At 40.8% G+C, this 72,089-nt stretch overlaps 1 protein-coding gene and 3 long non-coding RNA genes across 4 annotated transcripts in view; 1 reads left to right on the top strand and 3 right to left on the bottom strand.

Moving 5' to 3' along the window:
- Positions 1–3,136, bottom strand: part of LOC124872329 — a 6,336-nt gene extending 3,200 nt beyond the window's left edge. The window contains exon 1 of the long non-coding RNA XR_007039264.1: positions 3,028–3,136. This is a non-coding gene — a long non-coding RNA (uncharacterized LOC124872329). The remainder of the gene's footprint in view (positions 1–3,027) is intronic.
- Positions 3,137–19,462: 16,326 nt separating this feature from the next.
- LOC124873033 lies at positions 19,463–20,628 on the top strand. The gene is made up of 2 exons (XR_007039420.1): positions 19,463–19,667; positions 19,748–20,628. It is a non-coding gene; the product is annotated as an uncharacterized LOC124873033 (long non-coding RNA).
- Positions 20,629–31,244: 10,616 nt separating this feature from the next.
- Positions 31,245–44,306, bottom strand: gtf3c4 (general transcription factor IIIC, polypeptide 4). The gene is made up of 5 exons (XM_047373586.1): positions 43,921–44,306; positions 39,621–41,345; positions 37,764–37,894; positions 37,297–37,385; positions 31,245–31,479 (listed from the first exon to the last, which is right to left on the bottom strand). The coding sequence occupies exons 1-5, from the start codon at positions 44,233–44,235 to the stop codon at positions 31,415–31,417; spliced, it is 2,325 nt and encodes a 774-aa protein (XP_047229542.1). The 5' UTR covers positions 44,236–44,306; the 3' UTR covers positions 31,245–31,414.
- Positions 44,307–50,225: 5,919 nt separating this feature from the next.
- On the bottom strand, positions 50,226–63,305 carry LOC124873080. Its single transcript, XR_007039432.1, has 3 exons — positions 63,233–63,305; positions 62,280–62,347; positions 50,226–50,886 (listed from the first exon to the last, which is right to left on the bottom strand). It is a non-coding gene; the product is annotated as an uncharacterized LOC124873080 (long non-coding RNA).
- Between the last annotated feature and the right edge of the window lie 8,784 nt (positions 63,306–72,089).

Raw genomic sequence — 72,089 nt, 5'->3', positions numbered from 1 at the left:
GCCACTCCAGGAGTATTGAACCAAGGGTTTGTTTGATGTGGAAATTGGACAGTTTGAATCCGTCTCCTTTAATTTTTCACAACTTACAGGGCCCCCCTGGGTGCCTCACATATCTCATATAGTATATAAATTAGTTTTTTTTGCCTTGCACCTTCAATTTTAACCCTTTTTTTTTGTTTATTCTTTTACACATTAACCACCTGATATAAAAATATTGACAAAGAAAATTGTAGGTTCACCTCGACGTTTGTCAAGCAGATAATCATCAGCGTAGAACTTCACTTATGTTGCCTCCGAGGCATCTGTTGTATTCTGAAAGGGAAGCACGTTCGGCTGCCAGACCGGTCTTCAAAAACAACAAACAAACAACACAGCAGAGCAACAGATCTCGCTTCTTGGTTCAGATCCTGTGTTTTTGTTGTGGTGATCTCTGTCTGCTTCATATTTGCAGTTAAAATAAAGAAAGGTGATGGAAAAACAGCCAGACAGGTGCAACAACAGCACTTTTCCTTTCCTCATTTCCAGGAAGTTCTCTCAGTACAACTCATAGTTATTTTTAGGGGTTTTCTTTATGCATTTAGAGTCACAGCAAAAAAAGAAACACAGACTCTTATCGTTCATGGGTTTTCTTTTAGTTACAAGTGCATTTTACTGCAACCCTTCAAACACACCGTTAACTTATGTGACATGATGGGAAAAATTAAGAAACCAGCCAAGATTTCTGGAAGAGAATTATGGACCTCCACAAGTTTGTTTCATCCTTGCGTTCAATTTCCAGACTCCTGTAGGTGCCACATTCATCTGTTGAATGTCCAACCATACAAAATATGCAAATTAACTTAGAGGAAGAAGCCATTATTGCAAAACCAAAAGTTAAATTATAGTTTGTAAATGCACTTAGGAACAAAGATCTTAAAGATTAGCAAAACCCCAAATTTACTTTTTTGCATATAAACTGCATAAATTTGGCCTTAATGTTGTTGTCGTTATGTTACTGTGCAAATTTTGACATTTCGGTGTCAACTTGTTGAATTCTGCAATATTTGGCCTAATATGATCTTAATGCTGCCTTATTTGGGTTGAACGGTGGCTACTGCAGTTAAGGTTTCCTATTAGTTCAAACGGTACAGCTTGGTACATGTCTACATCACAGCCCCGCGTTTAAAACCATCTTATTCAGACACCTGCACCCGAGTCAGGAGTTGGAATTGCGAGCATTGATCATAGACTTTTATGCTTATACCTTCAATCATATGCTTTACTGGAGATAATATGAATCTACATGTAAATGTAAACTTTCTAAAGGATTGTTACTACTAATGTTAGCCCATGTTAGCACTGATGCTGCTGACATCACCTTACCACTCAGAAACTCAAGGGAAAAACCAAATTAAGCAGCAGTGAAGTCAGCGGCTTGAACTGATAAGGCTCAGGCCCGCTGGGCTCCATAAAAACTCCCTCAACCTTTGGTGACTAGGGGTGTGAAAAATCCTCCACCTCAAAAGATCTATCCGTGGCGAAGCTACCATCGTTCTGCTCACTCTTCACGTTTCAATATATCAACTTAAGCTAGCTGCCACTTTCCCTCAACCTCCTGACCACGCCCCCTTAACCCCCCTCTGTTCATCCTCACACTTGGGCCCTGTCCCAATACCCGCACTTCCACCCTTGTGTCCCTGAATTGCGCGTTCCCGTTGATGGGTTCGAGTGCGTCCCAATTCTCCAGAGTGGTCCTTAGCCCCGCCCCCTTTGTGCCCCACATCCGCCCTTCGGCGAAGCCCGCATCGAAGCGGACTTCGCCGAAGTATATTACCCACAATTCACTGCTGCAGATGACGTTCTGAGCAAAAACCAATCACAACCGTCAACGTAACCAGCCATCAAATCAGAATAATAAGAACTGCGTAAACTTTAGACAGCAAGCCAACAAATATATATATATTTTTACTGGTTTTCCAGGCTCAACATGGTAAGATACCACTGGGTTCAGAGTGAGTCTGGGCAGTCAGTGGGTCATAACACTGAAGTTACCTTTCAAACAAACACTGGCGCGGCGAGAGTCTGGTGTATAAGCCTCCTTCGCTTCCTGCACTTTCTTCTCCTCAAAACAATTGCTTGATGCAGTTTTAAATAGTTTTTTTTAGCAGTAAGACTGTGAAAACAGCGCTGGTTCCCGCCCTTTTTGATGTTGCAGTTACAGTGCAGAGGTGCAAGTCGATGACGTAACTTCTACTGTCCCAATTCTCCAATTTTGCAGCTTGTAACCTGCGCACTTCAACCCTTTCATGCACTTGTACAAAGTACACACTTCATAGAGGGGCGTAGGGTGTAGTGTGGGTATTGGGACAGGGCCTTGGCCATGCTCCTCAATGTCTCTTGGCACCACCCACTTTGGTGGCATTATTAAAAATTTGCCAGGGGCAGGGATATGCTTTTACAACCGGTTTAATTCCACTTTATTTCAAGTTATGGAGACATGTTTTGTGATCTGATGAAACTAAAATTTAAATATTTGGCTATAATGACCATTATTACATTTGGAGAAAAAAAAGTGGAAACATATAGACCTAAATACACCATTCCAACTGTCAAGCAAGGGGGTGGCAGCGTGGCAAAAATAATGTCGGTAATCCTAACTGACCTAAAACAGGAAACACTTAGGAAATGAATGTTTGATCCCTTTTCATGCAGTGCCTGTAAACACCCAGTTTAAACTCTATATTTACAGTTTCTGCCCCTTTGGGAAAATTAATTTTCCACCTCTGCCCCAAGGCCATTGCTAATGTCTTTCCGCCCTGGCATCGTGTTAACACACACCTGTGGGTAGTTTAATCAAGTGCCTTTGATTAGCAGAACTTGGCTGAGAGTTTCCTTTTTAAATCCAATTTATGGTTTATTATTAAGTGTTTTTATACTCTCAGATTGTTTAATAAACAATGACACTGCTGTATCCGTTGTGTATTTTTGTACCCTTGAATTTAATTTAAATAATATCGAGAGTGAGCCGGGGTGTACTTTCTTTTCTACCTTGACTGTATTTCCTACTGCCACCTGGAGTCCTGCAGTAACCAGCATCCAAACAGGCTGACGTGTCCACCCCTGCAGGGTCGGCTCTGATTTGTCTGCTCGCGTGTTCTGCGTGTCATCTCAAATTCAAACTCCTCTGTTGTCCTCTCATCACGTCGGCTCCAGATGGTTGTGTCAAAACGGATCCCGGCTGCTGAAATGAAAAAGGTGGAAAGCAACACATTTCTCTGTTTGTTGAAACTGATAGATAGACTTTGAAATTCCTTTCAGGCGTGCAGGAGGAGATGAGCCCAGCGCACGCCTTGATGCCACCGCTGATTTTATTTCTTGCTTGTTATCTGCTCTGAATTATCTGACGTTGATGCCAGGAAAAGAAATGCGCTGCCTGCTGCTTAATTTGGTTCTTCCCTTTAGTTGAAAACTGTGCATTATTTATCTTTTCCGCAGCCTGCAATTGTCCTTCCTTTGTGGAGAATTAATGACTTCTTGCTAATTTACTGTCCGGTGCAGATACCCCGCCACCAGGCGGCGCTGGGAGGTGCAGGACCCCTGTGTGTTGATTTATTTATCCGTGTCTAGATTAAAGCCCGTGCACCTGATAAAGGGGATGTCAGAGGAGCTTTGACAGCCACAGAGGCAGCAGAGTGTGTGCGATTTGGTCGCTGCGTCGGCAGAAACAAGGAGTGTCGATGGCATCTTTGAAGTCTTGACAGACGAGGGCCTCTGAACATCCCCTTAATCTTGCCTTCCTTCAGAGCAGGTTCACTCGGCGCACTCGGCTCCCCTGTTCGTCTTATTCTCCTAATGACACAAACCATTCAGCGACCACGCATGATAGCATTTCATCTTGCGTAATGTGCGGTGGCTGCTCACTTCAAACGCTCTGGGGCCCTTGTGTGTAGCACCGGACACGCCAGGCTCCTTCCGTCGGCTTGTTGGGATGCCTGTGTGCGTTCTTATGCTGTTTGATTGTGCTGATTGTTTCCGTGAGCCCACCTAAAGCAAATACAAAGATTCTGCCTCAGATGATTGTCTGGAAATCAGATGAGCAGCGACAGATCTGAGAGGCGACAGAGGATTCATGGTGCTTGTTATGACCCCTGAACTAGCATCATTATTGACATTCCTCACAGTGCAGACAGTGATGCTTTTCCAACATGAAAAACTGTTTGCCACCTTACAGATTTCTTCTGTTTTTGCTTTGTTGTCACTCTTAAATGATTTTCGATCATCAAACAAATAAACCAAATTATCATTGCTTCTATCACGGGCTACCTGGCCTGATGAAAACTGAAAAGTATGTGCCCTCTTCTTGACTTAACTGTGATTCTCTACATATTGTAGTTTAGTTTTACTAGCCACACCCAGGCCTGATCTCTAACTTGTAGAATCCATAAATCACCTCAATGGTACCTGTACATCCTGAAGAAGGATAAAACAATTAACATATCCTGTCTTGATCTAAAGATATTTAAAAACAAACAAGAAAGACATGCTGGTGGTAGTACGATGGTCTGGAGTTGCTTTGCTGCTGCATGATCTGGACGACTTGCTGTTGATGGAACCACAAATTCAGGTCTCTAGCAGGAAATTCTGAAGGAGGATATCCGACCATTACTTGGTATTGTTAACCTCAACCACTCTTGGGTTACGCAGCAAGACAAAGATCCAAAGAACATCAGCAAGTTCACCTCTGAAAGACTCAAAAAAGAAGCTTCTCGAGTGGTCTAGTCAAAGTCCTGGCCCAAATCCAATTTAGATGCTGTGGTGTGACAAAGATAATACAATTCTGCACAAAAGCGTGCCAGTTACTGTATAGCAAAGGGCCAGGAGACTGAAAACTCTTTTGTGAATTTAATCAGATTATATTTATCTGATATTAAGATTTTTTTGATGGTCTGAAACATTTGTGTCACAAAAAAGCAGAAACAGATGAAATCCATGAGGGTGCACAGCACTGTAAAGATGAGCCATGCCTTACATTACTCTGCACCCTGTTTTCAGCTTATTTCCCACCAGTGTGGATCAATTTCCATCATCCTCTACGACAAAGCCGGAGCAGGAGTCCAATCTGAGCGAAACACAAGGGTCGTTCGGGGTTGAAGACCGAGGTTTGCTGGGCAGGAGCGGTCGGCGGGGTTAATTACTCCATTACTGGGCAGCTCAACCAGGAGCTGTTTAAACAGGCCCCAGTCAGCGGAGGATTAGGCCTCATTACTCGGGCTAAAGTTACGCCTACAACCCTTCCCCACTACACTTTACTGCAGGTTTACTCTGCAGATTATTCGAAGAATAAAGGAATGAGAAAGAGATTAAAGAGAGGGATGGGTGAGGGGGAAGAAGAGCAAATGGATAAGACTGCGGATCACCTGTATCATCACCTGAGCTCTGCCAGGGCTACAATTATCCCCCAAAATGCCAGAGCGTGGCAAGATTAGGATCTGATTCTCAGGTTACCCTCCCTCCTATCGAAACGAACTGCTCGTCTATCTTCTGCCAGCACCTCTCCACTGTCTTCCTTCTCCTCCTCCTCCTCCTCCTCCAGGTGTCTGATAGCACACAGTGATAATTAGGATGCTCTCATTTACAGGAAAGACAAACCTCTAGAAATTAGGTTGATGTTAAAACTCGATGAGTGGCACCCAGTGGGTCCGTTTTCCAGGTCTGTAGGGCACAAAATAGTGTGCTTTACAGATGTATCTCAATACAGCAGAACATCATCCAAAAGTTAATGCATTTCAGTAATTCATATCACAAAGTGAAGCCAGTGATGTCACGAAGATGCTTCCATTTCCTGTTGAAATGGAAGCATCTTCTTAAAGCTTGTCAGCAGAGGGAAGCATGAAGCGCTCTAAAACGTCTTGGTAGGAGACGAACACCAGCAGTTGACATGACTCCCAAAATGATCACTGACTCTGAAAACTTCACAGAGGACTTCAAGCAACTAGCTCCATCTTTTCCTTTGGCCCAGGTAAGAAACATCAGATGTTGTATATTTTTGAGATTAGGGTGAACACAAGAAATTACACACTTGTCCTGAATAAGTCTGTGTGTGTTGCTGTTGATGCAGAGATTCCAAGTCCACACTTTGTGAATTCACAAGCAGACAGTTATCCACATTGCCTGTGCACCTTCTTTTTAACCATAGTTTTTCCTTCCTATTAACTATTATGAATATGCTTGGATACTGTGCTCCGTGAACAACTTGCTTCTTTTGTGGCTTACTCTCCTTGTGGAGAGTTTCAATGACAAAACAAAAAAACAATGTAGCTTGCTTATACACCTTTTCCTACTATACTTTTTCCTTCCACTCAACTTTCCTACATTGCACAAATCAAGTCTTAATTATTACCTTTCAACAAGCCACACTTAAAGAGGTCTTGATTAATAGGTATTTTATAAATGTTCTCCACTTTTCCTTCAGACTCTGGGACCTTGATTTCTAAATGAAATACAATTACTTTAATCTCATAAGAGGATTTTGGACCACCGAGCAACAGTCCAGTCCATGAACCCTTGATCTGGCTTTGCTTGACACTCCCTATAGGGCTGCTTTATTGTTGCTTGTGCACTTTTTCCTGCAACACATTTTCCTTCCACTAAACATTCCATTAATATGCATGGATACAGCAATCTGCAATCTTTTTTTTTTTTTAGCAGCTCTCCTGTGGACGGTCCCCTTAGGTATAAGCCACATTGATCAAAATGATCAGAAATAAATACCTGAAATAGCTCATCCTGTGTCCATATGTTTTATCTTTAACTGCATAGTTGAAATAAATAATAGAACTGTGTGCCAACTTACACTGACCCCACTGACCTGCATTTTTCTTTCAATAACTGACATGCCTGGGAGGATAAAGGATCTGCTGACACATTCCAGCAAAGTTGCCAATGGGTTGGATGGCTAAAAATATGGATGTCTTCCAATTAGAAGAGCCAACTGTGTACTGGGAGAGCTAATCCAAAGGCTTTTCAACGGTGTGTTGTGGCGTGTTGAACTGCACTCTGAAATTTTTGTTTCAGTGCCTCTTTGTCTTTAGTCCAATCACCTGGAACACAAAATAAAACCAGCAGACGTACACTGCTGCAGCCATCACTCACACTGTATCCTTCAAATCTCTCGAGAGGGGCCAAAGAAAAGCAGTCGATAAGAATCGCTTTTCATATAAGTCAAAATGCTCTCTTGATTTGAGGGTATAAATCCAGAACAGAGCTTCTATTACATAATTGAGGACAGAGAAATCAATAGAAGCAGCTGGGTGTGGCGGCGGCAACAGGTGCTGCTCACAATCCATACAGTGAGAACAGACACTTCGATCTGTGTCTGGACCAGGCTCAGCTTCACTGGCCTAATAGCAGGTCGATTCGAGGACTTAGCCAGTGGCGCTCTCTGATGGCATATGTTAACATTATTTTCCCTCTTGTTCACTGTTAACTAAAGACTTGCACCTGAGATCCTCGGCCTTTCAGAGCTCAAAAAAGAGAAAAAAAACAAGGATTATTTTAAACATAGCCTGAGGTGAGACTGAGATTCTCCGCTCCGCTAACTTGAGCAAGCTGGAGGTGGGCGGCTGAAAACGAGAGGGGCAAACAGGATATTTATCCTATTGATTTTGTAAAGCTGAAACAGGAAGATTTAGGGGGGCTTGACTCTTAAAATTCCCAAGGAGCCATTCACCGCTCAGCCCCATAGCCATGAACGCACACATACACAAACAGGAAGCATCCTGCTAGTGAGAAGTGTGAGGGAGGTTTAGGGGCCTTGAGCTGCAAAGCTGTGCTGTGCAGTGGAATGATGTGCCCCAATGTGCGTCAGAGGAATCATTATAGCTGGAGCTGAGACTCTTCTGTGTGACTTATGTAGCAAAGTGGAGGTTTGAGAAGACAACAGATAGGAAGCAGTGTCAGTATTGGAGAGATGTGGCTTTTGTTTCTCCTGCCGAAGAGAGAGAAAAAACGGCGAGTCGATAACAAACTTGCTGTGAAGGTAACTGTGTGGGAATGCAACAGTGAAAATCTCCCGGAAATGTACAAATTCAGAAGACAACCTCGCATTGTGTGTGTTATGGAACGTTTCTTATTGTTTTTAGTCAAAATGTTAGTTTGTCAGAAGTTTTTTTTATTTTAGGGTAATGATTTTTACTGTAAACGTCTGTGAAAGATTGCGAGGTGAAGATGCATGAAGGTAAATATGATTGTTCAGATTTCTTAAAGTGGGTTTCATAAGAGCTTTTATCTGCTGTCAGTATCTTACTTGTGCCTGCATAGAGGTCTATTAACAGGTCAAGCTAACAAGCTATCCATCTTAGATCATCCTAGATCATCCCTAGTGTAAGACACTTCTCAGCAGTTCGTGGAAACTTTGCTTACAACACGTTTAACACCCCACAACTTTGACATTTGATAATCTTTAACATATAAGTTTCTGCCAACAGTTAGTCCAAATGAGACCAGTTCCAAAGTGGATTTATTTTATTTTGCACATGCAATTTAATAGTAATAAAACATTTACAAGGCAGTGTGCGGTTTAATGGTGGAGCAGGCACCCCATATGCGGAGGCTATTATTCCTGGACACAGCCATCCGGGGCTAAACTCCAAACCTCAGGACCAGGCGTGGAAATTACCACCCGGCACTGGCCAAATGTGGGCGCACTATGAAGTGGCGGGTAGATTTGAACAAAGCACAAGCCACAGTTGTGGGTTTGCATCATTCAAGGAATTGCAGATCTGAAGAAAACTGTTGCTATGAGGGCCCAGTTCAGCCTGAAAACAGCCCAGCATGAACAGCTGAACGTATGGTTTAGAAGTGCTCACGCCATCAGTAAAAAAAGATGACCCTTCAGCGATTACGAATAGCTGCACTAACCACAGCAGCGGATAGAGACATTTTTTTATTTCCTGCCTTGCTCAGTACATTTGCTGTTTGTCTTTCCCCTTCACTCTTAACCTGGTTCCTGTTAGATATCTATCAATAAACCCCCTGGAACCACAGAAAATCAAAGAAAAGTATGGTTGTTGCTAAAAAACTAACATGTAGTTTAGCTTTTCCAAAGCAGGTTTCCAGCATCTTAAACAACTACATTCTCAACAATAGTAAAAGTGGATAAGCACTTGCTATTTCCTAAAAACTGAAATCCCCTGTCACATATTCATCAGATGGTTTGCCTAAAGTCCACTGTTTTCACCAGAAAATGTATCTACAGGTAGCATCTAGCTTTTGGCATCAAGTTGTTCAATGAACCTCTTATGTGAACTTTCTTCAGCCTTTCACAATAAGGGGCTGAAGCATATGTAATGAACTTTGAACTTCAAATAGCATATTTTCTAGTTAATTGAAACTAATCTTAGTCTGAATGCTGGGCGGATTGGATGTCAGTGCTGCAGACTGTAATTAGTCCCTGTCACATATAATGTAATAGGGAAAGGCATAGTGGCGCCATGTTTTATGTTTTCTAAAGTTAGGATCTAAGCAATAACCAAAGGATGCCTGAAACATGACCAAAGACTGCAGAAGATTGCCCATTTTTGGACCTTATGTGGAGAGTTTATCAACAACATTTGCAACAAATACACTTTTGCCCCTTTTGCATTGGTACCTAGTCAGCACGGTTTGTCTCGGGTCAGTTCTACTCCACACAGATTGGTTTGTTTTCCATTTCAACTGAGTACCATCTCATTGTGAACAGGATCGTCAATACCAAGGCGGCCCCACATACCAAAAAAGTAACGAGATGCGATTAGTAGTGATACAAACGTAACAACAATGGAGGACCTGCTGCTTGGTCTACAGCTTTTGTCAGACAAAGTGAAAGAAGAGCCAGAGAGGGCTGTGGGTGGCAAGACGAAGCACTCTCGATAAGTACAGGAGAGAGAGGGAAGCCATGGAATGAAATTTATTGGATGTGTCAAACTTTTTTAACAAATAAAAAACTGAAAAGTGGGGCTTGCAATATTATTCGGCCCCCTTGCGTTAATACTTTGTAGCGCCACCCTTTGCTGCAATTACAGCTGCAAGTCACTTGGGGTATGTCTCTATCTGTTTTGCACATCGAGAGACTGAAATTCTTGCACATTCTTCCTTGCAAAACAGCTGGAGCTCAGTGAGGTTGGATGGAGAGCGTTCGTGAACAGCAGTCTTAAGCTCTTTCCACAGATTCTCTATTGGATTCAGGTCTGGACTTTGACTAGGCCATTCCAACACCTGGATAGGTTTATTTGTGAACCATTCCATTGTAGATTTGGCTTTATGTTTTGGATCACGGTCTTGTTGGAAGATAAATTTCCGTCCCAGTCTCAGGTCTCTTGCAGACTCCAACAGGTTTTCTTCCAGAATGGTCCTGTATTTGGCCCCATCCATCTTCCCATCAATTTTGACCATCTTCTCTGTCCCTGCTGACGAAAAGCAGGCCCAAACCATGATGCTGCCACCACCATGTTTGACAGTGGGGATGGTGTGTTCAGGGTGATGAGCTGTGTTGCTTTTATGCCAAACATATCGTTTTGCATTGTGGCCAAACAGTTCGATTTTGGTTTCATCTGACCAGAGCACCTTCATCCACATGTTTGGTGTGTCTCCCAGGTGGCTTGTGGCAAACTTTAAACAATACTTTTTATGGATATCTTTGAGAAATGGCTTTCTTCTTGCCACTCTTCCATAAAGGCTAGATTTGTGCAGTGTACGACTGATTGTTGTCCTATGGACAGACTCTCCCACCTCAGCTGTAGATCTCTGCAGTTCATCCAGAGTGATCATGGGCCTCTTGGCTGCATCTCTGATCAGTCTTCTCCTTGTTCGAGATGAAAGTTTAGAGGGACGGCCGGGTCTTGGTAGATTCGCAGTGGTCTGATACTCCTTCCATTTCAATATGATTGCTTGCACAGCGCTCCTTGGGATGTTTAAAGCTTGGGAAATCTTTTTGTATCCAAATCCGGCTTTAAACGTCTCCACAACAGTATCTCAGACCTGCCTGGTGTGTTCCTTGGTCTTCATGATGCTCTATGTGCTTTGAACAGAACCCTGAGACTATCACAGAGCAGGTGCATTTATATGGAGACTTGATTACACACTGGTGGATTCTATTTATCATCATCAGTCATTTGGGACAACATTGGGTCATTCAGAGAGTCTCGCTGAACTTCTGGAGTGAGTTTGCTGCACTGAAAGTAAAGGGGCTGAATAATATTGCACGCCCCACTTTTCAGTTTTTTATTTGTTAAAAAAGTTTGACACATCTAATAAATTTCATTCCACTTCACGATTGTGTCCCACTTGTTGTTGATTCTTCACAAAAAATTAGAATTTGATATCTTTATGTTTGAAGCCTGAAATGTGGCAAGAGGTTGAAAAGTTCAAGGGGGCCGAATACTTTCTCAAGGCACTGTATCTGGCTTATTATTATGATATTGTCTAAATACATACAAGCAGATATTTACATACTGATATGATCTGTAATGCTGTTACATACATGTTGTGGGGGCTTGTTTGAAGAAATATTGCATGGAAGGAAACATTGCTACGGTATTCCACACAGCAAGCCCGCAATAATGGGTCCTAAGACCAAGGGTAGCACAGGAATAAAACCCCCATCTAAAATAACTCAAACCTTACAACCTTCAAAAGCAGCTCAAGCAAATATACTTTACCAAGTATTTTCAGCGCCAAAATACAGTTTCATAAACAAAAGAGAGGAAAAAATGGGATTTTGTTCCAACGAGCTATTTCCTAGGATCTGTAAGTTACAACCAGAAAAGAACTGACGTCCTTCTGTTGATCATCTACTGTATGTCAAAGTTTTGTGTGTATGTAAGTTTTCCTATCACATTTCTGGTTCCCAACTTTTAATATATTTAAATATTACAAAAAAATGCTTGTTTGTCAGATAATTTATGACTTCCTTCATTTGAAGCAAGTACACATTTTAAAATTGTACTTTAAAATTGTACTTGTAAAAATGTTTTTCTTAAATGTTTTTCACCAAAGTGCTTTCCGCATATAACTGATTTATACTTCACATGTCTGTATTGTTAATATACTGTATATTTTCTAACTTGGTATGGTTCATATAAACCTTTACTGGTTTCCACCATGCCTTCACGGTAATTATTCCCTTTGTGCTTCTAACATGGAATCTTTGCATTTTTTATGTTATCTAATAAACTAAACAGTCTTGGCTGCAGTTGCCTCCATGATTCTCCAGCTGATCCCGTTGGACATCCTGCTCCACTGTGCTGCAGCGACTCGTTGCGCTGGTGGTCATGACTTGCGACTCCAGAGTCATGCTCACAGATGATTGGTGATCTCATAGGTGGGAAGAGCAGGCAGCAAGATAATTGTTCTTTGGAGTGCCCCAATTATGCCATTAACAGCCCCTCAGTGATGAGGCTAATGGCGAGAGACCTCGTTTGCATGGTATTATCTTAATTGAGCCTGAGGCCTGGCAGGAAAACAACACGAGAGATAATGTTACTGATGAATGGTGGCAATGGTCCGGTGGCAACCATTTACCCGACAGTAATATTAATTAACAGCTATCCTGTTACACAGGCTTTAACAGGGATGAATAAGTTAACATGGTGACTGTGACGCTGCTGGTGACAGAGCTTTTCTGCCTTCTAATCGAAGACACAGACTGATATCCTTGGTGTGTGTATGTGTGGAGAGGGATGCTAAAGAAGGCCTGGCATCGGATCTTATTACCCATTTCCTAAAGGAGGAAACCGAGCCAGCATTAGTACCAGCCTTTAAATAAATCACCATACAAAGCCCGTACTAATGCTTTTAATCGTGAATTAATTACACTCTCATTGCAGTCAGAAGAATCCGTAAACGATCCAAAATGCTCGGCTCTGAAACCCTCCATGAACAATAATTTAGGGAAAAATCTCCAGAATTAGTCACCGTATGTCATGCGAAGCCGAATCTAATTGCAGATCGCTCTGAGACCCAGAACCTGGCCTCGAACGCAGCCTCAGGATCAGCACGGAGGAGTTTTGAATGAAGCAACTCGGCCAGGTACAGATCTTTTGTTATGTAAAGATGCGCCATGTGATCTGGCGGGATGAAAGGAAAGAAGCTGTTCAGATAAGCTGCCCCCCTTCATCAGATAATTAGGGATGCCTTCGCTCTAGTTTCCCCTTCTTTGCATAAGTGTCTGATCAGCTTTCCAAAAGCTCACCAATCCAAGTTGCTCCTCGGAGCTCCAGTCTAGGAGTTCATTAAGCAGGGTCCTTCAAGATCAGGGAGCCTGATTTGGCTTCAGCTACAGAAGGACCAAGCCTGTTGTCTGCAATGGAAAACCCGAACAACAACAAAAAGTTTTTAGTCTCATAAGTTCCAGCTGAAAATTGTTTGCACAAAACTATGACCTTTTTTTTAGGTTTTCAATCAGTGTCCTTCTGAAAGATCCAACCGCAACACATTTTTGATGTTCTAACAGCAGAGTTCATGACACCACGCACTCTGTCAAGGTTCCCAGGGCCTTTGGAAGCAAAACAGCCCCACAGCATTACACATCCTCCATTATACTTAACACTGGCCACTTAGACTACTGCTCTAACTATTGAAATAAGCAAGTTTGTGCCAGCAGCTATTTTCCTTGTATCCATCTCTTGATCTTTGAAAATTAACACACATCTTTACTTAAATGGCATGTACTCTTGTCTTTCCTTTTTTGAATGATCTCAGTCTTAGTTTTATCCAACCAAAGCACACAGTTCCAGTTCCAGTAGAGTTTTAGCAGACTTTAAACATCTATGTTTGTAAGGATGGGCAGCCTTGTTTGACATGTCCTTGTCCAGCCTTATTCAGACACTGAAAAACATGGTACATTGAATTAGTGCATTTAATTTCATTATTTACTTAAATTGTCATTTTTATTTCAGGAAAACTGTAAGTTTTGATTTAACATGAATCAAAAAGACATTTTGCGTCAGATGTTTTTTTTCCTAATATTGACCCAAACTGAGAAAACCGTGAAAAACAAAAACTGAGAAGAATAATTAAAATGCCACGTTGCATTGGTGCAGTAATTCATGCAAAAGGAGCTCAGACCAACTGCCGACTGTATATGCTGTATACTACATGGACATAATTTTCAGTAGGCCCACATTTCTGTATTAAAACAATGCAATATTCCGATTTTCTGAGGGAGTTCTGAGCTGTAAGCGTGTTTATCATGTAAAGATGGAATATTAATGCGAAGGCAACCAGAGCCTTGGTAAAAGGGGACCAGGTAATACCTGATAGATGTATGACATTCAGAGTTCAGGTGTTAGTAGTAAAGGGTGGTGAGACCTCCAGTGACTTCCCAGCTTTAATTATACTCATCCCAAACCATGGCTTAAGAGGAGCCAGATCTGTGATAGTTTATTCGGTACCAGTATCATAATAAGTCAATGTTGTTATGTTTGTATGTTCTCCATCTCATTTCAGTTAGGAATTATCAGTTTTCTTTATTTGTAGTCTGTGTCTGACCTGCTGGGGACTTCAGATGTAAGGTAGCCTTATGGCTAATTCTGGCATATTTACACTGATGTGTTCATTTATATCCATTGTTTTGTTACCAGGAAGAACTTATTTTATCTGTCTGTTTGCTTGATTTGATCATTTTTAATTAAGCACTTTGTGTTACACTTGACTATAAATAAAATTTGACTGATTTTGAATAGATAAAATTCATAACAAAATTTACATAAATGAACAGAAGTAAGCACTTAAAATGTATCAGTCAATGTGCTTTAAATCTATTTTTATTGATGTTCTAATTTATTAAGATGCTCCTGTAGGTAAGAGGTCTGGGACTAGTAACCGTTTTGGCCTAATGCATTTGCTATTGAAATTTTGAAAACCACTGGATGCATTTGCACAAGACCCCCTAATAATTTCATAAACCAGTCAATATATTTGGCATTTCAGTGTCTGCTTGTACTCTTTTTTCCCCTAACTGCAGCAGCACACTCCATGTTGTCTCACAGTGCTGTCAGAAGGTTGTGCAAACAAGCCTTTCCAATTGGATAAAACCAGTTATGGAATCATTTGGAGAAAAGGTCGAGTCGATACGATAAGTGGAATTAATTACTGTCTTATAAAACACCCCAACCTTTTCAGGTTGTTCCATTTTCCCACCTTGTCGCCCCCCTTGTTGCCTCCTTGTCAGAAATCTTCCTCCACCTGTCACTGTGTGTGTATATGTGAGTTTTCTGGTCTCCTTTTTCTCCTCGTCGCCCACCTCCCACCTCCTCTCCTTGCTGCCAGTTTTTAACTACACTCCACTCTGGCCTCTGCTCTACTTGTTACAGCCCCAACATGAGTGCAAACAATCAAAGTCTTTGGGAACGCTAAAATATGCATGGCTATCCGTGACAGACAGATAAAGCAGGGCAATTAGCCACGTAATCCTAGAGCATGGTGCAGAATAGCCCGCCTCAGCTGTCCCTCCCCTCCCCTCTCTCGTTCCCTTTACTCTCTTGGTCTCCATTAGTTAAATGTACTCTGTGTGTCGGCTCGCCATCAAATCAAGTAACACTTCCCCTAATTGGCTTATAAATAATACAGCAGGGGCTGCATTATAATTTCATCAGTGGTAAACATTGCAGGGGCAGTTGGTAAAGAACCTATCCCTCATTAATTTTTTTAATTTGGCCGGATGGAATGAAGGAGGAGTGCAGGAATGAGAGGTGGAGAAAGAGGATCGGATGAACAGAGGGAGTCGTATCACCTCAGGCGGAGGGAGAAAGAAAGAAAGAAAGAAAGAAAGAAAGAAAAGGAAGAAAATGCCAGTGCTGCTGCTGCTTTTGTTAAGATATGTCAGATATTCAATCCTAAAAAGGAAGGGGGGGGGGGGGGGGGGGGGGGTTGGTACTCCTGTGCAATAGGTGATGAGGGCCTCGCCGCCCCCATTTTACAGACAAATACACACAAGTAAACACGCTCTTCCCATTCTCTTTTGCTGTTCTTTTTTTAAACCAAATTAATGAATATTTCATAACAAGCAGCATAAATATTCATTCTAATGGTTTTGCACAAAGTTATTACCAGTGCTCCTTTTTTTTTTTTTTTTTATAAAAAACAAAAATACTCATTAGAAATTCTGCATAACCAGACCCTGAAATAAATCCTCACTTCCCGTTGAGACTGAAAATTATCTAGATCAACCGCTCTGGTAGCATCCCAACTGGAAGACCTGGGATGCTGTTATACAGTAGGGAAAATAAGTATTTAACACGTCGACGTTTTCATCTGTGAATATGTTTCTGATGGGGATACTGACATGAAATTCACACCAGGTGTCCATAACCACCCGAATAAGTCATGCACAACAATAAATCAAAACAAAATGTCCATAAATTATGTGAAATAAAGTGGAGTGACAGGGAATAAAGTGCCGTGAAAGATGTTGGCCCCCTTACAGATTTCCTCTTTCTTTGCTTTTTTGTCACACTTAAATGTCTCAGATCAGTTTTTAATATCAGACAAAGATAAATTAAGTAAATACAAAATTGACTCTTTTTTACATAATGGTTTCATTTATTAAGGGAAAAAAACTGATCCAAACAAAGCTGTCTTTATATTAAAACTATCTGGCACCTAAACCTAATAGTTGGTTGTGCCAACAGGCATTTAGGATAACTGGCATTGAGTCTTTTACATCACTGTGGAGCAGTTTTGGCCCTCTCTTCTTTGTTTTAATCCAGCAACATGGGGAACATTGTTTTCTAGCATGAACAACCTGATTAAGGTCATACTACAACGTCTCAATTGGATTTAGGTGTGGACTTTGTTTAGGCCACTTCAAAACAAAGGTTTTGGTGGGGGTTTTTGAGCCAGTCAGAGGTGGACTTGCTGGTGTGCTTTGGATCATTGTCCTGCTGCATCACCCAAATGTGCACTTGAGCTAACACTCATTAACTGATGGCCAGACATTCTCCTTTCATATTTTTTTGGTGGAGAGCAAAATTAATGATTCCATCAGTTACAGCAAGTTTTCCAGGCCTTGAAGCAGCAAAGCAGCCCCTGACCATCATACCACTGCTACCGTGTTTGACTGTTGGTATGATCTTTTTCTTGTGCATCATCGAGGTGTTTTTGGGTAAATGTTTTGGTAAAGTCCTTTGTGGTCAGCAGTGTTTTTGGCCTTAGGGTGGAGGCCATTTTTGCCTTGTCTCTTTCTTATTGTTGAGTCATAAACCTGAACTGAGACACAATTCTTTTGTGTCCTCCTGGATGACTCTCTTGGAGTAATGTTGTAGGCTGCCCACTACATTTGTGGATAATAGTTCTCACTGTGGTTCCCAAAGCCCAAAGCCTTAGAAATGGTTTTGTAACCCTCAATGAATGTGTTTCTTGTCTGATCGTGGCATAATGTGCTGCTTTTGTTGATGTTTTAACCTACTTCATGCTGTCTGTAAGGTTCAAGTTACGTGATTTCTTAATAACTGCGCAAGACTCTACTGCTGAAGAAAAAACACACTGAAGTTTATTAAATGTGTGCTGCAGAACAAATTAGAAGAGACTAAATCATTTTGATGTCATTGCAAACACAATGTGTGGAAAAGGAAGACCATTGCACATCATCCCATAAACACCATTCCAACGGCTATGTCTGATGGTGGAACGGCCCAGTTAATCACCTGACTTGATTCAATGGAAAATTAATGGAAATTCTGTAAGTTCAGAGTGCATAGAAGACGCCTCCAAGATCTTCAACATTTGCAGACAGTTTGTGTGGAAGAATAAGCTAAAATCACACCGTAGTGATGCATGTCACTATTTTCTCCATACAGACAAGGTCCTAAAGTTATCATTGCCAAACATTGCTTGATTTCCTTGTATGTGTGGATCACAAACATACAAGACTGCGTTTCTTAAAATATGTGTGCTGGGAAGTGTAAAAAAAACTGTTGGAGGAAAGATCCTCAAGATCATGCCTAATTTCAATCATCAACTGCAATCACAAGACAAAATAGAAAGGAAAAAAAATCTTGCATGATGAAATCCCTCTTGTAAAAGGCAGTAGGTCTGTAATAGCCTTCCTCCCCTTGGCAGATAAATGTCATCCCAACGTGCTATTATATTGCATAATGTACTTTTAAGGGAATTTTACACCTTCTGTCATAGATGCTGTGAAATATGAGGTGTGAGAATGTGACATCCTATGATCTTTGAAAGAAAGGATATTAAAGGAACCCCTCTTTCCTTCAGCTGAAATCTGAAAAATAAAATAAGGCACTGAGAGCCCTTCAGCCATCAAAAGAAAGTTAAGCGCTGCAGATTCTTAGTGAGGATTTTGAAAATGGAGCCACCTGAAGGCAATCTGTCTCCGCCGGATCCCTGGCTTGTCACCGTTAACAGAAAGCTGTCACTTCACCGCGTCGGCACTGATGGAGACAGACATCCGTCATCCGCTGCGTTTACGAAGCCTTGCAGGCCCCGTTCAACAGTGTGTTTCACCTAAGATCTGCTGAAGAGTGCTCAAGCAGAGCCAGGTGGGCTTTTTTCATCACTTATCGCTGTCATCTGCATGCGTGAAATAGAACGCAGTGTTTGAGTCCTGGAAAAAAGGACTCAAACACATCAGTCACACTGAAAGCAGTGGACATGTGGAGCTCATTAAACTGAGATGTAATTAAAATGATATAGTGTCCATATTAAAGCTGCAAAATTCTTCATTTTTATCATTTATCAAAACTGTTTGGCAGCATTTCACAAGAGCTGATTGTTAAATAATTCTAACACAAAGACATTTTATAAATAGATGGTTTCGAAGATAAACTATATTCAGCCCACATGGAAAATAAATGCAAATTTGGATTGAGGGACAGGGAACCAACCCAGATCAAGTGAAAGTCAATTGCTTGCCTGGTCTGTGGTATCCTGCTTTTGTTAATTTCAGTCCAAACTCCCATCTTCTTTTTTCTTTTTTGTGTTTGGATCATTCTCATTAAACACATGAAATGGACCTAATGGGAAGCTGTATTAAAACATGAGATGCATTTATTAGTCTCTTACTGTCACCATTTCAGAGATCAGTTCAGATTTGACCTCTCCTGAAACGTGTTTTTGCTGAGTGTCGGCCATGAGTGGCCATTACTGACACCTTCTGATTGGTGTTTTGGCTCGCTTCATCTCGAGTTTTTGGAAAGTGATACATTTACATACAGAGAAGATTATGTACTTTTCCCCATTGTTATTTTAAAGATCACTTTTATTTTCTTTGTACAACAGGAAATCAGAAATACAATCCAGTAAAGAGTTTTTCACATGAAGAGATGTAATCTGTTTGATTACATCTGGTTACATTTCAATGAAGTCAGACCCAGTTATCATAAAATACAAATTAAATGCTGCCTAATCCTAAGCACAGTCTAATTTTACCAATGAGAAACCTCTATCTTTCAGGGTCCTGGGTTGTGTTTTGTCCATTCAATTCAATTCAGTTTTATTTATATAGTGCCAATTCACAACACCTGTCGTCTCAAGGCATGCGGTGTTTTTCCACTGAGCTGCAGGTTTTCTTCAGGAAGGGCAGGGCTGAACTGTATGCTTATGGAGCACCTGCATCTCAACCGCCTACTCAGCTGAAGCATTACTCAAGCTGCCTGCTGCTGTCATTTGACACCTGAGTGTTAACCATTGGGGTAAAGTCAGGCTGTCTGAGATTTTCCTTGTACCTTATGCTGTTGCATGTATCTTACAATTTTTTTCTCTGTTTCCGAAGGTGAAATCTCAAGCTTTCTTCTGGAGATTTCTCTTCGTGAGACTCTCTGGAGTGATAACTCGGACCTCCTCATGCTGTTACCTTCCTGGACAAACTGAATTTAAAGACTGTCAGCTAGCAGCACCCTGGTTTCTCCAAGCCCTTACTTGTCCACCCTTCAACGCTCACTGGAAGATCTACGTTCCACAATTTTATGAGTTCTCCTCTCCCTTGCAGACATCAGCCCGATGAAGTTAAAGAAACACCCCGGACCAGAACTCGCATTATACATTTGTTATCAAACTTCTTAACCTTTCATTGAATTTACTAAGTGTATTTTGCATACGGATCAGACAACTGCCTTAAAATGACACCAGCAGTATGAGGTGCCATCAGACTTGAATGGCTTTGGGTTGAGTGGACAGGAAAGAGAAACGTAATACATAGAGACAAAAAGGGGGGGAAGGTTGTTTTATTAAAACGTGGTTTAATCCTAATCAGAGCCAAAAATATCTGTTTACAATTTAGCGCCTTGCCAGAAGCAGCAACGATATCTGTTATTACATTATATTTAAACTAATTTTTTAAGGGTAAGGTCATAGTTACTTTCTTGCTACTGATAAATCTGTTTTACCATCTGAATAACCATTAGAATTTGCAGTTTGCACACCAGCGTTTTGTTTGGTATCGTTCTGAATTCTTAAACAAAAGGACCAAATGGCATTGAAGTTCACTATTTAAAATATACAATCATTAGTACAAAATACATTTCTTGTTGCATGTATTTAACATATATTTGACAAAAACATTGTATGTTTGACGACTAGTGTGGTGTTACTGCTAGTCACTATTTTGGAACAATTGGATAGCGTATAGTAAAATCTTTATGAGTATACTGATAATACATTGTCCAAAAAATCTAAATACCTTTTTTTTTTTTTCTTTTTACCGTGTCCTGTCCGGCAGAGTATCGCTCAGAATTGTTGTCTGAGTGCCAAGAAATTGCCCAACAGATTTACTTTCACAAGCAGAGCATCACAGCTATTGCTTTAAAGCTCTGCTTGATATTTATAGAAGAAACTTTATTATAAACTTCTTTGGGAATATTTCAATTGTTACAGACACGGAGACTGAAATGAAAAGGAAAAATTAAGCTCAAAAAAAAGAGAGATGGGGAAAAAGGGGAGAAAAGGAGGAAAGAGTGGAGGAGAGAAAGAAGGATAAAGAGAATACAAGATTACACCCTGCTTGCTTATACACCTACAGCTGTTTTATTTTTTTTTAACAAAATAGTACACGATAATTCTGAATGTAAAATGTACTTAGTGAGAGGTGCCGCCCAAAATAGAACATCTGTGTATCTGTCAGCACCTGAAGCTTAACACCTGTGAGTGTGAGTGTGGACGCGCTTTTGTATACAAGGTTTCTCCACAAAAATATGCAATAGCGAGTGTGAGGACCCACAGGCCTGCCCCATGGTCCCCGGACGGACACTGAGGAGAACTGAGTCACAGACATCTAAAGGCCCCCCAAAGCACAAGAACCCCAGGAGAACCACCGCCGGGACTACCGCAACCCCCCCAGAGAAGAGCAGTGAAGAGTCCCAGGGGAACCACCCAGCAGCGACAGTGCAGAAGCCCCAGGGAGCCGCAACGACGAGTCCACAGGCCCCGCCGGCAGCCGTCCACGCCCGAGCAGATCCAGCCATGGACCCAAAGGCCCAAGACCCCCGGGACACACCTCCCCCCACAAGGATTTTAATAGAAAATATGTTTTAAAAATATCACTTTTTTTTACCAACTAGCCGAGCCTAAATAATGTGACTACGGTTTAGTGGAGGTTTTTTTTAATTTTTTTTATTAAATTACAAAAGAACAGATGAAACTGTTTAAAGATGCAACAGCTTTTAGTGAAATGTGTCTCCCTTTTAGTTCACACCACTAACTGTGAGATGCTAACCATCAGAAAAGGTTAAACTGGGTGTACAAACAATGCAGAGCACCCCCCCCCCCCCCCCCCCCAATTATAGCAGAACCGGAGGGCACGAGTTGGTGGGGTGGGAGCATGTTGGAAATGAGCTTAATTAATGTAGCAGTAAAAAGCGTCCCTCCCTCTGCATGTCCATTCTGCTGTTCAGTATTAGTTCCACTTCAGCGCCCTCAAAGGCAGGAACAAATAGCGACTCTAATGATGGACAGTGCCCCCCCCCCCGTCTCGTACAGACGGTCTCGGGTCACTGCTCTTCTCCCCTCTGCCTCCCCAAGGGGAGGAAGGGTGTGTCGACCGGTTTGACAACCATGTTCACCCCATCAGCACTGAAAGAGAGGAAGACAACCTCAAATACTGACTTCATTAGCGCTGACAAGTTTGAAGGGGGGATGCAGCTCAATTTAGAAGACTTTAGAAAGAGAGGAAGGAATTCTCAGGGGGGGCATGAAGGGAGACAGACGCAACTCCAGGTTGTTTCTATGCCGCAGTGATTATCGAAGTGCATTTCTGGGCTCAAACTTCCCAGACAGACATGTTTGCAGCTGAGGGAATATCTGTTTTTAATCTGGATGCTACTCAAATATAGTAACTGAGGAGGTAAACAGAAGCTGTGTTGGAGCTTTGTAATCAAATGAAATGTTACCTGAACGCAAGGAAATAAAAGTGCAAATGCTTAAACAAGCTCAGCAAAAGACCAGCAGACTGATAAAAACCCAAAATTACTCATCAAGTTTTCAAATGTTAGGATTTTATGTTGAGTGTTAGGACAACCACACTGTATAAAATGTAAGCCTTTAGATAACATGTGGTAATTTAGTAAACATGGGTGTGCCCCTTAAACTTTTTCATATCTCATCACATCAACCAAAAACATCAATATATTTTTAATAGAGATTTTATGTGGTAGACCACCACTGGGTAGAGAATAATTTTGAAGTGGAAGGGAAAGGTCACATGAGTTTCAAAATGTTTTACAAATACAATCTGAAAAGTGTGGCATGCGTTTGTTTTCAGACCCTTTTACTTGATTCCCCATAAATAAAACCCAGTGTTGCCAATATTCTTCAGACGTCACCTGTACATAGAGGTAGGGATAAAGTCGCAGCGATTCTTTTAGTGACTCTTGAAAATTGGAAAGACAACCTCAGGAAATAGCTCCGAGAATATTTCTACTTGCCAATAACTTTCCATGACTACAGTCAAAGATAGTCTGAAAGCCCACCTTTAAGTATAGTGGACCTGTGATGCTGTGGACTTTAACTTGGTCTGCCTTGGTTGGATGAGGCTAAGACTGAGCTTTTAGACAACAAACACTCCAGGGGGACTGTGTACAAAATTTGGCATCAATATGTAGAGAATCACCTTTCGTCCACGGTAAAGTTTGGTTAAGTATGGTAGAGGATCTGTGATGCTGTGGGCCTGTTTCAGCCCCCATTACTCTGACAGCCCTAAATAAAATTCAATGCAGACAATTCAACAGAAGTCACCTAAATATTAAATAGAAAGGATATGATTTTTAGCTACTCTTCGAAGTGGGAAAGACGATAGAACATTCCATTAAAGTAAGGCAGATGGATGTTACTCTTCATTAGTAAGAGAATGGAGAAAGGAATATAGCTACTCTCCTAAACCCGCCTACAGCCACAGTCAGAGCAGTAATCTGGATGTTCACTCCTGAGTATGGTGGATGATCTGTAATGCTGTGGGACTTTTCTATTGTATGCCACAACAACTTTAACTAGGAACTGTGTGTTTTGGTCAGATTGAGCTTTTCGGCAGCAAATATTCCAGGTGGAATTGGTGGAAACCTCAGGAGGAATATGTGGGAAAGCAGCTAATTCCCACTGTTAAGTAAAGTTTAGTTTCTGTGATGCTGAGTGTCTGTTTCAGCGCATTTTACTTTGACACCTCTGAATAAAACCTACCATAGCCAATTGTCATCAAAATGCAACTAACTAATAAACAAAGGTAGTGAAAAAGGTTTTTAGTTATTCTTCAAAATGGGAAAGACAACAGATCATGCTATGTAAATCAGGCAGATGTGTGTTAATCTTCACAAGTCAGAACAGATGTTAGAATATAGCTACTCATCTAAGTTTTCCAAAACTACAGTCAGAGAAATAACGTATGGTGGAGGGTCTGTGATGGTGTGGGCCTTTTTGTTTTCTGTGCCCATGCAACTTCAACTTTGAACTGTTTACATCAGTCAATATGTGGAGTACTTCCCACTGTTAGGTACAGGGGAGGAGCTGTGATGCTGTGGGCCTGTTTCCCTTCCAAAGGACCCTAGAATGTTCTAACAGTGCAGGACATCATGAAATCTAGCAACCAAGAAGACTTCAAAATAAAACCTAAGCGACCTCTGCCAGAAAACTGAAACTGGGTCTTCATACAGCACGATAATTACCTAAATCATAAGACCAAATCAACACCAGACACAAAATGTTTTAGTTTTTTACTTTTCTACTCGTTGAGAAGGTCATTTGTAATAAAGACAATGTGCTCTCTTCCAGGGCCCAAAGCAGTTGGGTGGTGTCAATAGCAAAGAGATTTTCCTTGTGCAACTGCACTGTTTTTTAAAGCAGTGTATTTAATGCAGCCAGGCCTTAATTTTTTTGTTCAGTGAAAATCTTTCACAAATGTGTAATATTGCTAAAAGAATCAACAGATGAATGGTAGGGATCTGTCGGCGTTAAAAACCATTGCAATGGAAAAGCCTCTGCTGTGTTTCACTGCTTAAATTGAAATATTCTGGAGCAACAAAATGAACTGATACCCTCAGGAGAATACAATGGGACATATCATGTTCAAATTCCAGTCTAAACAAAACAAAAGGAATATCACATAAAATTAAGGTGTGAAAAGGTGCCATGAATGTTTCATGTCTTCCAGCCACTGACATAAAGGGTATAAATATTGTATGCAAAGAGAAGATTCCCCTGTTTGAAGTCTCAGGAGCAAAGACGGTGCAGCAGGAAAAAAAAGGTGGGGGAGCAGGTAATTACAAGTAGAGATGCTCTATGACGGATTATTATATTAAAGCGGGGGGAGGATCTAACCCTCTGATGGTGCTGGTTTCCACCTAAAGCAGTGACAGGAACATTACAACTTGAGGAGGAACTTCCAGTCGACAAACAAACAGCACAGTGAGCATCAGATCACACCTGACGGCACAGAACACGGTCTAAACACAAAACCTTTCCAGCTAACCATCCACAGTGACTGACAGAACAAGATGCAGCATGAACTCCTTCAGAAATATGGATAAACATACTTACACTGAGCAACTCTTCACAAATCTGTTTTATTTTTTTGATATTATCCAAATATTTTATGTCTCTTTTCAACAAGAAATACTGGATTTAGGAGTAGAGTTATAAAATGAAAGTCTTTCCCCAAAGAAAACCTCCAGGCCTGCACAAAATCTCCCAAACACCTGTGAGGTCATGGTATTACTTAAACTTTTTTGCCATAATTTGGGACAAGAATGGCAGTGCGCATCACCAAATGTACATAATACCAAGAGTAAAACATGGTAGCAGCATTTTGCTGTGAGAATAACTCATACCCTCAGGTGTCTGCTAGAAAGCCGAGGATGAAGAGGAGTTTTATTTTTCAGCATCACAGTGAAGACAAGCCTTCATCCACATCAACAAAATCTGAGGAAATCTGTGGGGTTTCCTGAAGAAGGCTGTGGGTTAGTTCGTAATCTGAAAACCTCTGCAAGTGAGCAAATATTAACAAGTGAAGATGTGGCATCCATGTTTCTATAAATGAAAACTGAATGCTCAGTGAACCAAAAGCATCTTCTTCTTTCTATTGATTTATGTAACTATTTTCATGTTTTACCCCCAACAGATTTGCTTTTAGTTGAATTGTACAGCAGATATCTCACATTAAAAGCATATTTGAAAATAATTTCACATGGTTTCAGTTTGTAAAATAAAAACGTTTGGATTTTAATAGAGGTTATTGTACAGTGCCTTGAGAAAGTATTCGGCCCCCTTGAACTTTTCAACCTCTTGCCACATTTCAGGCTTCAAACATAAAGATATAAAATTCTAATTTTTTGTGAAGAATCAACAACAAGTGGGACACAATCGTGAAGTGGAATGAAATTTATTGGATGTGTCAAACTTTTTTAACAAATAAAAAACTGAAAAGTGGGGCGTGCAATATTATTCAGCCCCTTTGCTTTCAGTGCAGCAAACTCACTCCAGAAGTTCAGTGAGGATCTCTGAATGATCCAATGTTGTCCCAAATGACTGATGATGATAAATAGAATCCACCTGTGTGTAATCAAGTCTCCGTATAAATGCACCTGCTCTGTGATAGTCTCAGGGTTCTGTTCAAAGCGCAGAGAGCATCATGAAGACCAAGGAACACACCAGGCAGGTCCGAGATACTGTTGTGGAGAAGTTTAAAGCCGGATTTGGATACAAAAAGATTTCCCAAGCTTTAAACATCCCAAGGAGCACTGTGCAAGCAATCATATTGAAATGGAAGGAGTATCAGACCACTGCAAATCTACCAAGACCCGGCCGTCCCTCTAAACTTTCATCTCGAACAAGGAGAAGACTGATCAGAGATGCAGCCAAGAGGCCCATGATCACTCTGGATGAACTGCAGAGATCTACAGCTGAGGTGGGAGAGTCTGTCCATAGGACAACAATCAGTCGTACACTGCACAAATCTGGCCTTTATGGAAGAGTGGCAAGAAGAAAGCCATTTCTCAAAGATTTCCATAAAAAGTCTTGTTTAAAGTTTGCCACAAGCCACCTGGGAGACACACCAAACATGTGGAAGAAGGTGCTCTGGTCAGATGAAACCAAAATCGAACTGTTTGGCCACAATGCAAAACGATATGTTTGGTGTAAAAGCAACACAGCTCACCCTGAACACACCATCCCCACTGTCAAACATGGTGGTGGCAGCATCATGGTTTGGACCTGCTTTTCATCAGCAGGGACAGGGAAGATGGTCAAAATTGATGGGAAGATGGATGGGGCCAAATACAGGACCATTCTGGAAGAAAACCTGTTGGAGTCTACAAGAGACCTGAGACTGGGACGGAGATCACCCCTAACAAGTACTCTTCCTTCTAAGGAGCTCATTGTTAGCGTTGTATTTAACTGCACTGTTATATCTTCATTTGTCATTTTTGAATAAAATCATCTGCCAATTGCCTAAACATAAAAACTTTCTCACCATGAACAGCTCCAAAAATCTGTCAAATCTGGTTAAAAACCTTCAGGTGTCTTCTATAAATCTGAAGATGAGGAAGGATTTGAGTTTTCAGCATCTCAGCGAGTTCAAGCAAACATCCAATTCAACAAAAGAACAGCTTCAGCAGAGTAAACTTGAGGTTTTGGACTGAACTAGCCAGAGTTCAGAACTACAGGTCCTTCTCAAAATATTAGCATATTGTGATAAAGTTAATTATTTTCCATAATGTCATGATGAAAATTTAACATTCATATATTTTAGATTCATTGCACACTAACTGAAATATTTCAGGTCTTTTATTGTCTTAATACGGATGATTTTGGCATACAGCTCATGAAAACCCAAACTTCCTATCTCACAAAATTAGCATATCATTAAAAGGGTCTCTAAACGAGCTATGAACCTAATCATCTGAATCAACGAGTTAACTCTAAACACCTGCAAAAGATTCCTGAGGCCTTTAAAACTCCCAGCCTGGTTCATCACTCAAAACCCCAATCATGGGTAAGACTGCCGCCCTGACTGCTGTCCAGAAGGCCACTATTGACACCCTCAAGCAAGAGGGTAAGACACAGAAAGAAATTTCTGAACGAATAGGCTGTTCCCAGAGTGCTGTATCAAGGCACCTCAGTGGGAAGTCTGTGGGAAGGAAAAAGTGTGGCAGAAAACGCTGCACAACGAGAAGAGGTGACCGGACCCTGAGGAAGATTGTGGAGAAGGGCCGATTCCAGACCTTGGGGGACCTGCGGAAGCAGTGGACTGAGTCTGGAGTAGAAACATCCAGAGCCACCGTGCACAGGCGTGTGCAGGAAATGGGCTACAGGTGCCGCATTCCCCAGGTCAAGCCACTTTTGAACCAGAAACAGCGGCAGAAGCACCTGACCTGGGCTACAGAGAAGCAGCACTGGACTGTTGCTCAGTGGTCCAAAGTACTTTTTTCAGATGAAAGCTAATTCTGCATGTCATTCGGAAATCAAGGTGCCAGAGTCTGGAGGAAGACTGGGGAGAAGGAAATGCCAAAATGCCAGAAGTCCAGTGTCAAGTACCCACAGTCAGTGATGGTCTGGGGTGCCGTGTCAGCTGCTGGTGTTGGTCCACTGTGTTTTATCAAGGGCAGGGTCAATGCAGCTAGCTATCAGGAGATTTTGGAGCACTTCATGCTTCCATCTGCTGAAAAGCTTTATGGAGATGAAGATTTCATTTTTCAGCATGACCTGGCACCTGCTCACAGTGCCAAAACCACTGGTAAATGGTTTACTGACCATGGTATCACTGTGCTCAATTGGCCTGCCAACTCTCCTGACCTGAACCCCGTAGAGAATCTGTGGGATATTGTGAAGAGAACGTTGAGAGACTCAAGACCCAACACTCTGGATGAGCTAAAGGCCGCTATCGAAGCATCCTGGGCCTCCATAAGACCTCAGCAGTGCCACAGGCTGATTGCCTCCATGCCACGCCGCATTGAAGCAGTCATTTCTGCAAAAGGATTCCCGACCAAGTATTGAGTGCATAACTGTACATGATTATTTGAAGGTTGACGTTTTTTGTATTAAAAACACTTTTCTTTTATTGGTCGGATGAAATATGCTAATTTTGTGAGATAGGAATTTTGGGTTTTCATGAGCTGTATGCCAAAATCATCCGTATTAAGACAATAAAAGACCTGAAATATTTCAGTTAGTGTGCAATGAATCTAAAATATATGAATGTTAAATTTTCATCATGACATTATGGAAAATAATGAACTTTATCACAATATGCTAATATTTTGAGAAGGACCTGTACATCTGATGAGTTGCCTGAAGAAGCAAGTGGATATGCCCTAACCCTAACCCTTTAGGTTGGGGTAGGAAGATATTACCAGACAGTTGTAGCGTCATGTTAGACTTGTTTTATTTTTTTTGTTGTTGAAATAAAGTCTGTGGACAAAAAGGCCTTAAAGTCTGCTAGATTTGAAGGATGTCTGCAAAGCAGAATGAGCAAATCCTGAGAAATCCAGGTGTGACACAATGATGAACAATGAAAGCTGGAAAAGAATCAAAAGGTATTGCAAAAAACATTAATATACAAACTTCTGCAACTTATGTGTTTCATACATATTTATTCTTTCATTTGGCTTGCACTGGATGCACGTCACATTATTTATCATTTATACAACGTTGCATTTGAGCAGTGTGTACTTTATAGGTCCACTGTACTGTTCAGATCTGTAAACAGCTGGTCAGTGTTGCACTGTTTCAGAAATGATGTGTCTATAGAAAACAACAGGACTGAAATGAATGTGAACTGTGTTTAGAGACTGAATAAAATAAAATTCTAATTTTAACAGTTTCACATCAAAGCGTAATAAAATGAGTGTTCCCTCCAACATTGTCAGTTCCTCAGTCCAGGCCTTCTGGATAGGAGAACATTTAAATGTTCTTCAGTCTCCAAAAAAAACTTAGAGCAGTATTTGCAAAGGAAATGATGCTGTTTTCAAATCAACCGTGTTTTGTTTTTACTCTGCAAATAAAAATGCTAAATAAATGCAGTTTTATGCAATGTTGCATTTATGATAGACAGCTTCTCTTAATTTTATATCTATTTTATTAAGGTTTTCCATTCTTTTCAAGAGAAATCAGGTTGGCTGTTGCAAGAATCCCACAATAATGTCTCAAATGTCTCAGAACTACACAAATTATATGGATAGTTATGCACAGACAGGACAATGCAAAACTACACAATATAACAGGATTTTAAGAGCTCTTAATATTCTGTATATCATATTAAAAGTATTGTGGCAAACAGGATTCCTTAGGGCTTTCTTGAAGGCCAGATTTGTGGAGTGCACAACCAAAGGGTGTCCAGGCTTCTCTCTCGGCACATCACTTTAGGTTTGCAGTCATGCCATTTCTGGATGTTCAGGTGATTGAACAGAGCTTTGTGAGATGTTCAAAGCTTGGAATATTGTTTTAGTACCTAAGCCTGCTTTAAACTTCTCCACAGCTTCCTCTGTGACCTGCCTGCTGTGTTCCTTGGTCTTCATGATGCCGTTTGTTCTCTAATAAACCTCTGAGGCCAGAAACAGAACAGTTGCATTCATACTAAAATTAAATTAAAAATTAGGTGACCTGTGGGGGCAATCGGCTGGTTTTATTGCAGTGTATCAGAGTAAGCTGGCCAAATAAAAATCCAAATTAAAGTTTTCTTTTTTTTCAGAAAACCATGCATCTTTTTCCTTCCACCTTACAATCATGCAGTGTGTTTGTCTAGCATATAAAACTCATTGATGCAGCAGATTTTGCCCCCCTGATCTCTGAATACTGAGATAAAAATAAAGAAAGTTGGCTACCATGAGCAGCGGAGTGTTTGGTGCAGAGATGCCGCCGGGCTGGCTATCATCTCTCCGGTGACACCAGAAGGTGGTCAGACCTCAGCCCACCTCTGCCGAGGCCCGGAGGACACTGCCACTGGCCTGGTCTCTCAGCTCCAGGTTCTTTGATCGCCTGCCGCTGACCTCCATGAAAACACGCCTCTGAGTCTGCAACCCCGTTCCTGCAGCCCTTGTTCCCTCCAAACAGGAATAAAGGGTTAATTGTATTTAACAATATGCTCTGTAACCCCCCACTCTATCAGCACCAGCCTCCCCTCCTTGATTAGAATTAGAATCACATCTGGCTCCATGTTCTGTCCCTCATTACGGCTGAATCTCATTATGGAAGGCGCCCCCGTGGGAGAGGACGCGCCACGTTTTTAACCACACTTTCCACTTTCTTTCTGCCTTCTTGCTCATTTCATCTGCCTCGCCGCTTCGTCTCTTCTGCGTTTACATTAGTGGAAGTCTTCATCTGAGGGAATGACTGAGCACCAACACTTCTCCTCCACCAGGGCTTGGAAATTGTTTTACAGTGCCAATTAAAGAAGGTATGCCAAGATTTTTCCAGAGTATGTATTATTCACACTGTATTATTTGTTACCCTAAAACAAAAAGAAAGAAAGAAATACTAAAATAGGACTTGGAGAGCAAGTTCCACTAACTTGCAATAAAAACTACACCAAAGGTTTTGAAACACAGTCAACATGAGGAAAATGAGGGAGCTTATTTATGGTTCCCCTGAAGCCCAACTGGTATAATAAAGACTTCCACATATAACTGCATTTTAAACTTTCTTGTGCAAACACTGTGCCTGCATGGGAATTAATTTTAGGAGGAAAAATAATAAAGAAAGCTGCAAAGTTAGAGGTAAAAGATTCATTTAAAGCAGCAGAAGTTGCTTTTTTCCAGCAAGTTTTGAAGTAAATAAGAAAACAACCAACCAATAAAGGCTTTTTATTTGCTCTTTTTATTATAACAATATTAACTAATAAAATAAATTATAATATATCAAAAATACACTTTAAAGCAGCAATTTGAAATAAACTGAACCCTGGATGAGGTCTGTGGACCCATGTGGGTTGCAGAGACAGATGCAGGCTACACAGATTGTTTGGTTTTTAGATCATCGGAGAATCGCAGAGCACGCAGGGCGCCTTCAACAGCTTCTTTATCCACTCCGGATCTGAGGGGAAAACACAAGGTGCCGCAGGAATTATTTCAAAAATCTGTACGATGGGAAATAACGACATGAATCCTCCACATTTATCTACTTACACTGTTACTCACGACTACCCCGTTATTTAAAGCCTAATCTTAGTGATAAATGCTAAATATTCCACACATTTAGGAAATAAAATCTATCAACTGTAGGGTTGATTATTTAAAACTAGCGTTCAATGTACAAAAACCACCAAACGCCACAAAATCATTACTTATATGCAAAGATGAATCTAAATGGTGACGCTTGTCCAGCAAACCTCATCAATTGCACTTGATGAGATAATCAGCAGTTGTGATCATCGCTGTAAAAGTAGGAGTTATGGAGGTTTGCTGCCCTGGAAAAAACAGGTGTGTGTTAGCACAATGCCCGGATGGAAAGACATCAGCAATTACTCCAGATCAGCAACTGTTTTTCCTCATCAATCTGGCAAAGGTTATAAGGCCACTTCCAAACAATTTGAAGCCCTTAATGCCAGAGAAAGATTATTTACAAAGGGGGATACCTAGGAGAACTTACCAAAGGTTGCCTCTCTAAAAGGACTGTAGCAGTCTGACTTTGGTTTACATATTTGCATCCAAACCAGTGGTGTCCAAACTTCCTGCCATTGTGTCCAAAAAAATTCCAAGTTGAAAATTTTGATTATTTGTACCTGTTTGATAATAAATTAAACGCACAATATTTTCAAGAAACAAGCTAAGATGTCTGATTTCTGTAGAAAAGAAGAATCTGTAAATCATTGTAGACCCGTAATATAAATATTGTCCCGCAGGTTTGTCCGGTTCAAACAGAAAAAAAACCTTTATGACGTCCCCATTTTTTTCAGTTGATTATCTTTCTCCAGATTTTTGGTGTGTGTATTTACAGGATAATGGCTTACTCTCAGTGTTTTTAGCCACGTTTAAAAAATGGGTGCAACCAAGTCAGCTTTCAGAGAAAGTCACCAGATATGTTATTAAATGTCATTAAAAGCAAAAACACAGCTGGTTAAAGATGAATGCCGTGTGCCGCCTCTTTCATTTTCCCTTTTAAGAGGATTTTTATTTGTCTGTATCTTTTTTGAAAGCCTCACATCAGTGAAAACTGCACATTGAACATTTTTCTTAAATGTGTTTCTTCATCTACCATCTGAGGTGGAAAACCAGATTTGTGCTGTCCTTACATTGCGTTGCGACAGCCGCATATGGCCCTCCGACCACATTTTGGAAACCAATGATCTAAACAAACCTTAAGACTAGGGCTTGAACAATTAATCAGATCAATCGTGATTAATCAATTACTGAAATAATCGTCAACTACTTTGCTAATCAAATAATCGTTAACTGAAGTATGCAGACTCTAAAACATGCAATTTGCTGAAAGAACAACCCACTCAGAGCAGTAATTAAGCCAAAAATGTATTAAAAAAAATATACACATTTTGCATTTGAGATGAAAAACCTTTGTCTGTAAATATGCTCTATTCAAAACTCCTCAGGCACAGTTTTAGCTTCACCTGGTTCAACCTCAGTAAAATAAATCTCCCATTAAGCACCTTTTTTAAATTTCTTAGTGGAACGTAGGCACTAAAGTACACTACAAGGGTTCCATTTTATCTGGATAACATTATGCTTTCTAAAAATGTTTCATTATGCAAATCACACTTTATGCACTTTTGTGATTGTGACCATTTTCACTACAGAGGCAGCTAGCAGCTGTGTACTGGTCGCCCAGGAAGGGCTGAGCTTCTGACATGTTGATGTTAGAACTTTTTGTTTTAGCTTCAGATGCTTTCTTTGCTACAAATGTTCATGTTTACAGTGAAGACATACTGTGTTATTGCATTTTAGGTAGCACAATGTCGATTTTTGTTTTTACACAACATGTGTTGTGAATTGGCGCTATATAAATAAAATTGAATTGAAAAAAACTGAATAGAAAGGAATCGAATTTTTGGTTTACCTGCATTTTCTCTTTTTTGGATTTCTATTACTCATAAAATAAGCTAAGATAATAAGATAAGTAATTAAATAAAAAATCTGCAGAGTGTGCCAATTTTTATCCGATTGCTCTATTAATCATCAGAATAATCGATAGATTCCTTGATAACTAAAATAATGCCCTACAAAGCCCTACATGTTGTTAGGACCGAGGAGAACAAAGTAAAGATATTAACCCATGGCTGATATGCTGGAGTTAACTGCACACAGGATGTCAGAACAACTCCAACAAACTGTCAAGCACGGTGGTGGAGGGTTGATGATTTGGGCTTGTTTTAGACTTTACAGTCATTAATTTGACCATAACCTCCTGCCTATATTAAGATATTCCAGAGGGAAATGTGAGCCCATACGTCCAACTGTACAGTCACCCAACACACAGCAGCAAATGTACAACAGGACGGCTACTGCGCATCACATAGAGGCTACGAGTCCTCAACGCTGCGGTCCGGGGTTCGATTCCCGACCCTGGGACCTTTCTATCTCTGACCATTTCCTGTCCAGATAGTGTGAAATAATGTCCACTAGTGCCACAAAATCAAAAACATTAAAATTAAACATGAGTGTACTTTCTTTGTACCATGACTGCATTTTCCCTGTAAAAAAAACAACACTTTTACCAAAATTAAAGCACCAAAAACCCGCAAGATGTTTCAGGACAATTAGTGGAATTGTACTGGTTCTGACAGGATTCTTCAAAAACAGCACAGACCTGTCGAGGCTTGGCTCAGATGGGCTGGAAAGACCAGCAGAGCAGAGCCTCAGGCTCTTAGAGAGGAGTGATGAAGATCTGAGCTGCAGGCAGGAACCACATGATGCCGATCTGAAAGCTCTTGGAAGAACATTAAGTTCCTCTCTGCCAAATTCTCTTTATAGCAAAAACCAAAGAACAGGAGCTAATAAAGCTGTTAGTTCAGGGATGAAGGTAAAACTAAGATGCTGTGATAAACTACTGTAAACAGAGTCATTTACTAAAAGATCAAACATGGAGGTAAATGAAATAAATTGCTAAATGTTATAGTCGTCCAATTTAAGTCCAAGAAACAAGTTTACAGAAAAAATATAAATATTGGATTAAATGCAGGATTTCTGCAAAGTTAAACAAACTGAAGACCTGCTTCACTAGCAAGAAGTTATTAGAAATACACCGTTTGTAGTTTTTTTTATGTAAGGAAGTATCTGCCTGCTTCCGTTTCTGCTTTATTTCACAACAAAAAAATATTTCAGATCAAGTAAAAGTTTTAACTAGCATTTTAGTGTTTATCTAAAGAAGTTCACTTAAACTGAATCTGTATGTACTACAATCCTAAGAAAGACAATCACACCTTGCAGGTAGGACCTCATGGAAGACAAGATATCGGTATTAGCCGGTAAAAGCCTGATCGGCGAATCTCTATTAAAAACACTAAGATGCATCACAGGAAATGTGATTTTCTTCTCTAAAAAGGACTTCAGCTTAACGTGAAGTGCAGATGTCCCACCTTCCTTTTAAGTAGCTCCTCCCACCTTTCGATCCTCCTCTGGTTTGGTTTGTAAACACCGTCAACGATATTAAAAAATAGCTAATTTTGAGTCTTTTTCACTGCAAAAAGAGGACGCTGCAATTAGGAAGTGGTCCCACAGATACGTGGTTCAGTCACTGATCAGGAAAACAGAAAAGGTACTGAAAATGAATCTGGACTTTTTAGTATCGGACAAGCCAAACTGGAATACACCCCATCTAGATGTTATAGATCCAGATGTTATTTCAGTTCTCAGATTTGTTCCTTTTACTGATCTATGAGCCAAAAGTAGATCAGGGAAAAGGTTTTTCTTATTTTCTTTCCAAAATGGAGTCGTACTGGTGAAATTACACCAGTAGTACCTAAATCCTGAAGAGCTGTACCTTTATTTTTTATAGATTTTAAATCTAGACGGTGTAAATGTTACAAATACAATCAATTAAATCCTGATAAACCCCAACGTGTAGAACCCTAGAAATAACATAATGTTTCATTGCAGTAGCAGAATCAAAATTGACTTTCACTCAGTGGAGTTTAAAATCTCATCTGAATCATTATTCTGCTGAAAGACCCAAATGTGACCCATTTTCTTGTTCACTGGCAGGTGCCGCTAGATTTCTATTCTATGATATTAAGCTCAAAATTATTCATACCCCTTTTAATTTCACTGACAGGTTTCTTCTGACTGGACGTTTCTGGAGCAGGCCAGCCAGAGTGCAGAGTTAAATCTGATGGAGATTCTCTGGAGGGAACAAAAGATTAGGGTGATTGTAAGGAGGCATTCCAATCTCAAATGATCTAGACACTGGTGGAGACATGCTGGAAGCTGGTCAGCGAACAGAAGAAAGAATAATTTTGGGCTTAGCAGTGTGTTGCATCTAATGGTTCTGGAACCTGAATCACTCTTAGCTGTAGCTCTCTAAAATTACCTAGAACAAGATGAAACACATTTGCAAGAGCCTTTGAATGAGAAAGAAGGCCCACAGCATTAAACATCCTCCACCGTACCGGTGCGCAGCAAAGCAATAAGGCAGGGGTTCAACTCTCAACCTTTTGGACCTTAGATGCATGTCTTCTCCCCTCTTCTCTCTGCCCCATTCCTAGATGCATACTGTCAATAAAGGAAACTAGTGGCATTCAGATTATTGCTCTGACGTTAGTTATGGTTTTGAGTTTAGGCGAAAAATTATTTTCCTTCAACCAAGATGTTTTTCCTGATAATCAAAATAAAACAACCTATGAAGATGATCAATTTGGCTTAAAAATGATCTATTTTCATTTACATTTGTTTAAAAAAATACTGTCAAAAATCATTTCTACTTAATAATCAATGGAAAAACCATTATCAGCATTAAAGAAATCAAACACTTCTTTTCAGTGCTGAGCAGCTTATTGCATGCTGCCACTGGTATTTGGATCATTTATCTTTGGTGGTGAGCTCCAAATCTTTTGAGGTTAGAAGGCCTCCTTGCCATCACCCTAATCTGTAGCTCCCTCCACAGATTTTCTATTAGATTCAAGTCGGGACTCGTTATTATTACCTCCAGTCATGTTGGTAAAACTAAAAGATTACTTTACATCTAAATCTACCAGGGGTATGAATAATTGTGGACTTAATTGTATTTTATTGTATTCATTCCCTGACTTTTGAAGATTGATAGATGTCTGCATTACTTGAATGACATGTCATCTTTGCTTCAAAATGGGAAAGACAAGAAAAATGTGCCACGTCATATTTATATCCCTGGGAACCAGGAAGTCATTGATTAACCAATTAAAGGTTCCTAGACACTAAATTTGGTAAAAACAATTATTTGTCAACCTGGTCTCAGCTGAATGAGTCCGCTCAAATAAAGGTTGAGAGATTTCTTCTGCACGAGTTTCTGAAACTACAATAAAAAATTAACTTTATTAGTAACTGTGGAGGGCGCTCTACGTTTCTAGTGAATATACTAAAAATGAACTAAATCAAATAATCTTGTGTGTCTCTGTTGGATCGGTTTAAATCCATAAATTTAAACCAAAAAAACTAAGAGTTCCTAAAAAGGTTTAAATAAACAGATAAATGGAGCAGAGGAAATAAAAGCCGCCTTTTAAAATGAAGGGAAGGAGAAGCAAACCAAATCAAGCTCATTCCTAAAATCGTCCATGGCCATTAGGTATTAACTCCTCAAGCGGGTGGAAATCCAACATGCCAGGCGAGGATCTGAGCGTCGGAGCGGGGCGAAGGCTGTCGCTGAGGGTGACAGGGCTAGATGGCTGTGGAACAGAGGAGGAGGTGGATGGAAAGTGGCGCTTACCCTCAGGCTCTGGCAGTCTGGCAATGCAATCCTGCAGGAGGCACCGTCTGAACGTCAGTGTCTGGCAGGCCTGGTATGACAACACGCACCTGGAGGAGAGCGCGACAAATACATGAGGAAGCTGGATGGGAAGGGACAGGGACACACACGCACAGAAAGACAGAGAGAGGAAGAAAACAAAAGTTTGGCGGAAGCAGCACTGATGTGCATCTGACAGGCGAGGAGATGGAAATCTGTGCTAGCAGGAGAGCGAGCAGGAGGAATGTTTGACAGATGATATTTATGAGAAGATGAGAGTGATGCTTGGGTAAATATCAAAACGTGGGAGGCTTGATTACTGCTCTCTGTGGATAAATAAACTGTCAAAGAAATAATCTGGCATTAAGATTCAGTTTGTTTCCTAAGTGTCAGACTCCTGGAGGAGCAGCACATCCATGTTTTCCTGAGTTTATTTTATTTTTACGGACCTGAGCCACATGTGTCCGTTTTCGCAGACGACTTGTTTGCTGTCGGTGAAGGGCAGCCGGGCTTGACAGAGGCTGCAGTGCTCCGGGAACGTCTGCTTGTTCAGCTTTTTCTTGATGTGGCCGATCAGGACCTGAGGGGGGGGGGGGGCGACGCAGACAGAGACAGAAACTCTGAGTGGAGGCAACCACAAGACACAGAGTTCACAAGTTTCTTTAGCTACACTTTAATAATGGTGACACATTACAAAACCTCAGATTTCCAGCTTCTAGGAGGGTAACAGCACCTTGCAAAATATAAAATACCCCCTAACAAACTATACTTAGCATCCAGTCTTCGATGGTATCGACCCACCAGCTCTGCTCGTATAGAAACTGAAATTGTATCTGCTCGTCTTTGCAAATTAGCTCAATCTTAGTTAGGCTGGATGGAGGGTGTCTTAAAATATCATTTAGGTCTAAACTTTGACTAGGCCATTGTAAGAAATGAATATGTTTTGACCTACCCTTTAACTGTAGCTCTGGCTGTGTGCTTTAGGTCATCGTCCAGCTGGAAGCTGAACCTCCGCCCCAGTGTCCAATCTCAAGTCGATCTTATGACACCCTAGGACTGACCTGCATTTAGTTCCATCAACTCTGAGGAGCTTCCCTGTCCCTGCTAAACAATAGCATCTCCCCATCCGGATGCTGCCACCACCATGTCCCGGCATGTGTGTAATTGTAGTTTTCCTCCACACACATATGGGCTAAAATGTTTAATTTGGGTCTTATCTGACCAGAGGACCTTCTTTCACATATTTACTACATCCCCTATTTTTTCACCTCAACTTGAAATTGAAGGCTTCAGAGTGGTACTAAACCAAATAACAGCAGATTGCATTGGTAGCTTTGCAATAAATGTTTTAAAAAAGGGATTTTGTGCCCGATAACCATAATTGGGGTGAATCAGATTGTTAATTTTTATTCACATTTACGATAGTTCAGCTATGTTTAGAGGTTCACATACACTAGCCACAGGCATCAATGTTCTAATTATTTTTGGCTTTCAATTATTCACTTCTTTTTCCAGGGAGAAAAGACTGTAGAACAAGCAACTTTAACAAATTAAAAAACCTAACATTAGGCGCACAAGATTTAATTTTTGGTGGATTTTTTTATCATTTCAAGTCGCAAAACACCGTAAAAAGCTGTCAAGTGGTGGTGGCAGCTTTATGCCACAGCATGAAACACGTTTAATAACTGTTGCTAGTTTCACCAGCCTTTTAAAACCAGGATAAATAAATCAGTCTTTAACATCTTTTATTAGAATTACCAAAAGCGTCGATTCCATGTAGTTTGTAGTCCATTACCTTAAGTCTGAAATTTCCTAGAGGCTGCCAACATTTCTAAACCCAGCAATGACAGAGGTGGAAAGGTCTGCAGAATAAAACAGAGCAACCATGCTGTACTTTGTTCAGCCTTCCTGTTATCTGCTCTGAGTCTTGCTCTCTCCCGCAGCCTGAATGAATGTTTAGTGTCTGGCAAGCCGGTCACCAGTCAGAACCAATCGGGCCGAATTTTGCATGGAGTTCAGCAACACATGAAACGCATGAAAAAAATATACATCAGCTGACTGATAAAACAGTGGCTAATTAATTTAATATCATTTCTATTTGTGTGTTTTACTTAATGCTTTTTTAAGTTGGCTTCCTTGACCATGAAAGATATTTTTATAGCAAATCTTATAGCAAAGCTGGTTTAACTGGACCAACATGCGTCAGGCAAACTGGAAAACCACTTTTTAGTAAATTGCTAATCTCCTTAAAATTGTTTTGATCAGTATAAAAATAAACATTAAAACCAAAAAGATGGTGTAAGTACCTCTGAATCTCTGTCGTTAGGTTCTCTGGATAGATAATCCATCAGGCCACAGGTGGGGATACCGATGTTCTGTGGTACCCAGGTGTTGAGGTACACCACCCCCAACACCTTCTTCATATGTTCCCTCAGCAGATGCATCTCTGCAGCATTGATCAGAGTCTGCACCTCAGTCCTGCGGTCATCCCGATTCTCCTTGACTCCAGGCTCCAAGCTCTCAGAAGCATCTTCATCCTTTTCAACCGCCTCCTCGTCCTCTTTCTCGTCTTGTACAAACACTTTGCCTTCCATCTGGCTGGGTTTCCACTTGGTTTCTGAGTGAGGGAGCTGCAGCGACTGGTCAAGAATTCGCGCCACGAAAAGCTTGATGCGCCAAAAATAGGGCGAGTCTCCTTCCTGAATTTGACGGTCGAGCTCCTCCTGGAGTGACGCAGGGATGTCCTTTGTTTTCAAAATCTGCCACCTCACCAGGTCGAGCAAGTCCGCTGTTTTGTACAAGTTCTGCTCAGGGGACTTGAGCAGCAGTGATGCAGCCATTTCAGGAGTTTTCAGGGTCAGAAAGTGGACATGGTAATTCTTGTTAAGAGGGTGGATGCCACGAACGATCAACTGCGTGCTGACCATAGCAATGTACGCTCCGTTGTGGCTCAAGGCTATCCCATGAGTCTGTCTCCCTTTGAGAGACTCTGGTTGAAACAAGTCCTCAACTTTGAAAATCACAGAGCTCTCTGTGAACTTTGGCGTCAGTTTTTTTATCCAGCCGTCAATCGAGCATGTGTAGACTGCAACTTCATGCTGACTGACTGCTAAGGAGACCACAGGGAGCGAGTGGAGTCCCGTTATGTGGGAATTGTGCACATTTAGTCCGGCTGGTGAAATCATTAGCAAACACCAGAAGACGTAGCATCCCCGTGAGGCGATGATGAGGCTGCAGCTGGTTTTATGGATCGGGTGTATCAGCGGGAAGCATCTGATATTTTCCACTGGAATCTCATCGCACTCCTTCCACAGGATAATGGGGTGCCGGAGAGTGAAGTAGCCCTTAACGTTCGACAGATTGACAGGCATGATCTTTATGGGTCCCACCTCGCTGCCTATAATTAGGCCCCCCATTCGTTTATCCCCATTCTTGTACTCCCACCACGCCAAGTCACTGGGCCTGCTCACGCCGGACTCAATGATGTCATAGAACACGACGTCATCTCCGTGTGCGAACGGCAGCACAAACTTCCACAAAACAAGGTCACCGTTTTCCATCAGGACCGCTAGGAGCACCATTTCTTCATCCACACAGCTGTTGTCCGACTGGACCTTTTTGATGGTGTAAATGCTTGACCACTTCATCCTCAGAGGGATCTGCATGCGGAATCGCCGCTGAAGCTCGGCAAGGTCCAACAAGTTTGCCTCAGGGGGCTTGTTGTCCTTCTTGGCGTAGGCTCGTTCCTTTAGTCTCTCGCTGTACTTCTTGGTGAGATTGACCAGCATTTTCCACTCGAGGTACCCATGGCTGCTGTGAACGGTCAGTCGGTTATCAAGCGTTAGGCAAGCGAGCAGACACCGTCCGGAGGAGTCACAACCTAATGGAGACCAGCTGGAGTACTTCATCCCTTTGTGCACCCCTATTGACGGGTTGACCACCGTGTCTGCCAGAAAAACCTGCCTGACAGAGTGGTCTGGATGTACTGAGAATTTCTCCACCGCAAGCACTAGGTCAGCTGATGGTCCAACCTTACAATTAAAGAAACCAAACAATTATGGTTAAATAATGTTAGCCATAACAAGAAATTAATATCCCAAGCCCATAATAATTGTTTTCAGACTTAACTGTTTGATAAAATATTGTATTTCTGGATCAGAATCTGTGACATTTACACTTAATTCTCTCAATAATCCAGAACATATTTTCTCCAATAGATATTCTTGCAACATGGTTTATCTTTTAGTTGTTAATAACTTAAGACTACCTGTAGTAGAAATATATGATCAATAATCAATACCCAAAAGTGATGTTTCATTAGGTTAACAATCAAAACCCCTAAACAACTTTTACAGTTAGATATACTGGGACTGAATTACACAGCAGTGGATTCTTTTCACCAATACTGGATTTCATTCAGGGGTATCAGGGTGGCTGAATAAAAATGTAAGTCACACATTCTGGTATTTTTGTAAAAAAACTTATGAAAACTCTGGGTCATTTCTGATCACTTTAATATTTGTAGTGTTCTATCTACTGACGTCTAAACTGCTGTTCAAATAAGAAAAGTATTAAATTAATGAGTAATTAATTAATTTATTAAATGTTCGTTGGAAACTGCAACAGCGCAGAAAGCGTTTGCACGTTGGCAACGGGTGCTGGGATATTGCCCATTGTGCCATTTTGTATCTTTTGGTTTTGGTGGTTTCTAACTCGACTTTTTCAAATACGAAATGGTGTCATCTACCGAGGGACGTTTTACACTGAACATGCGTTAAATTGGTACCTACCACCAGGGGGCGGTTAGTACCCAATTTGATTTGAAGTAATTTTCTATACTTCTAATTGTAATGTAAAGGAATGTAGTGTTATGATTCTGTTAGGACACTAGGTCATTACAACCATGCTTACCAAGGGTATCCTGTACTTCACTGACTGTATGTTCTCTCCACATTTAAAGTTGATAGTGCCATTACCGGTCTGGGATTGTTTGTAGCTAAGGAGGAGCTCAGGATACCCTTAAAACCTTAAAGGTTAGAGATGTTTTTCGTTATTTGAGTAGCAACAATTGTTGGATCACAAGACTCCAGTTTTCCAGTTTGGCAAAAAATATCTTAAAATCTATGTTAAAAAGTCTAGTCAGCCTTGACATCTGGGTTTTTATGTTACACCCTTTAATCTAAGATGAGCTGGGTAACTGACTCTCATCAAGGAGGGTCATAATTTGTCATATTATAAAAACGCCAGCTGGTCCAAATAGGTATCAGAACCATAGGTAATGCAAATAGGGCCTGATGCCTAGCTTTAAGAATACACAACTTTATTCAACTGTATGTACAATTTTTAATATATGCAACAGTCTAGGGGTGCACTGATTGATCGGCCGGCCGATCTCCTTAATTCCCGATTTCCTTAATTTTGGGTTATTGGCTGATACTTACATGTAAAAACCGATCTTATCCATCAATCTTATCTACCTCCGCAAAGGTCTGAAAATCAGTCACTGCCCTCTTTTGCTCTGCGGTGAGAGAGGACTGACCGGTTAGACCAACCAGGTCCTGTCTGCACATCCGCGGTTAACAAGCCACCCCACTGTTGCCACCATAAGATTAGAAAATTCAAGATGTGTTATAACACCTGACATGGTCAGTTATTTTAAAAAAAAAATGTTATTGGCCAAAACCGGAATCGGCAGGTCGGGCTTTTTAAAGATCTGTGATCGGCCAGAAAACTGCAATTGGTGCATCCCTACTGTAGTTTAACTATAAGGATACAAAATGAAAGTTGGAGGAGGTAAAAGGGGTTTGAAATGGGGGTAAGAATTGGCAAAGGGAGATAAAAATTTTTACTTTTAACAGAAACGGCAATGGCTCGTTTTTGACTTTTCTGTTTTTGTAATAGAGCACACAGCGCAGGAAAATCTACAAAAACAAACTTAACTCAATAAAAACCTTTTTGTAACTGTAATGTCAACACTTATAGCTCCTTTTAGAGCAACTAAAGAGGTCCTAGTGACCTCTGATAAAGCACAGAGGTGAACAATACACTGAATCCAACCATCTACCCAGTATTTAATAGCAAATACATAGGGCTGCTTGTATACAACATTTGGTAGGATATTATATTTCAAACGCCATGCATGAAGATTGTGCATGAAAATAATTTATGTAACCTGTAGGATAGACTTTAATTGCAATGCTCCACACACTTGATATATATATTTAGGGCCTGAGATGCTAAAGCTCACATAGGGCGAAGACTCAAGAAAATGTGAGTTAATAAATATCAAGGGCCACACAATTCAGCAACACTTTTGCTATTACATGTTTCCTTAATGGTGAAAAGCTCAAATAAAACTGGATCTGTGTCACTTTCAAATATCTGTTGCGATGCAGCAAGTTTGCCTTCATATAGAAAAATAATATAAAAACTAAAAAATGCAGCCAGAATCTCAGAGGCTGCATTACAAATTTGAGCTTAACAGTTGTTATGTTTTATTATGTCCTAAAGCAAAGTGCTGCAGAAGCTTCTGATCTCACTAGTTCATTCCCTTCTAACAGCAGCCCGGAAAGTACAGCTTCCGGGTGAATATCCGAGCTTATTTACCTGCAGCCTCTGCGCTTCAGTCGGGACAGGGATGGAGGTCCTGTGCAGTCTCAGGTCCTGCTCGTTACAGGAGACATCACAGAGCAGCTCCATCACACTCAGGGAGCTGGAGGTGCACACAGCCAGGCGGTGGTCCGGAGACCAGCTGAGGGGTTGCAGCCCGCTCACCGGGGACAGCAGGCGCACCACGGGGTCACGTCTAACCGGCACGTCCCGCGGAGTGGGGAGCAAATCATCCCCGTCTTCAGGCTCCGTCTTTATCACAACGTTTCCAGGCTCAGACGGAGCAGGCTGAGGCGGACCGGCGGCCGCCATCTTCACCAGGAAGAGGACGTGACGTCGTTATAGAAGGGCGGGTTAGAGGAAACCACTAGTGTGTGTGAAAAAATCAAAATATCATCGAAATTATTTAATCAATCTAGTTCAAAAATTAAAACGTATATAATATAGATTAATTACACAGAGTGATCAATTTCAAGTGTTTTTTCGCTAATTATGGCTTAATGAAACCCAATTTCTGGATATTTTGTTCACTAATATTCAATAAATTAGAATATTTAAAAGTTCATTTCTTTCAGTAACTATTCAATAAGTGAATCACATTATGTAGATTAATTACACACAGACCGATGTTTTAATGCATTTATTTCTAATAATTATGATTTTCAGCTGACAGCTAATGAAAGCACAACATATAAGATTAGAATATTACATCAGATGAGGAAAAAAAACATTTTTAATATAGAAATTTGGGTTTAATGAAAGTATGTTTAACACCTGCTAAAATGTTGTTATTTTTAAAAGGTACTTTTAATCTGACACACGAGCCTCAATGGACCCAATATTCTAATTTATTGAATATGACTGTAGATTAAATGGTGATCAAGGACATAATAATCCACAGTGTTGAAATAAAATGGAACTGGACCTTTTCTTAATGTTAATGACTTCCATAACATTTTGAACTCAAATAATTTATGTAAACTTTCTGCCTGAAAACTTTAAGAGTATTTAGTATTATTTTGATTAAATGTGTGCAAAAATAACATCACTATTGGAAAATGTCTTCCACCTCATGCATGAAGATTTTGCAGAACTAAGAGCTTCTTCAGAAAAAGACTGCTGCATCCTAGGTGCACAAAGAAACGTTTTCATAGGTCCTTCCTCCCACCAGCTTTTAGACTTTATAACCATCACTGCTCTGAACAAGCTCAATAATATTTACATTCCTGGTTTTTCCATTTTTTGTAAATAGGCTGCTGTTGTTTTTATGCACATTTTGTATATTTTCAGAATCATCCTACTCAGTTGCACATTTCATTTAATCTGAGTGTTTCTGCATGCTTCCATTTGCTGCTGATACACCTGAATTTCCCCACCATGGGACAATAAAAGAAATTGCTATTCTATTCTATTCTATTGTATTCTATTCTATTCTAAAGTGGTCTTTGAATGCCCCATGCTTTCAGAAGGCCTTCCGAGGTATTTCTTTGGAAAGAGACAGTTTATTTTTAGAATGTTCCACTCCAGTAGATCTGATCAATTTCAGAAGAATGCGTGTGAATTTCTTATAACTGTTGACTTGACCTTTGGATTCTGGCCCATTCCATTGGTACCAGGTTGAAATTTTAGCCGCAAATAGGGGTAAACCGAAGCAGCGTGAAGGGGCAAAAAAAGCTCAGCTCAACTCGGTTTTAAGAAGGAGACTGCCAGCACTTCAACGCCAGAGTGTTTTGCCTTCAGTGGTAACAAGCTCAGCCAACACTAAGTCTATGATTGGTTCTTTGTGTCCAAGTTACTTTGTTTATGCTCCTTCGCAGGCTGAAAACCTTAACTCTGGATTTACTTCGCTAAACATTGACTTCGCGTCTGGAAGTTTCTGGGCGAACAAGATTAGCTACGTTCTGAGGACTTCGTCTCCTAACAACTGTTTCCATCTGGATTTAGACCAAGCTGGCAGTTTCCTGCTTCCTCCGTTTCCTGTACCAAGGCATGAGCGTACCCTGTCCACCCTCCAATGCAAGTATCTGCACATTAAACTCTCCTGAAATCACGAAGCTCACTCAAACGGCACCAAAGAAATCATCTGAACCATTTCTGTTTCGACAACCTGGACTCTGAATCCCTCTACCCCTGGCGACCTGACTGCACTCACTTAGTAAGCAGTTTACTTGACTATCAGAACTACTTGTCGTTTACACTGTCTCTATTAGTTCCCTGTTTTCACCCGTTCTCTTCCCCTCTTTCCGTATAGTTGAAGATTCTTCAGTTCACGTTTCCTGATTAGAGTTGGCACAATAAAAACATCATTTTACTTAATCTATCTCTCCGGAGTGTTCTTCTGTATGTGGGTTGGCTCTATTACGAAAATAATGACAAAATTCAATACTAAGCGTTTGATTTAGCGCGATAAACTGCGCTCCCATGGGACTCTACAGCAGAGGAAACATGTTTGCTGGAGGACTGAATCATGCTTCCCTGTCTGGACATCCTGCCTGGGTTTGGTAGAGGGGGGGCAGTGGTGTGGGACTGTTATTCAGGAGTTTAACTTGGTCCCTTAGTTCCAGTGAAAGGAACTTCTTAATTCTTCCTCTTGCCAAGACATTTTGGACAATTTTATGCTCCCACCTGTTTGGGGATTGCTCCAACATGACTACATACCAGTGCATGACGCAAGACAATAAAGGCCAGGATGAGGGAATTTAATATAGAAAAACTTGACTGGCCTGCAGATACTTCCTTACCTCAACCCAATAGAATACCTTTGTATGAATTGGAGTTGAAACTGTAAGCCATATCTTTTATTCCAACATCAGTGTCTGACCTCACTAATGACCTTCTGTAAGAATGGTAAAAAAATCTCCATAAACCCACTCCTCAACCACATGGAAAGCCTTTCAAGGAGAGTTGAAGATGAAATAGGTGGGTCAACATCATATCAAATCAACATAGTTTATTTCAAACATACAGTACTAATAAAAAAACATTTCTTAAATAGGACATTTTTTATTTCAATCTTATTCCTGTAGTTCAGTTGTTCAGGTCTCATGAATACTGTGCGTTAAGGGTTGGAATATTTTTACTGTAATCAGATTAGAACAGATGAAACTTTAATGATCTCCACTGGGAAGTTATGTGATCGGTGTGACACATCCATTCAGCATTATTGAGGACGTACGCCGCAGCAGCGCTGTCACTCTGCGGCGACGCGTTCCCCGGTCCGTTCCCTGACAGCCGGTGTTACCGGGACATCAGTCATTTCATTTGTCTCTCCAGGAGAGATCATTAAATGTCATTAATTAGTAAAGGAAAAAAAAAAACTATACTTTTCTCTGTTGCTGGCCAAACCATACATCAGCTCGCTTTGTGGGACCAGTCAGCAGACGCCTCAGGGCCGGTCAAAGGTCACGCCGCTGCAGTTGGATGCAGAGCCGGAGAGTCTCAAGCAGGCAGTGATTTGTTAAAGCCCCCCATCACATGAAGGCTCCTCTCACAGTATAGCTGCCTGACTCCCAGCAAGACGACAACGGGCTTTCAACAGGCAGAGTTATTTGTCACAAAACAAATCGCTACAAATCTGCGATACAAACACGGAACCGCACACCCACCATGTTTTAATCCCGCATTTTTCTGTCTTTTGTTTCGATAATCGGGATAAATAAATGAACGGGGAACCACGGTGTGTTTCATTCTTAATGAAGCGTGTAGTGGATGAATATTTTACACACCTGCTGTGTGTCTGTAGTGGGTTTTGACTTGGGACCCAGTCCCAGTATGGGAAGTATGAATGTTGGATTAAACTTTCATCAAATGCTGTCACAAAAACGTTATCCTCTGCTGTCAGCCGCACATGAAGACGGAAACACTCCTTGGAGTGGGCCGAAGAAGCTGGATTTGAACCTCAGCCTTGTGTGCTGAAGGAATTATTTAGGCTGCCCTGGACTCATGTCTGAAGGTATATAGGTTATGTAGTGTGGGTTTATGGATATGGATGGGATCAGCTCGGGTCAATCCTCTGCACCTCTGAAGTCCACCTGCTGTCTTGTTATTGCCTGCAGGTTCCTCCTCTGCCTTTCAACCCTCGGCAGACCACATCCTCTGCTGCCTGCTTGCTCTGAGTGTCAAGGCAGGCGCTTGCATGTATCTGGCAAGGAAGCCCGCAGAGACGTTTTGATGCATGGTTCACTGTGCATGTTTTAATCATTCAGTCTTCCCAGGAGGAGGCTGCTGCAGCACATTACAGAGCACACACAATTAGTGATATAATCATGATGATGATAATGAAATGTATTTAGAGCAGATCAGCGTGGTTCATTCTGTTCGGGGAGACATTAACAGGACTGGAGCCCTGGAAGAGCGTCAGAGCTTGGGTTCCTGGCGCGCTCCCTCTGGAGACCGGCTGCTCCCGGCAGGTTGCCCGGTCAGAGATAAGCAGTCATAGCAGTCGATTTAGCGCTCCTTCTGCGCCATCAACTGCTAAAGCCTCACCTGACAGGTGCGGCTCCCCCCAAACACACACATTCTGGCCTTAAGGCCGAAAGGAATGATATAGTCTACATTTTTTCTCTTATGCACTTTTCCAGCCTTTATTCCTACCCCTCCAACCTTTCCGCATTTTGTCACATTACAACCACAACCTCGGTTTGCTGTGCATTAGTATTCAGCCCCCAGGGTCAATACTTTTGGGAAGCACCTTTCATTGCAATTACAAATGCAGGTCTTTTGTGTCTCATCAGGATTTGCACATCTAGAAAGTTTTTTGTAGATTCCTCTTTGCAAAATAAAACAAGCTCAGTTAGACTGGATGGAGAGTGTCTGTGTAGGTGGACCTCCGCCAGTCTCATGTCCTTCCTAGCGTCTAACAAGATTTCTTCTGACGTTCAGCTTCATCTGTCTGCCCATCAACTTGGACCAGCTTTACTGTCCATGCAGAAGAAAATCCTTCCCTGGTGTCTGGGGACATTGTGTCAGGGTGATGTGCAATGTTAGCTTTCTGTCAAAGATGCCATTTTACATGGAGGCCGAAAAGTAAAATTTTAGTCTCATCTAACCACAGCACACTCAAGCTTATCCACAGCATGATGCTGCCACCACCATGTGCCACTGTGGGGATGGTGTGTTCCCTGCTCCTCTGCTGCTCTCCGTTTTCTCTGCAGGAGCAAATTAGGAAATCTGCCTTCTTCCCCTCATGCTCTCTGAAAGTCTTTAGCAGACCATCTTCTAAGACTTGTTGGGCCTTTTATGCCAGAAACGCAACAGCAAATCCCCTTCTCAATGAAAAACCATTGATATCGCTTCAGTAACATCAGTGGGAAAACATGGAGGTGGCCTTTTACTTAGCTCCCCTCAGGGATGTTCAGTCTTGTGTAAAAGGTCAAGGTGACAGAGTGCCAAGATCAGAACAGGTGCTTCAGTGCAGGAATAATAGTATATACACTGTTTTAAAGCCCAGAACAGAAAACCAGTAATTACTACTGAAACATATTAAAAAAGCTGCTAAAAGTACATCACAGCTTTTTAAAATACCCTGCTGACAAAACAATATTCACCACAAAGTTGCTGTGCATACACTGTAACCGACTGCTTTGACACAATGTTTGGTTGACTATAATATTCCAGGTACCATGCATTAAAACTCTGCTTGATTAGCAGCATATTTGGCCAGCTGGATAGACTTTCACTGCCTTTTCTGCCCACACCTGATGTAGATCATAGTGACCAGGAAGCTGAATCTCAGGGAAGGTGGCAGGGACATAGTGATGATGGAAAAGATTGCATCATTACAAAATTATATGATAGCGCAATTTTAATTTTTCTTAATTGTAGTCAAAGGTAGCGTTACTATAAACATAATATTATTCATGTAAAAGTAAGAAGAGCAGTGCATTAAAACTACTCGTACAAGTACATTGGTTTTAAAAAGTTACTCAAGGAAATGTAACTAGTTACAACACACTGTGTATGTGTATAGAGTTAAGGCCAAGCCCCAATCAGAGCATCACCAAAGGAAACATAATAACTGAATGACTCCAGAATGAAATCCAGGGCTTCTATTTATTCCGAGGGATAATGGCTGAATTATTCATCCTGTGTGATGATTAATTAAAAGAGGCCTGAGGTCCTGTGGCAGGTACAGGCTGCTGAGACGCACACTGACACTCCCCTGTGATGTGCTGGATGTCTCTCCCTTCATCCAACCTCCTCCTGCAGTCTTTTTCCACGTCTTCAGAGAGGGTACCCACACACGTGTTACATGTCTTAACACCCAACATTTTAACCTAACTCATAAATACACAGGGTGTAAGACCAGGGCTTGGTTATCATGTTGAAGCACTCTCTGAGATTCACTTAAGGTGCTTATTGTCCCATCTTATTTCTTTTTATGTAATTATTGTCAATGAACATTTATAACAAGAAACAACAATATACCGAATAACAAAAGAATCAAAGAACAAACGTTTTAACATGAAAAAAGATGGGGGCAGAAGAAAACTTGTGGACTCCTGCCCCTTTTACTTTTTGCTTTAATCAGTCAATCCAACTTTATATATAGAGCACTTTTCATACAGTCAGGTGTTACACTGAGAGCTTTACAGAGGTTATAACGGAAATAAAGACATTTAACTGCTAAAGACACACAATGAAATAATCAAAATGATCAAATCAAGTAAACAGACATTTATTGGTAATAAAACAATTACGAAATAAAAGTGAGAGAAATCAATCAATTACAGAGAATCAGGAACTGTTGAAATGCAACCATATAGATTGTTAAGGAGACACTGGAGAAATACCTAGTTTGCTGGCCAATTTAAACACAGTGACATTCGGCCAGGTCTAAAGTGGGTACTGGTTCTTTTAGGGGTGTGGGTAGGTGCCAACTGGGATGGACTGGCGACCTGTCCTGGGGTTACCCCGCCACTCACCCAACAACCGCTGGAGATAGGCACAGGCCCCCCAGAGACCCTGCAAGGATTAACGGGTAGAATGGGGATTTAACTGACTTTGAATGTGCCACGGTCATTGATGACAGACGGACTGGTTTTCAGAGAATTTCAGTAACTGCTGATCTGCTTGGCATTTCACCAACAACCATTTCTCAGGTTCAAAGAGAATGGTTGAAACAAGACAAAATATCCAGTGAGCAGCTTTTGGGCGTACAAAAAACTCTGTGGAGAACCATTATAAGAAACACAACATAATAAATAAACACTTTCTAACCAAGGTACCATCTCTGAATGCACCTTAAAGCAAATGGGTCCGATCCGATTACTCTTGATTTCAGCTGCGACATTCAGATTGTAGGGGCAGAATTTGGCCTAAACAAGATAAAGCATGGATCCATCCTGCCTTCATCTTTTATGAAATCCACACAATATTCTCAGAATTAAAAAATATATCAGATTTCTAAACAAACACAGGACCCACTGGTTTTGGTTGAATATTTGATCAAAAATATTTGTAGTGAAATTTTATATAGAAAATGAGGAGCAACCATCACATATTCTACAGGGAAACAAATATTTAGAGGTCATTTAGTTAGAATCAAAACACTGTCTTAAGTTATTTAACAGATTAAGAAAGAGACAACATATCTCTGTGAAAATGTTTGCTTGATGGTCTCTGTGCTTTGAAATTGTTCATTTATGATGGCGTAGACATATTTAGCAATTTGCTTTGGAGTACTTTCTATGTAGAATGGAAAAACTAAGAGTACCCAAAGGTAATTGTAGCAATACCTTTGCTAGAACTACTTTCTATTGAAAAAAAAAAAAACAAGCAGAGAACATAAAGTTTATGGCAGTGAAATCCATCTATGACTCAGTTCAGGAAAAAAAAACAGATAGATACAAAGCATTGAGCCAGGCGTACTTTCTCTGGAAGAAAAGAGCGAACACACAGTTAATGGCTACAGTGGTTTTGTTACTTAATACAAAACCACTGATCAGGGGGTACTTTCTATTGGAAATAGAAACAAGGAGAGAACACAAAGTTAGTGGCAGAGATAATTTGGTTATTTGCTCCATTCAGGGAAAAAAGGAGTAGCCAGAAGTACTTTCCATGGGAAAGAGAAAACAGTGCGAGAACAAGGTTAACATCAACTATAATCACAAATAATGCATAAATGGAGAGTTGCAGGAGAAATATTGCAGAAAAGTGGACATCTGGAGCAAAATCACTTGGTCACATGAATGAAACATATGAATAATTTGTAATAGTTTGTAGTGATGGTAACCAGCTTGGTGGTATTTTTTAAAAGTGATCCTCTTTAATAGGGTTAATTAAAAAAATCATTTGAAGATATCCTGAGTTGTTTGAACCGGCGTTTCAGTATAGGCCTCTAGTTACTGGAGAAAGTTAGTTATTTAATAAGCCTGGGCTTTCTCCCAGTTTGCTGTTGTCTTCTTTATGAGATGCAGTGTTGCAGCTGCATGCATCAGTGTCATTGCCTGTAATTTAAGATTTAAAACATTTAGCTTTAATTTTGAATAGAAAAAGAAGCTTATAAAATTCAGTGTAACAGAAATCTTTTCCCATATTCCCAAAACCTTTTAACTGCGTTTGCTTTTGTTTTCTTTATTTAATGACCACTGTTCATTGTTTGTCTTGTTAGAACCAGCAGCTGGTTGCTGCAGCACTCAGGTAGGCAGCGGCTGTTGCATCCTCTGACCCGGTGTTGGGCAGCTGGCAATGGGAGGACATGCCCTGTGGCAGTGCCAGGGGAAGGGCAGAAGGGCTCGCTCCAACCGCTGCTCAGGCCCCTTTAATGGACCAGAGCTGGGGCGCCCATATGGCACCAAGGGGCTCTGGAGGTTGGCACATGTAGCCACCAGGCAGTCTGCCGTTAGATATTGAACAGGACAAGGCCAGACCTGCACGATCACCCCATGACCACCAAGCATTATGGATTGGCTTGCTGATGGGGATGGAGACACAGCTGCTCTGGTTAATTCAGGCAAAAATAATGTTTGTGTTTTTTATTCTCACTTAAAATGTATATTTCTGCATATTTACACATTTCCAGTAAAACCCCAAACCAGTAAGGTGACCCCTCATAATAAAGTTTATCTACACTGACATGCCAGACGTTTTTTATACCTAATAAACTAAGATGAAATTTTAAATTTAAGTTGGATTTGATGAAAAATTCGATTTACCAGGAAATTTGAAGAATTCCTACAATAATACCACCTTATTTTATGGCTTCACAAAATAAAACAAACTATAAAAACACTAGTACTTAAAATTAGAAGGTTTTAAAAGCACCCCTGAGTTCCTGCATGATTTTGTAACTAACTTAGAGCAGAAATATTTATGTAACTGTCTTTGGTTGGTCAAAGTCCAAAAGACAAAAGAATCCAATAGGAATGAGCAGGATTAAGCTGGGACAACATCCAACACATTAGGAGCAGTTTTAACATAGTTGTCCCCAAACCTATTGTATTTTGTGATCCACTGCTGCATCATTACTGCTGCAAAATGCCTCGCTGGGCCTTCTTCCTTCCTCTGAAAATATTTTCCTGACTCACCAACAGATCCTAAACAGGTTGCTTCGCATGTCTAACGTTTGGTCATTAAATGGATAATAAGTTGCAGGGCTGCTGGGGAAATGTGGAATAAAGACAGAGGATCTGCCCTCTGCTGCTTTAATTGCAGCAAAACAAATCCCAGATATGAACCAGAAATACTTAATTTAACAGCTGAACATTCTGGCTTCTTAAAACAAACCTCCAACAAATTCATTGACATTGTTGTAACCAATGGTACCTTTTTTTCTAAACAATCAGAGAAAATAAACCTGCACTAGTCTAAATAGGAAAATGTTTGTGCCGTTAAACAGTAGTTGCAGCTCGCCGAGTGACTGCAAATATGGCACCAAAAAGAGGAGCTTTCAGCTGAAACAGTGGAGAGGTTTCTAATACTCCAACACATGATAGGTTTGAAAATCTAAAAATTTTGTCGCAATACAACCTCAGTGTACTTAAAGCCTATTTATTTAGCACCGTCCACAGATAAAAATCCCAGTGTGTCACCAAAAAACAAAATACACAAATCTATAAGTACATTGAAAAACCATTTCGAATTAAACAGAATATAGATAAAAGTAAAATGTTATGAAAAAACTAACTAAAAGCATTTCTGAATTAAAAGTCTTACCAAATGTAATAGTAATTTAGTGCATCTTTGTTATTGGCCATTCTAACGTTGATCTAAACCACCACGATGTTTAGGTTTGTTACTCTGGTAGAAGGGAACCTCCACCCCAGTATCGAGCTTCAGGCAACCTATAACAGATTTTTGGTCCTTTATTTAGCTCCATCCATATTACCATCAACCCTGAGCTTCCAGGTCCCTGCTGAGGAAAAGCATCCCCATAGCATGATGCTGCCACTGCCATGTTTCCCCATGATGATGATAATTTTAAGTCTGACATATGGTTGGCATGTAGGCCAAAAAGTTTACATTTGGGGGGATCTGACCAGAGCACCTCTTACATGTGTTTGCTGTGTCACCAACATTGATTGTAGCAAACTGAAATTAACTTGCACACAGGTGTACTCTGTTGCATTGGTTTCATTTAGGGGTGTCAGAGCAAGGAGGGGTAAAAATGCATTTCTTTCACTTTGTGTTAGTTTATGATATAAAATCCCAATAAAATACATTGAGGTTTGTTTTTGTAATGTGACAGAATATGAAAACAGTTCATGGGTGTTAAAACTGCAAAGTTTTTCTTCTGCTCCTTCATTTATAAAAACTCAGAGGAAGAATATTTTTTCTTTCTAAGAAGTTAACAAAACTCTAGATCACAACATGCCAGCAACTTTGAAAATGTCCTCGAGGCGAAGGTCAGGTAAAAATGTTTTTGCCAGGATATTTTCATTACCCTGACTACAGAAGTTGGCCTGAATGAGCTGTTTGTTGGAAATGAGGTGGAAAGGGGGGGAAAGCAGAGTATCCCACCAGCTCAGTCTGGCACCGGACCGACTTAGCTCTCAGCTGCGCCGGTCCAGAGGAACCAGAGCCTCATGGATAGTTTAGGGCTGCCGGTTTTAACAAATGTGCTCAGACAGGATGTACCAAGATAATGCTTGGGACAGCTCAGTGCTGACTGTACCACACAAGCTGATGCAAATGGAGCTAAAATTACCTCTTCAGAATGACACTGGCAATTTGTACTGCAGACCTAAAAAAGAAACAGCCAGGGTAATTAGAGTCAGCGGAAAACTACTGTTTGACGTTACCCTGCCCTGGTTTTTCAGATAATACACCATTAAAAAGTGAGGCCAGACTTTTAAAACAGGTCACTCTCACTAACCCTCCCTCCCATCTCCATTTTCTTCCTCCTTTCTCCTCCTTCTGCTCCTTCCACCATCCACCTCGCTAGATCTGGAACAAAAGCTACCTTCGCATCCCCTCCCCATCTCCTGCCTTTTCTATTTTATCGGTGACAGCTGCTGCCAAACTGACTCGCAGAGCGAGAGAAATGATGTGTCAGTGGAAGGTCCTTTAGCCTGTGCTGCTAATCTGTCACACGGTGCTTGTTGTTTACAGTTCCTTCCCACTCACCGACCGACCAGCCAACCGGCAATGTTCACCGTGCGGTAATGGCGACAGATGCTGACCCGCAGAAGTGTGAATCTTGCCGATTTCTCCCCGCTGTCAACCTGTAAATTACTGCGATCTGGAGTAATTAGACCCGATAAAACCCTTCCAAGCTCCACCCGTTCCACCCCCCTACTTGTCCCCCCTTTTATGAACACGTACACAGAATTGGCCTATCACTGACCTGGGTGTGTGCCACTTGGAAACAGAGGACTCCAGACCTGTTCAGTGCATCTACTTTGGCACTTTTTACTTTTAGGATGACTTTTATGCAGACGAAGGGAAAACAAACATGTTAGATTTGACCATTAATTTACAAGAACCACTGTCCTTCAGCGCTCTTCAAAATGTGCTTCAGACCTTCAAGATCTAGTCAAACTAATGTTTTATTCTTGCATATGACATCCTGAGTCACCAATTTATGAATGTTTTTATGACTTCAAAATGTTATGCTCAAAACAGGTTTGTCTGAATGCATGTCAATGTCTGCCAAAGTTTTTTTTTTACATACCAGGTCTTATTTTGCTAATTTGGAATTAAGAACGCTTTTAAAAGACTCCGAGATGTTGGTTAATCTGTTAAACTAAAATGTAAACCTGTCTTTTTATGCATTCGAATTATTATATGTTTGAAAACCTTACATTTGAAAACCACCTTAGTTATGATACTGTTATTATGGCTAGAATAACAGATTATTAACATTTTGGTTTCTGCAGATCTAACAAAATGTTTGAATCAATCAATATTATTAGTTGTCTCTCACATTGTTCCAATTCCTCCCCTGATTGGCTGATAAACTCACATGACAACTCTTTCCCCAGGGTTCCAGCTCCCAATGAGCTGCTCAAGTTTTGAGAGTAGGAACTAGAGAAAGAACCAGAGAACCCTTTAAGAATCCTTGCCCAACTAAGTTGGAACAGCCTGATCACCCAGTCAAGATTTGGTTGGGATAAATGCATTGGGTTTGCCCAGGCTTTGCCTTGTCGTACACCCATTTCCTATATCCATTTCGTACCTGTGAACAAACCATTTGTTTCCATGTACTTAAACTATGATGTATCAGTTTTTGTTGTTGTTGTAAGCTTTCCTAGGAGCTATGAAGATAAATGGTCAGATAAATACAAAATATTAATCTGATGGATACGAATTGACGCATGATCAGTACAAAATGACCTGTGGTATACCGCACCATTTCCTACCTATAAAAGTAGAGAAAAACCTAAACTACAAAAGGTACAAAATAGTGAAAGAGCAAAATAACGAACACTGCTGATCATCACAAGCTTTGCTATGTTCACCTTGGACATCAACCAGGGTCGTGTGCACAACTAATCAACTTCAAGAGTGCTTTTTCTTCATATCCAAGCTGGTTCAGAATCCACAAAGTGGGTCCACCAGGTAATTCAAGGAACCAAGACAGAACTGACAGCTGCCAAGATCAGACTGGTCAGGCAGAACCGCTGTGGGAACAGAAAAGTCATTTATATATATATATATATATATATATATATATATATATATATATATAAGTAGGCTGAGAGAGACAGAGGCAACGCAACCCCAGAGCAGAAACGCAAGTTGCATCTGACCCAAAGTAAGGTGCTCCTTTCCAGTTCTATCCATGGCAATTCTGGTGTTGACATTAGATGGATCAAAGGTGATTCAGAAACTTTAAATTCTCCCTCCCTTTTTTCCTTTCCCATTTCAGATCAACGCAGACACTTATAAACCAGAATTAGACTCCAAAGCCCCTTTCTTTAAACTCTCGAGAGACACATATACAACTAATAAGTCTCGCATTATGAACATCTTAGTTATTTTAGTAATACAATCTGTTCTTGATTACATTAATAATCACTTCCAGTTAGGTTTGCTTTTAATCTTCCAATTTAATTGAAATCTAATTATTTTAGTGCCCATTCTAGATACATTTTTATCTGAGAAATACGCAGAAATCTTGATGTTTCTCATAGAGATTGTTCAATGAGAAGAAAATAATTCATCCTTCAAACTGATTTTTAATATATTATGAGAAGAATTCTAAAGCGGATTTATTTATATACATATAGCTGGCCATCTCGCCCAGTATATCTTGTTTTTATTTGTTCCCCCTGACACCGCTTGACTTTGAGGATTGATGTTGGCAGCAGCACTGAAACTCCAGAGGTGAGTCTTGGACTAATCTTGCCGTTCGTCCTCTACTTATCCTCGCAGAGGTTTTTGCAGGGACAGCAGGGTTTTTCAGAGATGTCAGCATCGGGGCTACCTCGTCTTGCCCTCGCATCCGTGTTCAGCCCACGATCGCCATGGTGGCCACCGCTGCCGAGCATGCTCTTAAAGGCGGGGCCTCTGCCCCTTTCGGTAACCCGGTCAATAGGAAAGGTCACACAGCCAGGTCTTGTCATCCTCTTCCTCCACCACCTCCTCCTCCTCCTTCAGCCCTTGGTGCCCACTTCCTGAGCGTCAGAGCCAATCACTTCCCACCCCTCACCATCTTTGCCGCCAATGCCGAGAGGCAATCTGTCACCAGGACACTGGGAGATGCCACCCCGCCGTCCGCCTTCCGTACACTGCCGTAATAGCTTCTGGCAGCCCTAGGATAAGTAACCGACGAAAAAGGAGAGTGGGATGAACAGGGTGAGAGGACGGATGACCGGAGAGCAGAGGGCTGCATCTCCCTCCATCCCCACCCACTCCTTTTTGCCTCACCCCACTTTGGCCCGGTCGCTTTGCACGATACTTCAGTGAATAAATGAGTCGTTTTAATCCGACTGACAAGCTGGCATTGCCCAGCCCTGCCCTCCATCTGTACTGGTCGGCCAGCGCAGCAGCAGGCCCCAGGCAGCCCGATGTGCCAATCCAACACGCAGCTTATCCTGGCTGTAGCTTCAGGGACAGAAGGGTTAGAGCTCCATGCGGCAGCTACCTTCCCCATCAAAAGAGCTATTTATATAAGAAAGGGGATTAGCTAGTGGAGACTTTGATGCACTGGAAAAATGCAGATTTCTTGTCATCTTGCTCTGGAGCATGATTTTAGCACTCATTTTTCAAACAAATTCTTGCTTTTATGTGTCATAAAACAATGCAATTAGGCAGATTAAATTGTTTTTTACACTTTTAAAACAACGAATGGGCTGTGCAAAGTAATGACACTGATTTTTATGTTACTTGATAACCACAAATTACAGTGTATTTCTCTTATAAGCTAACACAAAGTAGAACATAATTGTAAAGTAGAAGGAAAAGTTACATGGTTTTGAAAATTTTTTAAGGAAAATTAAAAAAGTGTGAAATGCATTTGTATTTATCCCCATTTACTCTGATCACCATAAATAAAATCCAGTGCTACTGACTGCCATTGGCGACAAGCCAGGATGGGGTCAGATAAGACCAAAATCATACTTTCTGGCCTACGTGTGAATGTTTTGTAGTTCTGTGTGAGATAGTAAAAAAAGCAGTGCACATGCCTGTGAATACACCATCCCCATTGAGAAATGTGGTGGCAGCATCATGCTGTGGGGACAGAGAAGCTTGTCAGAGTTGATAGGAAGATGGGTGGAGCAAAATACAGGGCAATAAAACCTGGAATAAAACCTTTTAGAGGCTGCAGGCTGAGACTGGGGTGGATGTTCTCCTTCCAGCAGGACAACCACCCTAAACATACAGCCAGAGCTACAATAGAAGGGTTTAGGTCTATGGTTCTCAAATTGTGATGCAAATACCACTGGAAGTACTTGGGCTCCTCTTTGTGGTAGCGAGAAAATAAATGGTTATCTCTGTTTATCAATAACATCGTCTATGTGCAAGTAATAAATAATCGGCCAGAGTAGATAGAATTCAAAAAAACAAATTTTGATGAAATAATTTTGTTTAATTAATTTTTGTCAGTTTTGATCAAAAACCCCAGATTTCCCAACTGTTTAACTGTTCCTTTGCATTCCAACTTCAGCAACCACTAGACTGACATCCAAAAATGTCAGTCTAGTGGTTGCTCAGAAAACTTCAAATGTACTCCAGTGATTCCTGGTGTAAAATGTCAGGACTGATTTAGATCACTGTATATCCATGTGCTAGAATGACCTAGTCAAAGTCTAGATCTAAATCCAACTGAGAATTTGTGCAAGACTTGGAAAATAATCTTCACAGACCTTCCACAGACCTGCAACTGCAATTGCAGCTAAATGTGGATCTAGAAAGTACACAGGGAAATGGGTAAAAGTGGCACACTTTTTTGATTTTTATTTGGAAAATGTTTGAGAAAATGTATCCTTTCCCTTTCACCTTACAATTATATTCTACTTTGTGTTGTTCTATCACATACAACCCTACAATAAAATACACAGAACTTCATTGCTGTAACCCTGTATTTAATGTTTATTGCTCAGGTTATTCAATGGCCTTTAATAATTCAGTGAATGCAAAAATGAAAGTGAAACTACCACCAAGCCGATTCTTTTGCCCTGTCATCCTTTGGCACAGAGCAAAGACTAATGCACCATTGCTCAGTCGGTCCACGTTCCCAAGTGAAAAAACCCAGAGGGAGCTAAAAAACACTTGGCCACAGGAGGTGCTAAACCCTCTGCTCCATTTCCTTTCTCCACAAGCTCCTCTACACTCCCTCACTTTGGCCATGTGTCCCCTCCAAGTCGTCTGGGAAGGGGACCTGGTAACATTTGAGTGCCCAATTAAGCGCAGGGGCTTGGTCCGTGGCCCCCCTCGGGGTCCCATTCAGGCACGTCAGCGATGAACCACGCACACACTCGTATGAATCCTCACCCCTCCCACCCTGTCGTTCTTTTTCATGCTTACTTCCCCCGTCTGTTCGGCCTCTTTTCCACACAAACACCCTCCCTCTCCGGTTAAAGATCCCCCGCAGATCTGATTGCAGCTTATCTTTGGAACAGGAGGTTATGGCTGTTTGATCCATGGCAGCCAGACCCATTGCCAGTTCTGCACCCGGGCCCTGGAAGCTGCGCATTAACTGGGGAGGTTCTCCCGCTGTGGTGCCGAGGATCCAAAGGCTCAATGTTTTGCTGCTTGTTTGATGAAAGATTAAGCACTGTTTTCTCAAATTAGCCTGGAAAACATGAAGTGTAGAGATAAAAGAAGATATTCTTTATCCACAAGGTCAACAAGGCACTTATTATCACCATGATTGAATAATTACAGAACTTAAAAATAAAGCTAGAGCTCCAAGTTAGCAAAGAGGCGCCTTTTTGAAGTGTTAAAGCACTGCTTATTCCCTAAACCGGAGTGAAAGAGCATTGCTGGATAATTTAGGTTACAGGCTCGGCAGTGACAGCTGGGCAGCATTGAGAGCCAACCAAATCGACATAAATCACTGCCTCTTTTTTTCAATAAGTAGGTTAATATCTCGGAATGGTGTTTAATGTTTAATTCAAAGCGGAGACAGAGACGGTGTAAAGGGACGGCAAGTGTTTTTCCAACACAGGCGGGAGGTGGAGGGTTGGGCAGAGTTTGGCACGTCCCTTCGGTCTTCTCGGAGCACACCGGCCCACACCAGCAGTCTTCATATTAAACAAGTGCTTTGTAAGTGTGCCGCCATAACAATTCGTCACAAATAAATACTTAAGTGCAAGAGCTTAGTGCCCTGCTGCCTTTACACTTATCCCTTTTTTCCTTCCTGTCACCTGATTGTCCTCTGCTGCCTCTCTTTCTCTTTTGTGGCTGAATGCTGCAGTGCCCTTCAACTCAGTAATGCCCTTTAGCCCAGATGCCATGATTCCCTGCTTGGTGTCTTATATCCTCTGCCCTCACCTGAGACCTTATCCCAACAGGACCCCAGAGTTCCCAAGTTCAACAGTCTTACTCTTTTTCTCCTCATTGCACAAACACACCCTCAAGTTCAAAACACCCGCCACTCCTAAACCAGACGCGGGGGCAAAAGTCCACCTCAGCCCGTTCTCTACGTTAGGTTTTTGGAAGGTGATCCGAGGATATTTCTTTTCCTTTTTTTAATGCTTGGTGGGCCGGCTGGCTCTGGTGCAACGCTGCGTGTGCTGGCGTGGAGGCTGCGGCTGGATCAGTTTGCTCGGAAGCTGATGAATTGCAGGCGAGATACGAAGAGGCAGCCAGCGAGGCGCTCCGGCAAGCGGCTGTCACACGCCATCACCGTCTGCTTGCGTGATGAGGGAAATCAGAGAGACAGCACTGACAACTTAATTTAACACCGGATCTGGAGGAAGCCAGAGTGCCACTGCGTTCTGGATAATTGATAACCCTGCTGGCACTTCACCACACCTTGCTCGACCTCGTGCTCGCCACTCCTCAGCTTGTCATCAACCCAAATCAATGGTCGAACTGAATGTTTAACCATTTTAAAGCATTTATTAATATATCTTTGAACTACTACAACAGTTTAACCTCCAATGCCTTCCAAATGTGTTCACACCCCTTAAACATTTTTACACTTTGTCATGTTACAACCAAGACTGAAACATATTTATTGTGATTTCATGTATTGGACCATGCTGCATGCTGGCACAGTTGGTGGCCCTGTTGCCTTGCAGCAAGACAGTCATGGGTTTGAATCCCAACCTGTTGTCTTTCTGCATGGAGTTTGCTTGTTCTCCAACTGCATGCATGGGTTCTCTCCAGGTACTCTGGTTTCGTCCCACAGTCTTAAAAACATGACTGTTTGGTTAATTGGTCTCCATAAATCCTAGGTATGAGAGTGTGTGTTCATAGATGTTTGTCCTTTGTGTCTCTGTGTTGCACTGTGATGGACTGGTTACCTGTCCAGGGTGTACCCTGCCTCTCGTCCACTGACCGCTGGTGACCACCCCACATTCTCTTTGAGACCCTGCAAGGACAAGCGGGTACAATGGATGGATGGATGTATTGGACCAACATAAAGTGATGCGTTTTTTGCAGCCTCTAACAGATTTTCTTCCATGATTGTGCTGTATTTCCCTTCAACTCTGACCAGCCTCCCTGTCCCTATCCCCACAGCATGATGCTGCCACCACCATAGCTCACAGTGGGGATGTTGTGTTCAGGGTAATGATCTGATTTTGAGCTTTTCAAATAATTTGAGGTGTGTCTCAAAGACCTGCATGATAAACCACCTTCCTGTATCTCTACAATGTTAAAGCCACATACTCTAAGCCTTCGGAGCCTCGATCCAAAATCTGCTTGTAGGTTCAAGGACCAGATCTAAAACTTGATTTTTGAGAGACTAATTTAAAAAGCAGTTGAAGAGATTCTTATTCAACGTGCTTTTGCTTTAGATCATTTCAATATTATGGTATTTTTTATTTTGATCATTTGAATTGCTCTTTGTCTTTTTAATTTATGTTTTCAGATTTCAGATTTTACTTGCTCTTTTTTCGTTTTACTTCACAGTTTTAAGTACTACTTTATCTTGGTCTAACACATTACATATATACCAAAATACTTTGACAGCTGGGATTGTCATGTGACACAACGTGAAAAATGTTCAACCGTTATTATCATGTTTCAAAGGCACTTTGTATGAAAGTATAAAATAAATCACAAGACAAATTTGCGACTCTTTTCTGTCCTTTGAAGACTTGGTTACCATCAAACAGAAGTTTATGTTGAAGAATCGCTGCATTCCTCCATCTTTTCTTCTTAACCAGATAACATAGTAACACCAAACCAACATAAAATCCAGGCTAAAAGACAAATTTAAATTTTGATAATATAAATTTTGACTTTGACTTACTGTTCAAAGGAACCAATCCATAATTTGTGCTGGAGAAAGCATCCCTGGAAAACGTTCTGAAATCCAACTCCCATCTCCAGCTCAGGCCTTTCATGCTTATGTTGAATGCTCCCTTTGGTAAACAATGACTGCAATTGGCCTCGGGAGCAACCGCAGTGCGGAAATGTTCTCCTTGTGCCGTGGCACTGCAGGGGGATTGTGCTGCCTGGATCCCCTTCACAGGCAGCCGAGCAAGGGGCCTGGTTGACTGGTAATGCCTATTAATTACTAATACAAACTGCTAATTAGCAGACCAAACACTGGCATCTGTACAGTTTGTTTTCCCCTGCAGCGATGATATTGAGCTCTAACACAAAGACGCAGTAAACCTGAGCTGCCTGTTGTGCATCACAATCAAAAAGGGGACTAGCTGCTTAGCATATTTAATGTCGGGATCAAGAGTAAGCTGGTCAAATGAAAGGAAATGTTGATTACAATGAGAGGTTACATGACCTGCTATTAGAGCAACAGAGTTCAGAAGTGGAGGGTGGTTTCAAATTTTTAGTAGCTAATGCTGGGATTTAATTTTATGCTTCATGTTAAAAGACTATTAGTCTATACTTTTAATTAATTATCATAGTACTTCAGAATGGTCTTAAAATGTGAATAGCTTAAATATGCACACCAACAGGATGATAAATCCAAATCTGAATCTGAGGCATCCTCACAGCAACTCTTATAGCATGAAAACTACTAAACTATTAAAAACAATACTAGAGTATCTGCTTACACAAGCACCAACCTTTAAAATAAACAAAATTGCACATACGTAGTAGCGTACTCATAGCCTACCTAGCGGATTGTAACAACCATTTTCAGTTTTTGTTTTTGTGTAGTCAGTTCAAGTTTTTACGCTTGTATCTTCACCATTTTAACTGTTCAGTCAAAAACAGAAAAAGCTTCTAGTGTTAGTAATTAAAAATTTTCGGTAGCTTGCTGAAATACACATTTAGAAGTAACTCGGCCTCCATGATTTAATGTAGTCCAAATCTCTTAAAACCAGGAAACTAGCCCTTAAAGGAAGCCGTGTATCTCTGGCTAAAATAAAAAAATAAGGCTACAGGGAAAACAAAATTATTTTCTCTGTTTTCATAGAATAAAAAATATTGTGTTTTCAGTGGTGGGCACAGTCCCGCTAATCTGCTAACAGCTACAAGCGGAACTAATCTTTCATTTAGCTGATTAGTGTTTTTGCTAACTTTGGAAACTGTTAGCGGACCGTTTAGCTTCTGTTAAATTGGATTTGTTAACTTTAAGTCCGCTAACACAATTCACAAGTTTGTTCCTTTCCGTTGTGGACATGTCTCGAAGAGTCTGTTAAGCACGCTATTGGCTTCTGTTACGTGCCTGCTACTCCCTCAGCTATATTTTTTGACTGGGTCAGGGAGTAGGGCAGTAACAACAAGAGAGAGAGAGAGTGTGTGTGTGTGTGTGAGCAGCGTGCCACAATGCTGCGTTTGAATAAGATACCGTGGGCCAGATGCTAACCTAAGCGTTGTTAGCCAGCCATGGTGTACAACAATATTTTCTTAAAGTGCTTACAAATAGTTCCTGTCTTGTCTGTCACTTCATTGTTTTTTTATGTATTTTCTTCACCATTAGCAATGTTAGCTCAAGCTGACAGGGCTAATTTGTTACCAAGCTAACATAAATGATTTAAACCCCTAAAATATTACATTGAATGGTAGATTTATTCCGTTTCACAACAGAAGGCTGTAAACAATTAAAATAAAATATGACCTGTAAAAAAGTTTAAACTGAGATGACAGAATTACATTCATTAAGGAGTCATTAGTTTTTAGTTCATGTCACTTCTTTTACTTGTAAAAGTGTTGTACTATAATAGAGCTGGAAAGATATTTTAAAAGTGCTCTTTATGTCTGGTTGACGGTCAGAAATTTTATGACATAAATACTCACACAAAAGAAGACAGCTTCTGAAGAGCTGTCCACTGTGGTGACTACTATGCATGAAAGGCTTAATAATCTGTAAATCTGTTCTGATCCTTGTGCCCTTAATATTGTGTATGTATTTTCTCATAAATTGAATGTATTGTTGCACCCCCATCTAAAGTTGATTTAATGGAGATTTTACATTACATTTTAAATGCTGCCTTTTGATTGGCCAATATATTTTACTGACCATACATATCTGACCTAATTATATAATTTTATCTGTTAAAATGCAGCATATTCCCCAAAATGTTTAGTCATTCTTCCAAATAATTTATTTCAGGTGGATAGATAAATGAGTTTTGTACTGAAGATCTTGACCTCAACCCAACCAAACACCTTTGGGATAAATTAGGGCAGAGAGTGTGAGGCAGGCCTTCTCATCCAACATCAGTGTCTTACCTCAGAAATGTTCTCCTGGAAAAATGGTCAAGAAATCCCATAAACACACTTCTAAACCTTGTGGAAATCCTTGTCAGAAGAGTTAGATATTATAGCTGCAAATGGTGGAATGACATATAAAATCCTACGGATTAGGAACAGGCTGTCACTCAAGTTCATATGAAGGCAGGTGAGCTAATACTTTAGCAATAATGTGTGTGTGTATGATTCTTCAGTATTGTATTGTGAGTTCTGCATATCAATTTAAACTATACGTAAATAGTATGGTCAAGTAAATTATGCTGAATTCATTGTGGGATGAATCTGTGAATGACGCTCAGATGGCCTTCAATATCCTTGCCCCCCCAGACCCCACCCAGCTCTTCCCAACCAAGTCAAGATGCCACTCCAAACTGCCACCCCGGCTTCTCACTCAGAAAAAGAAATGAGTAATCGGCCACAAAGTGTCAGCCAGCCTTAATCCCCTTTTAATTTCCTTGCGGGGCCTGCGCCAGGGCTTTGGCTGCACCACGAAGCTGAAGCTGGCCGCCGACGGCAGCATGGCCGCAGTGACAGGCAGGCGGTGCAGGCCTGGAGGTCTTTACTGGGATCCAAGCAAAGAGAAAACAATAACCACACACACTGCCACCACTGTTTGCATTACACTTGAGGTGGGTTTTAGACAAAAGTTTGTGTGCACTCACGTGCCCACTTGCACATACAGCCATCTTGCATCCAGGCTGCACTCGGGACATATGCATGCTCTTTTTTCTTCTTTCTATCCTGCCTCAGAGTTCCACCCCACAAACACACACCCACAGCTGTATATTAAGCATGTGCTCGAGCACTCAAGCACACCCCTGGCAATACTAGACCAGATGAGGCTATTTTTATCCTAATTTATACAGGATGGTCTCAACACCGGGGTTGCTGCCACACAGCTGGCCAATCCCCAACAATCCCACAATGCAAGGTGTGTTATCTCCTTTTGAACAGCAATTTATTTCCCCACCTCTCTTCACAGTTATTTAAAAGTAAAGGTCCCGTCATTAAAATGTATGCTTTCTCAACACACTTGCAAAAAGAAAAGGGCATCTGGCGAGCAGCGTCCGCTCCCCATTCGCGTAATGAAAGCCGTAAAAAGGAAGAAGGAGGCGCAGGCTGAGGAGACGTGAGCATATCTTTGTAAGGCGCTTCACTGAGAGGTGGGCTCAGCGGAACAAAATGGTGAAGGTTAACTCTATTCTGGCACACGAGGGAATTTTTTTTCTTCATGACATTTACCCACAGTGGGGATTTTCTCCCTGAGAGCACCCTCATAATGCTCACTGTATATGAACAGAGGCATATGCATTAAGAGTACAAAATAATAAGTGTCTCTGAGTTCTGGAGGAAATGCATAGGTGGAGCTATAAATGATTCTACTCTAATGGTGTAACGCAAGACATTTATGCCGGTCACAGTGAAGAGATGAGTGTGGAATAGAAATAATTGGGATTAAAATTGTAATAAGCAGTATACATAGTTTGTATTGTAATAATTACATAATTAAAATGAACCACATAATTGAATTACATACACATGGTCTGCATCTTTTGATTTCTGCTCTACACTAAAACCATTTGGGTTTAGATACAGCTAAACTCTGTTTATTAACCTGCAGCCTCCACATTTATTCCCAGCCAACCTGTATATGTGGGCCCCATATGGATTTTCACTGTGAAAAGAGGCCATTTCACTATTTTCTTAAAGTCTAGACACACTGAGCTCAGTTAAAGTCTATAATACTTATTAAAATATGGACGGGCTAATCCTGGATTTCATGAAGTTCCTTTAAATCACAGTTTGTGATTAAAAATATTGTACCTTTATTTCAAAAACTTCCAAGGAAAAAGGGAATTTGATGGCTTTGTTTGGCATCTAAACTGAACCCAGTTTTAGAGAGTTGGGCTCAGTTTTAAACACACAAGTAAAAGGATCTAGCTCACAAAAAGATGTGACACCAAAAGATGTGAAATTCCCCATTTTGAACTTAGAATGTTTGTGTTTATCGGTTAGGTCTCAAAAACTTAAATGATCAATAACTTGAACAAAAACTCAAGTTGTGACAAGGCAGACCAAAACTAAATGTCATCATTTAAATATAAATGAATGTAAATAGCTCTTTATTTTCCCAGAACTTCCAATTTTTTTCTTTTCGATGATAGAATAAGATATAAAGTCTGGAAACCCAAACTTTTTTCACACTTAATCTGTCTTTCTGTACTTACTCAGATTTGGAAGAGCAGAAAATCAAATTCCATACCTTTTCAGATTGTTTAGAAACTCTTATTGGGACCCACTTGGGCTGATTAAATACAACCCATATCAGCAACCTCTGAGGGTCAAAGCTAGGCCTCAAATGAGTTTCAAGAAAATCAGTTTAAATTGTGCAATGCATTAAGGACACATATGGGTCCCACTTTAAACATATATAAGCAATTAACACTTGACCATTGTCTAACCTGCAGACAGTCACACCTGGAGCCCATTTTTCAGCCTGTTTCTTATACATATGGGCTCCATGTGTAAATATTGGCTGGGTTGGTAACCACTGTTGAGAGGAGCATAATGTCACACTGTTAGTGTTGTGGGTTTGGAGGCAGGACCGGGATGCATAACATGGCGAGGAGGCCGCATGGTGAGTAGATGAAGTTTAATAATGAAACTGAAGGTGGACTTACAGAAGGCAGGCAGGCAGAGTACAGGCAGGTTATCCAAAAGCACAAGTTCAGGAGGCAAAACAGAAAACAAACCACAAGGAGAAACTCTGGAAGATAGCAAGGGTTGATAACGTAAGGAACCAGCGGGGAACAATGAAAACTAGAGAGCTTATAAACTGAGGGAAGTGGAGTATGGAGCAATGAGACAAGGAGGCAGGTAATCAGAAGAAACATGAAACAGGTGTGGACCAGGCTGCAGGGAACTGAGGGAATATGTTACTATGGAAACGGGAGCTAGAGAATGCAAAGACTGGAAGGGAGAACTAAACTAAACTAGAGACAACTCTAGGGAAAAGAAACCTAAACATAAACTAACATAAATAGTAACTCAAGGAAGAACTAAACAGGGACATGGGGAAAAGCTAAACTAATGGAAAACACAAAACTAAATCTGGAAGAAACACTAACTAGACAAAACAGGGACATGAAGAACTATACTAAAGACCTAGGCTGGGAAAGAACAACTAATCTTAAGGGGAACAAACTACTAGGTAAATCATAACAAAAAACGGGTCTTAGGCCAAAGGGAAAAGGGAACTAATAAACTAGAAGAATGCAGCAAGAACAAATAACCTAACAGTAAACAAGCACAGAAACACTAACTGAGAAACTAAACAAACACAAAACCCAAAATGGCAGATCCTGACACACACAAAGAATCCAAACTGTTGTGTGAGTACGAGTAAAAAGTGGTTTAGGTTATTCAAAATCAACCCTGCTAATAATAATCTACAGCCCACTTTTGGCAATAAGAGCACACTTAGTGTTTTATAACATTTCATAAGGTTGGACCTTAAATAAAGAGGGCTCTTTGACCATTGCGGCATGCATAGCCTCCCTAGACCATCTCTTGAGCTTCACCCACAATTTGTCTGCAGGAGTTGGGGCTGCAGGACTGACATGGCCAGAGAAGAAGGTTAATTTTGTGGCTCAGTTATTTCTGTAGGTGTGTTTTGGACCATTTTATTTTAAATGTCCTTGTATTTCAAAGAGTTCATAATGCTACACCCACCATTAAGGTTTCTAGGTGCTTTGAAAGAGAAGAAGGCCCACAGCATCACAGAAACCTCCATCCTGAACAGCAGGCATGAGGTGTATTTTTTTATACTCATTCATTGTTTTAGACCAGACCCACCTGGGGTGTTATTGATGACAATCTCCCTCTTAGTCACACGTGACCATAGCAGATGGTTCCAGTTGAAGTTCCAGTAGAGTTTAGCGAACCTCAAACATTTAAATCTGTGATAGTAGGGCATAAAAGACTGTCTCCTGGCATGCCTTCTAAAAGAACAGTTGGCATATAGAGAGCGTCTAACAGATGTTATGGAGACTTGGGGACCTCAAGATGCCACTCTTTGCTGTAGTTCTTTAACACTGAGCTTTTGAGATTTTTCCTACCTCCTTTAACATTCTCTATGGATAGCACTTTCTCTTGTCTTTCCCATTTTAAACAGTGGCTACCTGCCTCTGTGTCAGGTCATATTTATATCCCAGCGAAAGAGAAAATCTTTGATCACTGAGTAAAAATTCCAACTGAAAAAAAACTGTAAAGTATAAGTTACAAAAATACTTCAGTTGCATTTATTTTAAAGGAATTGCTCGGAGTGATAATCAGCTGTAGGATTGTTTCCTGCTAACAAGTTCAATTTAAATTATAGGTTGTATTTTTCCAAAAACAAAATATGCATTTACCAGGGATACCAATTGTTGTGGACGGTGTTGTATATCTGTACAGTTACACAACTTAAAAACAGATATTTAGGTGTGTAAAGGAGGAGATAGTCTGTAATAAAGTGAGTAAAACCTAAAATTTCTTTCTATATTTTTGACATATATACATAAATCATTTCTGCACTAAATCTGAGACTCAACAACATTAACCAGGTTTTGCAGTTTTCTTTTGAAATGTGTTTTTCCAGGCTTTAACCACAGCCTTTTTTCAATAGTGTGTTCTAAAAATATTAGCCAGAGGTGTATTTAAGTTAAAGAACTATACTATAATAAAAACACAGCTCAGTCAAATAATACAATTATTATTATTTTTTAAAGCATGCTGGCAAATAACACTTCCAGCTCTGTGAACATCCTGGGCAATGACACAACACCAGGCAGTAAGAACTGACAGTCGACAGCGAGGATCAGCAGTAAGCCCTCAGGTCCGGTTTATCAGCAGACAGATTCCCACATAGATTCTGAAGCTTTTTCATCAAATCTGTCTGACTTTTCCACTGAGGAATATATTAGGTTCTTATGGTCCTACGTGTTACTGTCCCGACCCACCAATCGGTCCCTTGTTTCACAACAAGGCCAAACGGAGGTTGTTTCTTGCAGGGAAAATTTGAAAAAGTAATCTATTCTCTAAAGTGGACATCATGCATCACTGGATATATGTTATCACCCTTTGACCATATTATTCTTGAATTTTTTCAAAAGCAGTAACTGTTTGGGGAAATAAAAACTTTTATTTGGTTATTAGACTTTAACAATCTTTTTTATGGATTAGTTGATTTGTGTGTCTTCCAGTTTTTTTTTTTTTTACTTTTAAGGCTGGAGTCTGGTGAAAGACCGGAAGACCTCCATGGTGGTGGTGATGGAGCCTGTGAATGTCAAGAAAGGACAGGCTCTGCTGGTCCTACAGGGCCAATGTCCTGCATGTTTTAGTTGAGTAATTTCTTTATGTTTGAACACATTATATACTTTTAATCATTTGTTAGTCAAAAATCTATATTTCAAAATCTTAACGTGTTTTCAAACTCAGTGGAAATGTGAAAAATGTGTAAATACTCATTATTCAGGTTTTTTGCTGAAATAGTTTTTTTTTTTTTTTTTTTGCAACATTCAATATTCTTAACATATTTACAATGAACAAATTACTTCCATTATTCAAATTAAAAGCTATGTCATTCTGTCAATGGATATTGCATTCTCAAAACGATTTAACCCTCTGATTGAGGGCATATATTTGGTGTGATCTCAGGTACACTTCATAGCTGAAACTAGTATGTTTGAGATAGAACATCTGAATTGCCTGTACCATTAATGGTAACATTTTTATTGCATGTCAGAAATATCGCATGGTCAAGAGAGTTGCGCAAAATGTTCAGAGAAGAATTCATTCTCAAGAAAATGACACAAACACATATCAGAGGGCCTGGATTATCCCAGAGATACAGCTGGAATGCAGGAAGGCACACACTGAAGGCTTGCCTGCATGAACGTCAAGACAAACACCACTACTGACCCAAAAGCCCAAGAAAAGTCAGCTCCAATTTGTTCAAGATGGACTGAATCAAGTAGGAAATTCTGAGAAACTGTCATGCTGTATGTGAGGAAACTGAAGCTTGGGGGTCATGGAAGGTTTTGCCCCTGAGATGTGGGCTGAGACTCCTCAGGAACATGGTCCGAAGTTGGTGTCTGGTTAAAGTCATGCTTGCAGGAGGTCATAACAGTAAAAAGTTTAATAGAGGCTCTCAAAAGGCACAAAAGGGTACTTTACTATGTCATGAAGGGGTTTTTGAGACTGCAGTACTCATTCCAGTGAAATGTTGTATAACCTGGTAAAACCACTTGTAATATCAGTTAAGTTGAGCAACTTAATTTCTTCTTGTTTGATATTTATATAGCAGCAGCTAGTTTGTATATCTTGCGAATAAACCTAATTCGCAGTCAGGGTTTAATAGCTTTTGGTGCGACTCTACATCGAAGAATAAAGTTTAAATTATT

Source organism: Girardinichthys multiradiatus, chromosome 8 (assembly GCF_021462225.1).
Source record: "Girardinichthys multiradiatus isolate DD_20200921_A chromosome 8, DD_fGirMul_XY1, whole genome shotgun sequence".
Taxonomy (NCBI): Eukaryota; Metazoa; Chordata; class Actinopteri; order Cyprinodontiformes; family Goodeidae; genus Girardinichthys; species Girardinichthys multiradiatus.
This window is presented reverse-complemented; position numbering and strand designations above follow the sequence as displayed.

Coding starts and splice junctions, on each gene's coding strand:
- gtf3c4 (XM_047373586.1), bottom strand. CDS start 44,235: ATGGCGGCCGCCGGTCCGCCTCAGCCTGCTCCGTCTGAGCCTGGAAAC. Junction 37,895..39,620: donor CTAACGACAGAGATTCAGAG/GTACTTACACCA, acceptor CCCCCCCCTCAG/GTCCTGATCGGCCACATCAA. Junction 31,480..37,296: donor CAGACTGCCAGAGCCTGAGG/GTAAGCGCCACT, acceptor TTTTCCCCTCAG/ATCCGGAGTGGATAAAGAAG.